A 59,815-nucleotide genomic window follows, 5' to 3' on the forward strand; every position below is an offset into this window, starting at 1 on the left:
AAGAGGTTTCAAATGTACGATTTTACAGCTATATAGACGATTAAAGAATCGTATTTGAAAGCCCACGACACGGAAGTTGCGTTCGGAGCGACGGAGTGTTATGTGAAGTGAAGATTGAAGACGTGATAGAAGATGGACGACTACTGCTATGCTAAGATGGCGACGTCCGCTAAAAGAGAACATGAAAGAGAATCAACTTCCAGCAAATCACCAACGGAGATAAAGACGAAAGATGAAGGTGAGTGACTTGAAGTTTTGTCCTTTGAAAACTATTTGAATTTCAAGCCCTTAAAGTCTACATGAGCCGACCTTGTTGAAGAATGTAAAGAAAGAGCCGCCATGATTGTTAGCTTGAAGAAGGCAGTGGAGTTCACATCAGAGGAGATGAAAGAATGCAAAAGTCAACCAAAAACGATACAAATAATGATGTGAAAGAAGAGATGTTGGGGAAGAGTAAGAGATGTGAAGAGAAGACTGGACCACATGTCTACATCAACGTGCAGAGGATTGGAGGTAATAAAGAACAGGAATAATTTCATTACTGTCAATTTTGGATTATTGGGAAGTTCCCCACAACTGTCACAGCTCAGAAAGTCAAAGTTACCAAAGCAAGTTCCAGAATGAATCAATTAGGGCTGGGCGATATGGCCTTTTATTAATATTTGGATATGTTTAGGCCATGTCACGATACACCATATATATGTGGATATTTTGCCTTAGCCTTGAATGAACACTTGATGCATATAATCACAGCAGTATGATGATTCTATGTGTCAAAACATTCTTCTTCATACTGCATTAATATATACTCATTTTAAACTTTCATGCAGAGAGGGAAATCACAACTAAAAGTGTATTTATTAAAGAGTTATTAAGCAGTGGCACAAACATTCATGTCATTTCTAAAACAGAAAGTGCAAGATTGTCGGAGACATTTTAAAACAAGCTATGAGTGCACTTTTGTGCATGATGTCACTAAGATGACATATCAAAACAACACTAAATTAAAGTGCACTTTTTCTACAGAACGCCACTACAATAGTTTAAAACAAATAAAGTGCAATTTTGTGCATGATGTCACACAAGATATGTCAATAAGTGTCAAATAAAAATGAGCTGCGTAATAGGAAGTCAAATAGTGTATGTCCTTCACTATGTGGTAGGTTCCTGCGGACGTTATCTCCTTCTGTTGTTGAGTATTTGTTTCATACGGTGTTGATGTGGAAATGGTTGCTTGGGCATTTTGTGGGTGTGGCACCGAACAGAGATGTTGACATGCGGAGTTTCAAGCACTCTTCATTCTCTAGTGGGTGACTTTTCAAATGATGCTACATTAGCAGTGCTGCTACTTTTTGGAGCAAAGCTTTTGCCGCATATGTTCAACATCTTCCCGCTTGAAACCAAACCACCGCCAGACGATGGACCTTGAGCTGTTTTTCTTGGGAATTAATTCTTCCTTCATTTGTTACCAGATTCACAACTTCTTTCTCTCGTATTACCACCCACACCGCACCGCTAGCATCACAGCTAACGTTACCATGTCACTACATCTCTGCTCCGCGAGGGCGTATGACGTTGCACGCGCGACAGTATGTGACGTATGTAAGAAGGTGCGCTTGTTTTACGTCTCTGTGAGAAGGAGAGACAAGAAAGAGTGAAAAGAGCATGTAGTGTAATGCCCGCAGCTAAAAGCAACTGCGTGAGAACGTAGAATCGAATATCACGGTATAGTCATTTTCTATATCGCACAGAGACAAACCTGCGATATATCGATTATATCGATATATCGCCCAGCCCTAGAATCAATGTACATTTAACATCCCTTGTACTCATACTTGCCAACCTTGAGACCTCAGAATTAGGGAGATATTCAAAATATATATATATATATATATATATATATATATATATATATATATATATATACATATATATGTATATATGTATATATATATATATATATATATATATATATATATATATAATGTGTGTGTGTGTGTGTGTATATATATATATATATATATATATATACACACACATATATATGTATATATATATATATATATATAATGTGTGTGTGTGTGTATATATATATATATATATATATATATATATATATATATATATATGTGAAGAGAGGAGTGTGTCTCTCTGCCGCCATTTATTTACTGACGAAATACAAGCGGTCATGAAAAGAGAAATACAAACCTTGGCAAAAAGGATGGAATCCTTGGAGGATTTTAATTATTTTGTTTAATTTTGCAGAAAAAAGCAGATAACACGAGTGACACAAAACCACGTCATGGCTTTTAGAAACATTAAATAAAGGCTTAGTGGCCACATGCGTGGACAGCACCTTTTAGGTCTTATTTCCAAAATTGTGTACACTACTGAATTGGGGTCTTATGGCCACTTATGTGGACACTTATACTGCCATCTGGTGGTGTCAGAAGAGTATAACATACAATGGAATTTGGGAAAAAAAAGTGTAAAAATAAAAATGTGCATGTCACTACATATGAAGTACACCTTTGTGTACTTATGGACTAAGTACATCATATCAAAAGAGGATTTTTAGTTTTTATTCTAATTAGGGTCCAATAATCCCAAATAGCAAAGAGAAATAAGAAAAGCATGTAAACAAACAGCTTGGTGTCATGACGGGGGGTTTTCACAGCTTACTGCGAGGATTGTTCTCCCGGGATGCAATCTGACTTTTCCGGACAAGAGTAGCAGGTAGGAACATATTTATTTCCCAAAACTCAAAATAACAGGCAAAAAACTCTCCAACTGTGGCATGAAATAAACAAGACTTACGTAGAGGGTTGCGTGACAATAGCGTGAAGAAAACAACTAGCATAAACTATAGCATAGCAAGAAACAAACAACTAACATAACTATGGCATGGAACAACTATGAAACTGTGGCATGAAACCAATAACTAGCATAACTATAGAATCGCATGAAACAAGCAGCATGAACTATGGCAATGACGCCAGGACGACTAACTGGTAAAGACAGGCTTAAATAAGGGTCTCTTGATTAGAGCAGGTGCGTCCCGAACACCAGAGGCAGGTGAAACTAATAGGGTGCCATGATAACCAAAATAAACAAGGGTGCACAAAAACAGGAACTATGGAGTCTTAAAGGGGAACATTATCACCAGACCTATGTAAGCGTCAATAAATACCTTGATGTTGCAGAGAAAAGACCATATCTTTTTCTAACCGATGTCCGAACTCTAAATGGGTACATTTTGGCGAATTAAACGCCTTTCTATTATTCGCTCTCGGAGCGATGACGTCACAACGGGAAGCAATCCGCCATTTTCTCAAACACATTACAAACACAGAGTCGAATCAGCTCTGTTATTTTCCGTTTTTTCGACTGTTTTCCGTACCTTGGAGACATCATGCCTCGTCGGTGTGTTGTCGGAGGGTGTAACAACACCAACAGGGACAGATTCAAGTTGCACCAGTGGCCCAAAGATGCCAAAGTGGCAAGAAATTGGACGTTTGTTCCGCACACTTTACCGACGAAAGCTATGCTACGACAGAGATGGCAAGAATGTGTGGATATCCTGCGACACTCAAAGCAGATGCATTTCCAACTGGACTGGACAGATCAGCTTTCAGGAAAAGAGAGCGGATGAGGGTATGTCTACAGAATATATTAATTGATGAAAACTGGGCTGTCTGCACTCTCAAAGTGCATGTTGTTGCCAAATGTATTTCATATGCTGTAAACCTAGTTCATAGTTGTTAGTTTCCTTTAATGCCAAACAAACACATACCAATCGTTGGTTGGAAGGCGATCGCCGAATTCGTCCTCGCTTTCTCCCGTGTCGCTGGCTGTCGTGTCGTTTTCGTCGTTTTTGCTTGCATACGGTTCAAACCGATATGGCTCAATAGCTTCAGTTTCTTCTTCAATTTCGTTTTCGCTACCTGCCTCCACACTACAACCATCTGTTTCAATACATGCGTAATCTGTTGAATCGCTTAAGCCGCTGAAATCCGAGTCTGAATCCGAGCTAATGTCGCTATTGCTTGCTGTTCTATGTGCCATGTTTGTTTGTATTGGCATCACTATGTGACGTCACAGGAAAATGGACGGGTGTATATAACGATGGTTAAAATCAGGCACTTTGAAGCTTTTTTTAGGGATATTGCGTGATGGGTAACATTTTGAAAAAAACTTCGAAAAATATAATAAGCCACTGGGAACTGATTTTTAATGGTTTTAACCCTTCTGAAATTGTGATAATGTTCCACTTTAAAAACTGTTTTGATCCAAAAGCTATAACAGTGCTTAACAGCATAAATACATTTTCCTATACCAATCGTTGGTTAGAAGGCGATCGCCAAATTCGTCCTCGCTTTCTCCCGTGTCGCTCGCTGTCGTGTCGTTTTCGTCGGTTTCGCTTGCATACGGTTCAAACCGATATGGCTCAATAGCTTCAGTTTCTTCTTCAATTTCGTTTTCGCTACCTGCCTCCACACTACAACCATCCGTTTCAATACATTCGTAATCTGTTGAATCGCTTAAGCCGCTAAAATCCGAGTCTGAATCCGAGCTAATGTCGCTATAGCTTGCTGTTCTTTCCGCCATGTTTGTTTGTGTTGGCTTCACTATGTGACGTCACAGGAAAATGGACGGGTGTATATAACGATGGTTAAAATCAGGCACTTTGAAGCTTTTTTTAGGGATATTGCGTGATGGGTAAAATTTTGAAAAAAACTTTGAAAAATAAAATAAGCCACTGGGAACTGGTTTTTAATGGTTTTAACCCTTCTGAAATTGTGATAATGTTCCCCTTTAAAACTAACAGAAAATAACAAAAACATGATCCAGATCACAGATCATGACACTTGGGCCTTAAAGGCCTACTGAAAGCCACTACTACCGACCACGCAGTCTGATAGTTTATATATCAATGATGAAATCTTAACATTGCAACACATGCCAAGTTTACTAAAGTGCAATTTTAAATTTCGCGCAAAATATCCTGCTGAAAACGTCTCGGTATGATGACGTCAGCGTGTGACGTCGCGGATTGTGGAGGACATTTTGAGACAGCATGGTGGCCAGCTATTAAGTCGTCTGTTTTCATCGCAAAATTCCACAGTATTCTGGACATCTGTGTTGGTGAATCTTTTGCAATTTGTTCAATGAATAATGGAGACAGCAAAGAAGAAAGCTGTAGGTGGGAAGCGGTGTATTGCGGCCGACTGCAGCAACACAAACACGGCCGGTGTTTCATTGTTTACATTCCCGAAAGATGACAGTCAATCTTTACCATTGGCCTGTGGAGATCTGGGACAACAGAGACTCTTACCAGGAGGACTTTGAGTTGGATACGCAGACACGGTACTGTGAGTACGCATGCAGCTGCGGCTTCCAAACATTTGATCGCTTGCCCGTACGTGCGTGCCGCTATGTGCATGTCACGTAAATAATTCAATGTATACACCCTGATGATTATCTTGTGTGATGACTGTATTATGATGATAGTATATATGATAGTATATGTCTGCATCATGAATCAATTTAAGTGGACCCCGACTTAAACAAGTTGAAAAACTTATTCGGGTGTTACCATTTAGTGGTCAATTGTACGGAATATGTACTTCACTGTGCAACCTACTAATAAAAGTCTCAAAAAGTCTCACGTACGTAACTTTGGGGACTTTGGGGAAATATACAGTATGTGCTGTATGAACTTTGGTGAGGTGAACGGTACTTTGGGCTGTGGGATTGAGTGTGTTGTGCAGGTGTTTTAGTTGTATTGGCGGGTTATATGGACGGGAGAGGGGAGGTGTTTGTTATGCGGGATTAATTTGTGGCATATTAAATATAAGCCTGGTTGTGTTGTGGCTAATAGAGTTGATCTTGTGTTTATTTACTGTTTTAGTCATTCCCAGCTGAATATCAGGTCCCACCCGCCTCTCACAGCATCTTCCCTGAATGGCTCCCACTGCCCTCTAGTCCTTCACTCTCACTTTCCTCATCCACAAATCTTTTATCCTCGCTCAAATTAATGGGGAAATCGTCGCTTTCTCGGTCCGAATCGCTCTCGCTGCTGGTGGCCATGATTGTAAACAATGTGCGGATGTGAGGAGCTCCACAACCTGTGACGTCACGCTACTCGTCTGCTACTTCCGGTACAGGCAAGGCTTTTTTATCAGCGACCAAAAGTTGCGAACTTTATCGTCGATGTTCTCTACCAAATCCTTTCAGCAAAAATATGGCAATATCGCGAAATGATCAAGTATGACACATAGAATGGACCTGCTATCCCAGTTTAAATAAGAAAATCGCATTTCAGTAGGCCTTTAAGAGGTTGAAATTAATCAAGAAAATAAATGGTCGTTGTCCATAACAGTTTCATTTTTAGATCAAACAGAGTGAAAAATATGACAGTATCATGAAAAAGGACAAATCACCACTAGTACTTTGTTGCACCACCTCTGGCTGTTCTAACACTGGCAGTCTCCATTAGCTTGTTTTTTTCCTACTCATTTCCAGATACTGTATGTTGAAGTGTACACATGTGACCACATAATGCAACTTGTTAAACATGTCTGAAACAAATAAATCATAACCATCATCAGATCCTAACAAGACACAGCTGGCAACACTTTTGGCCTTTTGTGGACCACATCGTTTTTTTATGGACCTGGATAAAGTTAAAAGATTAAAGTTAAAGTACCACTGATAGTCACACACACACTAAGTGTGGTGAAATTACCCTCTGCATTTGACCCATCCCCTTGTTCCACCCCCTGGGAGGTGAGGGGAGCAGTGAGCAGCAGCGGTGGCCGCGCTCGGGAATCATTTTGGTGATTTAACTCCCAATTACAACCCTTGATGCTGAGTGCCAAGCAGGGAGGTAATGAGTCCCATTTTATAGTCTTTGGTATGACTAGGCTGGGGTTTGAACTCACGACCTACCGATCTCAGGGCGGACACTCCAACCACAAAGCCACTGAGCAGGGCATTGTGGAGGAAATAAAAACTTAAAAATTTTAGAAATAGGGTAAACAGTCATAATTGAATAAGAAAAGGCTGAAATGTTGAATGAATACACAAATATTTATCTTGAAATTAGGGATGTCCCGATCCGATATTTGGATCGGATCGGCCGCCGATATTTGCCAAAAAATGCGTATCGGCAAGGCATGGGAAAATGCCGATCCAGATCCAGTTTTTAAAAAAATCCGGTCCGTGTTTTCCAACGCACCGATTTAAATAATACAAATAATACTTTTCTGCTGCTCCCTAATTTCCGTTCCGCATTTTCCAGCACACCTTCAACACATCCACAGGTCTGTGGATTCTCACGCAGTTGCTTTTAGCTGCTGGCATTACACGACAGGCTCTTCTCACTCTTTTCTGTGTCTCCCTCTCACAGACAGCAAGCGCACCTTCTTACATACGTCACATACTGTCACGTCATACGTCACATACTGTCACGTCATACGTCACATACGTACACCTCCTCCCCGAGCAGAGAGGTAGCAGCATGTCTAACGTTAACTGTGATGCTAGCGCAGCCGTGTGACCTACGTTCCCTCTAAGGTGCGCGCCTGTGCGCATAGCAATTATATGCCACGCACAAAATCAAATAAAAAAATAAGCGCATAACAATTTTCGACACACGGACACGACAGAGAAAACAGTTTTCGTCATCATTGTTCAAATATTATAACGTCTGTCGAGACGCTTATCTCCATTCGGTGCCACACGCCCACACCATCAAAATGCAGAGGCAAAAATTTCCACATCAACACCGTATGAAAAAATTAGTGATTTTTTTAGTTGTGATCTCTGCATGAAAGTTTAAAAGTAGAATATATTAATGCAGTATGAAGAAGAATGTTTTAATGTAGACATGCAAGCCTTGAAAGAAAATTTTGAAAATCAAGACTACATTTCCTGCAAATGGGTGCATTTCTACCCTATATTTTAACTTTAGATTTATTCTCATATCAAACTCTTTTGGCTGTCTTTTTGACACTTACATCCGGCGCCCCCCTCCACACCCTGGATTATAAATAATGTAAATAATTCAATGTGATTATCTTGTGTGATGACTGTATTATGATGATAGTATATATCTGATAGTATATATCTGTATCATGAATCAATTTAAGTGGACCCCGACTTAAACAAGTTGAAAAACGTATTGGGGTGTTACCATTTAGTGGTCAATTGTACGGAATATGTACTTCACTGTGCAACCTACTAATAAAAGTCTCAATCAATCAATGAAAACACATAGAATCATCATACTGCTGTGATTATATGCATCAAGTGTTCATTCAAGGCTAAGGCAAAATATCGAGATATATATCGTGTATCGCAATATGGCCTTAAAATATCGCAATATTAAAAAAAGGCCATATCGCCCAGCCCTAGTTCAATGAAGCCATTTCTGTTTGTCATGTATAATTTTGTCTATTTTGTGTTTATCCTTGAATAAACAGGTCAGTTTCTTGTTACCAACCATTGTGTATTATTCAAACTCCCCTAATTCAGCTGGCTAGTTGTTATCAAGAGTACTAAAACCCTTTTCAACATGATTCTGACAACTAAGTAGGCTAAATAACTTTAAACTTTAATACATGCTCGGATAGGCCAGTATCGGTCAGTATCGGTATCGGTCAGTATCGGTATCGGATCGGAAGTGCAAAAACAATATCGGTATCGGATCGGAAGTGCAAAAACCTGGATCGGGACATCCCTACTTGAAATATATTTTCGTTGGAAATTTCACAATGACGCCAACCTCCACCACTCTTGTCTTTTGTAGTTTTAACCAAAAATTGAACATTTCAGACACAAATATCTGTATTGCAGCAAATAAATTCAAGGCTCAGACAAAGGGGGGTTGACTTTGAATTGTGTTTTGTCAAGTTACAGCCCTTGTGTGTAGTATCTGAATGTCCATCAAAACACATGTTTGATGTCTAAACTAAAGTGTGTTCGTAATGTTTGTGGTCCTCAGACGTCCAGCAGCTGATTGGTCATCCAGAAAGGTACTGCACTTTGAAACAGGAGTTGCCACAGCCATCCCACGTCAAAGAGGAAGAGGGGGATATTTGGAACGCTCAGGAGGGAGAGTTTCTTTTCGGGTCAGAAGGCGATGATCTCACCAAGCTGTTACTTACTGTTGTTTCTGTGAAGCCTGAAGATGATGAAGAGAAACCACAAGTAGACAACCTCTTAGCTCCACTATCAGATAATGAGGCTGAAGACAAAGTTAAAGAATCTTTGAGCTGCGTAACTAACTGTGAAGAACTTCCCTCTCAACTGCAAGAGGGGAGCTCCACTTTGAAGCAGGAGACGCTACAGCCACCCCATATTAAAAAGGAAAAGGAGGAACCCTGGATCACTCAGGAGGGAGAGTGTCTTCTAGGGTCAGAAGACGTTGATCCCACCAAGTTGCCACTGACTGTTGTGTCTGTGAAGAATTTAGACGATGAAGAGAAACCACAAACACATAACCTCTTAGCTCCACTGTCAGATAGTGAGGCTGAAGACAAGGTTGAAGAACCTTTGAGCAGCGATACAGACTGTGAAGATGACATTAGGACTAAAACCAAACACTCTGAATGCTCTAAAAAGGTGCTTGGTAAAAAAAGATTGAGCTGTTTGGTTTGTGGCACAAGATGCACTAAAAAGAGCCATTTGGCTCAACACATGAGAACGCACACAGGAGAAAGACCATTCATGTGTTCAGTTTGTGGCAAAAGCTTCACTTACAGGGGCAATTTAACTCAACACACGAGAACACATGGAGGAGAAAAGACATTTAATTGTTCAGTTTGTAGTAAAAGCTTTTTTCTCAAGGCTCATTTGACTGTCCACATGAGAACGCACACTGGAGAAAAACCGTTTATTTGTTCAGTTTGTGGCAAAAGATGTATGAAAACGAGCCACGTGACTGAGCACATGAGGACACACACGGGCGTAAAACCGTACATTTGTTCAGTTTGTGCTAAGGGCTTTATCCAAAAGAGCCATTTGACTGAACACATGAGAATCCACACAGGAGAAAAACCATTTAAATGCTCAAATTGTGGTAAGCGCTTTACTCGGAAGTGCAATTTGACTCAACACGTGAGAATCCACACAGGAGAAAAACCATTTAATTGCTCAGTTTGTGGTAAAGGATTTTCTCAAAACAGCAGTGTGACTCAACACATGAAAACACACACTGGAGAAAAACGATGATGTGTAACAGTTTGTGGTATAAGATTTCTTCATAAAGCAGACATGGTAAGACACAAAATAAAACACAATCCACTGTTAAGTTTGTGGTACATGCTTTATTCAGAAAAGTATTATTTCTTATGACATGAGAGCACACAAAAGAGAACAACTATAAAGTTTTAGTGAAAGCTTCTTGTTTACAAACTTTGACTCAACACATAATTAAAATCAACTGGAGTAAAATCAAATAAAATAAAAAACGTCAAATGTTCAGTTTGCGTTGAAAATGAACAAACATTCAATAAGGCTAATGTTTATTTACCTTTAGCAGTGCTGGTGCGAGCGTATTGAAATTATTTCCCGGTGGAAAAGTAAGTAAGATATCATTAAAAAATACGTAAATGTGTGGAGTGGATTCATACATTCTTAAAGGGGAACATTATCACAATTTCAGAAGGGTTAAAACCATTAAAAATCAGTTCCCAGTGGCTTATTTTATTTTTCGAAGTTTTTTTCAAAATTTTACCAATCACGCAATATCCCTAAAAAAAAGCTTCAAAGTGCCTGATATTAACCATCGTTATATACACCCGTCCATTTTCCTGTGACGTCACATAGTGATGCCAAGACAAACAAACATGGCGGAAAGAACAGCAAGCTATAGCGACATTAGCTCGGATTCAGACTCGGATTTCAGCGGCTTAAGCGATTCAACAGATTACGCATGTATTGAAACGGATGGTTGTAGTGTGGAGGCAGGTAGCGAAAACCAAATTGAAGAAGAAACTGAAGCTATTGAGCCATATCGGTTTGAACCGTATGCAAGCGAAACCGACGAAAACGACACGACAGCCAGCGACACGGGAGAAAGCGAGGACGAATTCGGCGATCGCCTTCTAACCAACGATTGTTATTTGTTTGTTTGGCATTAAAGGAAACTAACAACTATGAACTAGGTTTACAGCATATGAAATACATTTGGCAACAACATGCACTTTGAGAGTGCAGACAGCCCAATTTTCATCAATTAATATATTCTGTAGACATACCCTCATCCGCGCTCTTTTCCTGAAAGCTGATCTGTCCAGTTTTGGAGTTGATGTCAGCAGGCCAGGGAAGCTAGGGTCGATATTCTTCTCTTGATCATCTTCGGTGGCATAAGGGACAGTGTGAGCCAAGACATCCAGGGGGTTTAGCTCGCTCGTCTGCGGGAACAAACTGCCGCCATTGCTTACCGTGCTACCGAGGTCCTTTGTCCCTGAATTGCTCACACACTCCGGCAGATTCAATGGGGGTCTGGCGGCAGATTTCTTTGACTTTATCGTTGGAAATGCATCTGCTTTGAGTGTCGCAGGATATCCACACATTCTTGCCATCTCTGTCGTAGCATAGCTTTCGTCGGTAAAGTGTGCGGAACAAACGTCCAATTTCTTGCCACTTTCGCATCTTTGGGCCACTGGTGCAACTTGAATCCGTCCCTGTTCGTGTTGTTACACCCTCCGACAACACACCGACGAGGCATGATGTCTCCAAGGTACGGAAAACAGTCGAAAAAACGGAAAATAACAGAGCTGATTTGACTCGGTGTTTGAGAAAATGGTGGATTGCTTCCCGATGTGACGCCACGTTGTGACGTCATCGCTCCGAGAGCGAATAATAGAAAGGCGTTTAATTCGCCAAAATTCACCCATTTAGAGTTCGGAAATCGGTTAAAAAAATATATGGTCTTTTTTCTGCAACATCAAGGTATATATTGACGCTTACATAGGTCTGGTGATTATGTTCCCCTTTAAGAAGAAATATTTTCACAAGATTTAAAAGAATCAACATCACCAATGGTGGACTTTTCCAAACGTATCTGGTCGATCACATTTCCTTCTCATCACACAAAGAGTAGAAGTACAAAATCATGGAGACACATCATTTCTTTACATCTGGATGGAACATGAGTTAAATGTTCTTGCATAAAAGACAAAGTTGGACTTATTTGTGCACCACTTAGTCAAGTATTTAATGAGAGCTGTGACATACAATGATACTTTGTGTTGTCAGGTAATTTGCTTATAATATATACTGTATATGAAATATCAACCAATCAATCAATCAATGTTTATTTATATAGCCCTAAATCACAAGTGTCTCAAAGGGCTGCACAAGCCACAACGACATCCTCGGTACAAAGCCCACATAAGGGCAAGGAAAAACTCACCCCAGTGGGACGACGATGTGAATGACTATGAGAAACCTTGGAGAGGACCGCATATGTGGGTAACCCCCCTCTAGGGGAGACCGAATGCAAAGGATGTCGAGTGGGTCTGACATAATATTGTGAGAGTCCAGTCCATAGTGGATCCAACATAATAGTAAGAGTCCAGTCCATAGTGGGGCCAGCAGGCCTAGTTTAGTTTAGTTGATTTCCTGTCCCAAGCAAACTATTTTGCTGTCATCTATCATTTACGTCTGCAGTTTTAATGACATGGAAGTTTCAGTGTTTAATTAGATTTGGCTGTAAGGGACCTCTTATGCAGGAGACCATCCCGAGCGGAGACGGGTTTGCAGCGCAGAGATGTCCCCAACCGATGCACAGGCGAGCGGTCCACCCTGGGTCCCGACTCTGGACAGCCAGCACTTCATCCATGGCCACCGGACCTGTGTTGTGATTGAATGTAAATGTATCAATTATAATAAAGAATATGTTTGCTACACTTGGTAAATATTACTGACACAAATATTACCTGTGCACTGAGATTTTGGAAGTCTTACGCTCACACAATGTGGATTATGTTATGCAAATACGACACGTCATAAAAAATAAACAGAAAAGTGTTAGTTTAACAGCACTATCAATGACTATGTTGTAAAAATGAGCATACAGAATGGACATACTCTGAAATAAAACATGCATTATAAAATATATACAATATGGCATGAATATTGGGAACTTAGTAAAAGCTGAAGACAGCTAAAAGACGTGTGAGTAACGGCAGGAAGTTGAGCCTCAAACGTAGGTGAAGAAAACATAACACTTTTAAGTTCTCTATTACAGTGTTTTTCAACCACTGTACAGTCTGGTGTGCCGTGGGATATTATCTAATTTCACGTATTTGGGTTAAAAATATTTTTTGCAATCCAGTAACTATAGTCTGCAAATGATGTGTTGAGTGTCGGTGCTGTCTAGAGCTCGGCAGAGTAACCGTGTAATACTCTTCCATATCAGTAGGTGGCAGCCGGTAGCTAATTGCTTTGTAGGTGTCGTAAACAGCGGGAGGCAGTGTGCAGGTAAAAAGGTGTCTAATGCTTAAACCAAAAACAAACAAAAGGTGAGTGCCCCTAAGAAAAGGCATTGAAGCTTAGGGAAGGCTATGCAGAACGAAACTAAAACTGAACTGGCTGCAAAATAAACAAAAACAGAATGCTGGACGACAGCAAAGACTTACTGCGGAGCAAAGACGGCGTCCACAATGTACCTCCGAACATGACAATCAACAATGTCCCCACAAAGAAGGATAAAAACAACTGAAATATTTGTGATTGCTAAAACAAAGTAGATGCGGGAAATATCGCTGAAAGGAAGACATGAAACTGCTACAGGAAGATACCAAAAAATGAGGAAAAGCCACCAAAATAGGAGCACAAGACAAGAAGTAAAACACGACACACAAGAAAACAGCAAAAAACTCCAAATAAGTCACGACGTGATGTGACAGTTCATGACCTACTTTGAGCATACTTGCCAACCTTGAGACCTCCGATTTCAGGAGGTGGGGGGTGGGGTGAGGGGGGGGGGGCGGGGGCGTGGTTAAGAGGGAAGAGTATATTGACAGCTAGAATATATATATATATATATATCCTGAAAATATGCAAACAAAACTGTGTTTAGATAATTGATACTTCAAACTTGCATAAATAAATCTTAAGGAATATAACATAACTTGGCTTCGGAGAGCTTCAAAATGTAATGATTAAAATGCTAAAGTTGTTGATAAACAAGCAATTATTTTAATAATTAAATATGGTCATTTTAAATGAATTATTATGATCATTTAAAATTAATTATTTCAAATATGTTTATTTTAATGTATAATTCTATGGCTGGATGTAATAAGGGGTCAGAAAAAATACAAATAAAAATACAATTAATTTTTGATGTTTTTAGCAAAATATAGTGAAAAATTAGTTTAAAAAAAAAAAGTTTATAAATATATTTATTTTTAGGTAAGATAAACATAATAATACAATTTATCTCGAGTCTGGATGATTTAGTTCTTGTCAACCTGTTGTCCTCCCTTCATGAAAAAAGGCTGTCCTCACTCAGGTCCGCAAGGAGCTGAAGGGGGCGTGGCCTCCAGCTCCGGCTGAAAATCGGGAGATTTTCGGGAGAATATTTGTCCCGGGAGGTTTTCGGGAGAAGCGCTGAATTTCGGGAGTCTCCCGGAAAATTCGGGAGGGTTGGCAAGTATGACTTTGAGACAAGAGCTATATTGCTTGGTTATGATTTAAAGTCATATCCAACAATTGCGACAACAACTTTTTATTGTCAACTGAGTTTCGTTTTTTTTTAATGATTTCTGCTGGTGGCGTGCCTCCGCATTTTTTCAACTCCAAAAATGTGCCTTGGCTCAAAAAAGGTTGAAAAACACTGCACTTTTATACAGTATGACACATATTATATATTATATTATTATTATTATTATTATTATATTATATATATATATCAAAAGGAACAATATGAGTCAGTTAAGGAAGGCCAACCTTAGATAAAAGAGCTTTTACGGAGATCAGCAGACAAGAAACCTAAATACATTATTAGATTTATAAGAGAATATAGTTTTGTTTATTTTGTTTCCTGTCAAAACGCTTGTCGACACTCCAGCCCAGTTGGTGGCGGTAATGCAATTTACCGCAAAAAAAATAAAAGGGAAGAAGAAGACTTTTTGCGCATGGGCAAACGGATCGAGCAGCTCATTTCCAATCAAGATGGCGGACCGAGCGGCTGTTTACAATTTACGATTGAACAAATATGGAGTCTTAAATATTTCTATTTTCTAAAGCCCACAAAACAGAAGTTGAGTTTGGAGCGATGGACTTTTATCTGAAGTGAAGATTGAAGACGTGATAGAAGATGGACGACTACTGCTATGCTAAGATGGCGACGTCCGCTAAAAGAGAACATGAAAGAGAATCAACTTCCAGCAAATCACCAACGGAGATAAAGACGAAAGATGAAGGTGAGTGACTTGAAGTTTTGTCATTTGAAAACTATTTCAAGCCCTTAAAGTGTAAATGAGCCGACCTTGTTGAAGAACGTAAAGAAAGAGCCGCCATGATTGTTAGCTTGAAGAAGGCAGTGGAGTTCACATCAGAGGAGATGAAAGAATGCAAAAGTCAAATGAAGAAAGTGGAAGAGCAAAACAAGCGCTTGTGTGAATCAATCAATCAATCAATGTTTATTTATATAGCCCTAAATCACAAAAGTCTCAAAGGGCTGTACAAGCCACGACGACATCCTCGGTATCGAGCCCACATAAGGGACGTCGATGTGAATGACTATGAGAAACCGCATATGTGGGTAACCCCCCCTCTCTTGGGGAGACAGAAAGCAATGGATGTCGAGTGACATAATATTGTGAGAGTCCAGTCCATAGTGGATCTAACATAATAGTGAGAGTCCAGTCCATAGTGGGGCCAGCAGGAGACCATCTCGAGCGGAGACGGGTCAGCAGCGCAGATATGTCCTCAACCGATGCACAGGCGAGCGGTCCACCCCGGGTCCCAACTCTGGACAGCCAGCACTTCATCCATGGTCACCGGAACCGGAATAACCCGGCGAAGAGGCAAAGGGGAAGAGAAAAGAAACAGCAGATCAACTGGTCTAAAAAGGGGGGTCTATTTAAAGGGGAACATTATCACCAGACCTATGTAAGCGTCAATATATACCTTGATGTTGCAGAAAAAAGACCATATATTTTTTTAACCGATTTCCGAACTCTAAATGGGTGAATTTTGGCGAATTAAACGCCTTTCTAATATTCGCTCTCGGAGCATCGGGAAGCAATCCGCCATTTTCTCAAACACCGAGTCAAATCAGCTCTGTTATTTTCCGTTTTTTCGACTCTTTTCCGTACCTTGGAGACATCATGCCTCGTCGGTGTGTTGTCGGAGGGTGTAACAACACGAACAGGGACGGATTCAAGTTGCACCAGTGGCCCAAAGATGCCAAAGTGGCAAGAAATTGGACGTTTGTTCCGCACACTTTACCGACGAAAGCTATGCAACGACAGAGATGGCAAGAATGTGTGGATATCCTGCGACACTCAAAGCAGATGCATTTCCAACCATAAAGTCAAAGAAATCTGCCGCCAGACCCCCATTGAATCTGCCGGAGTGTGTGAGCAATTCAGGGACAAAGGACCTCGGTAGCACGGCAAGCAATGGCGGCAATTTGTTCCCGCAGACGAGCGAGCTAAACTCCCCTGGATGTCTTGGCTCACACCGTCCCGAAGATGATCAAGAGAAGAATATCGACCCTAGCTTCCCTGGCCTGCTGACATGAGTGTATGTCTACAGAATATATTAATTGATGAAAATTGGGCTGTCTGCACTCTCAAAGTGCATGTTGTTGCCAAATGTATTTCATATGCTGTAAACCTAGTTCATAGTTGTTAGTTTCCTTTAATGCCAAACAAACACATACCAATCGTTGGTTAGAAGGCGATCGCCGAATTCGTCCTCGCTTTCTCCCGTGTCGCTGGCTGTCGTGTCAGTTTCGCTTGCATACGGTTCAAACCGATATGGCTCAATAGCTTCAGTTTCTTCTTCAATTTCGTTTTCGCTACCTGCCTCCACACTACAACCATCCGTTTCAATACATGCGTAATCTGTTGAATCGCTTAAGCCGCTGAAATCCGAGTCTGAATCCGAGCTAATGTCGCTATAGCTTGCTGTTCTTTCCGCCATGTTTGTTTGTGTTGGCTTCACTATGTGACGTCACAGGAAAATGGACGGGTGTTTATAACGATGGTTAAAATCAGGCACTTTGAAGCTTTTTTTAGGGATATTGCGTGATGGGTAAAATTTTGAAAAAAACTTCGAAAAATATAATAAGCCACTGGGAACTGATTTTTAATGGTTTTAACCATTCTGAAATTGTGATAATGTTCCTCTTTAAAGGTTAGAGTATACAAATGAGTTTTAAAATGGGACTTAAATGTTTCTACTGAGGTAGCATCTCTAACTGTTACCGGGAGGGCATTCCAGAGTACTGGAGCCCCAATGGAGAACGCTCTATAGCCCGCAGACTTTTTTGGGGCTCTGGGAATCACTAATAAGCCGGAGTTCTTTGAACGCAGGTTTCTTGCCGGGACATATGGTACAATACAATCAGCAAGATAGGCTGGAGCTAGACCGTGTAGTATTTTATACGGCCGTATTGGCATGTGTTGCAATGTTAAGATTTCATCATTGATATATAAACTATCAGACTGCGTGGTCGGTAGTAGTGGCTTTCAGTTGGCCTTTAATGATGACTTCACATGAAATGATTACATATGGCTCCTTTAGTTGTGTTTCTTTGTATCCATTATAACCATATCCAATTGTGTCTACAATCCGCAAAGTATGTAAAAACACCGTCTAAACATCACACAATGCCACAACTTCAGTCAGCTATTTTGAATATTATGCTCCGAACACCTTTGGTCATTTCCGTAGATTCTACATCACTGGAGGAACGATTCTGCACTCTGACCATATTGTTAGATCAATCATACTGGAAATACGCACAAATGTGAAAGAGATGTGCTGTTTATCATTCACAATGCTTATGTAAGAGAAAAACACACATACTTGGCTTTTTTATGCATTTGAAATTGTAAATGAATGGCCAACAATTAAGTCAACAGATCGAGGGTCCTCTGTTGCGCTCATTATATTCTTTCTAAAACTGCCAACAATGCTCCATTTAAATGTCGGGACCTGAAAATGAACCAAATATGAGTGATATTGTTATTATAAGCTCTAACGCAGACTGACTATTTTGGTCGCATTGATAGCATACGTTGCTATTGTTGACACACTGAGCCGGCGGCTGCTGCTGCTTCGTCTCAAACTTGCTAAAAGTGAATTCTTGATTATAATTAATGCATCCCTCACCTGCTAGTAGACAAATATAGCCATGGACCGACAGACTGGTCGACTTTCACGTTCCCGAGGTGGCCAAAAAGACCCCGAATGTCGCATAATGGAAGAACTTTTTTGTAACCCTTCCTGAGGATTGCGATTGAATCTTTATCTAAATGGAATTATGTGAGTCGACATCCCAGCGAGGGTGGAAATATTACAGTAAGTGTTTGTTTTATTATGGTTTGTTATTGTTAGTTTGTATGTTTAGCACCTAGCAGTGCTGCTGATGCTAGTGTCACAATAAAGCTGCGTCCGGGTAGCAAGCGAAACCGACGAAAACGACACGACAGCCAGCGACACGGGAGAAAGCGAGGACGAATTCGGCGATCGCCTTCTAACCAACGATTGGTATGTGTTTGTTTGGCATTAAAGGAAACTAACAACTATGAACTAGGTTTACAGCATATGAAATACATTTGGCAACAACATGCACTTTGAGAGTGCAGACAGCCCAATTTTCATCAATTAATATATTCTGTAGACATACCCTCATCCGCTCTCTTTTCCTGAAAGCTGATCTGTCCAGTTTTGGAGTTGATGTCAGCAGGCCAGGGAAGCTAGGGTCGATATTCTTCTCTTGATCAGCTTCGGTGGCATAAGGGACGGTGTGAGCCAAGACATCCAGGGGGTTTAGCTCGCTCGTCTGCGGGAACAAACTGCCGCCATTGCTTGCCGTGCTACCGAGGTCCTTTGTCCCTGAATGCTCACACACTCCGGCAGATTCAATGGGGGTCTGGCGGCAGATTTCTTTGACTTTATCGTTGGAAATGCATCTGCTTTGAGTGTCGCAGGATATCCACACATTCTTGCCATCTCTGTCGTAGCATAGCTTTCGTCGGTAAAGTGTGCGGAACAAACGTCCAATTTCTTGCCACTTTGGCATCTTTGGGCCACTGGTGCAACTTGAATCCGTCCCTGTTGGTGTTGTTACACCCTCCGACAACACACCGACGAGGCATGATGTCTCCAAGGTACGGAAAACAGTCGAAAAAACGGAAAATAACAGAGCTGATTTGACTCGGTGTTTGAGAAAATGGCGGATTGCTTCCCGATGTGACGTCACGTTGTGACGTCATCGCTCCGGGAGCGAATAATAGAAAGGCGTTTAATTCGCCAAAATTCACCCATTTAGAGTTCGGAAATCGGTTAAAAAAATATATGGTCTTTTTTTCTGCAATATCAAGGTATATATTGACGCTTACATAGGTCTGGTGATAATGTTCCCCTTTAAAACACACCGGTGTAGTGAGTTTATGTAATTCACCCAAGGAACTTTAGTTATGTCGGACGGTTTTTCATGGGACAAGTTTACGCCGTTGTTGTTGCACGAGTGAGCCACGGATGAGGAGATGCTGCGCCGTTATTGATTGAAGTAAAGTGTGAATGTCATTAAAACAGTTAGCTCCGTCTTTTGACACTTCTTCCACACCCGTCCTTGCACGCTACACCGCTACAACAAAGATGACGAGGAGAAGACGCTGTCGAAGGTGAGCCACATAAATAAGACCGCCCACAAAACGGCGCATCCTGAAGCGACTGTCAGAAAGCGACTTGAAGATGATGTGTAAAACATCATCCGTGCAACATTTTGACCAAAGAACCACCATTACATGTTATGTAGACTACAAGGAAGTCTTTTATATTTAGAAAAAAAATCCTAATATGACCCCTTTAATGTGGTTTATAATCCGGTGCGCTTTATGTATGAAAATAGACCTGAATTGACCCGCTCATCAGCAGTGCGCCTTATAATCCGGTGCGCCTTATGGTACGAAAAGTACGGTAATAAATAAAGCTAGCACGTACCTTGTGGACGTGATAGCCACATGTAGCTTCCCTTACAGACAAAAACAGTTCTGAGCTACCTCGTTTTTTTAAAAGACAAAATGAAATAAAATGTCACATTGGGAGTCTGATTGCCAGAAGCGAGGCAGACAACCGGCGAGACAACCAAGACAAAGAACACACAAAATGAAAAGTCGAAGGACAATGAGTTTGATAAGTGAGCGATCAGACAGGCTGGGGTGGATTGCAACATCCACTATCTCCATGCCGTCCTCCATCTTGTAAACACGGCAGCGTGCAGCAATTTTATTTTGTCAAGTTACATCCCTGGAGTGTAGTGTCCGAATGTGCATCAAAACAGATGTTTGATGTCTGAACTAAAGTTTGTTTGTGTTCCTCAGAAATCCAGCAGCTGATTGGTCACCAAGAAGATTTTCCCTCTCAGCCACAGGGGGGGAGTTCCACTTTGAAGCAGGAGATTTCACTTTACCCCCAGATGAAAGAGGAAGAGGAGGAAATTTGGATCACTCAGGAGGGTGAGTGCCTTTTAGGGCCGCAGGAAGGTGATCTCACCAAGTTGCCACTGACTATTGTCTCTGTGAAGACTGAAGATGATGAGGAGAAACCACAACTAGACAACCTCTTAGCTCCACTATCAGATAGCGAGGCTGAAGACGAGGTTGAAGAAACTTTGAGCAGCGATACAGACCGTGAAGGTGACATGAGGACTCACACTGACAACAAACACTCTGAATGCTCTACAAAAAAGGCCAGAAAAAAAAGTTTGGACTGCTCAGTTTGTGGTACAAGATGTGCTAAAAAGAGCCATTTAACTGAACACATGAGAACACACACAGGCGAAAAACCGTTTATGTGTTCAGTTTGTGGTAAAAGTTTCACTTACAGGGGCAATTTAACTCAACACATTAGAACACACAAAGGGGAAAAACCATTTAATTGTTCAGTTTGTAGTAAAAGCTTTTCTCTGAAGGCCCATTTGACTCAACACATGAGAACGCACACAGGAGAAAGACCATTTATTTGTTCAGTTTGTGGCAAAAGATGCACTAATAAGAGCCACGTGACGGAACACATGAGAACACACACAGGTGAAAAACCATTTATTTGTTCAGTTTGTGGCAAAAGCTTTATACAAAAGAGCCACTTGACCGAACACATGAGAACACACACAGGAGAAAAACCGTTTATTTGTTCAGTGTGTGGCAAAAGCTTTACTCGAAAGTGCAATTTGACTCAACACACGAGAACGCACACGGGAGAAAAACCATTCAATTGCTCAGATTGCGGTAAAAGTTTTTCCCAAAACAGCACTTTGACTCAACACATGAAACTACACACAGAAGAAAAAACATGAATATATACAGTTTATGGTAAAATATTATTCCCTAATGTAGACATGGTAAGACACAAATGAAAACTCAGGAGAAAAACAACAAGCTTTTAAGTTTGTGGTAAAAATATTTTGTTTTCCGAATACAATAGGGATGTAAAGATATGAACATTTTACATCACGGTTATAGTCACCAAAATGATTATGATTATCATTATTGTGGTATTGCTAAACATGCTCAAAAGGTACTTTTGATCAAGGTATTTGTTTAATGAATACTACAAATAGACACACTGTTAGATAAACACTATTTTGTATGTTTTAATGTTTTTTTGTGCTTCACTGATACTGTTTTCGATTTAGTATTTTATCTGTTTTAATGGCCAAGCCTTTATTGTTTGGTTAATTTTTATTTACCTTCAGCAGTGCCGATGCGAGCATATTTTAGAGGTTTCGTGGTGTAATACAAGCCAGACATAAAAAAATATGTGAATGCGATGGAATGGATTTGCATACACTGTTAAGAAGAAATTCTTTTCACCAGATTTAAAAGATTCAACATAACAAAAGTACACTTTTGCAACTATATAGTCGACCACACTTTCTTCTACTCTCCCAAGGAGTAGACGTACAAAAGTATTGAGGTATGCATCATTACTTTACATCTGGATGCTACATGATTTAAACATTAATCCATGAAAAAAAATGTTGGACTTATTTGTGCATCGGTACATATATTTAATGGACGTTAATGAGTGCAGTGCGATACGGTGATAGTGTGTGGATACAACATTGTATATGATATACAAGTTTAGTATTTGCAGTGAACTTTCTGTTCAAGTCAAATATTTTGCTGTCATTTTTAATTAATGTCGGCAGTTTTAATGAAGTAAAGTTATTGTTTTGTTTTAATGTTTAGTTAGATTTGGTTTAACACAGCAGCAACTTTTCTCTCTTTTTTTTTAAAGTGATAAAATGCAGAACTGGGTAAAACATATATGGCCTTATAATGTTGCACAATGTAATAATAATAAAAATAAATAAATAATAAAGTACCAATGATTGTCACACACACTCTAGGTGTGGTGAAATTTGTCCTCTGCATTTTACCCATCCCCTTGATCACCCCCTGGGAGGTGAGGGGAGCAGTGGGCAGCAGCAGTGCCGCGCCCGGGAATCATTTTTGGTGATTTAAACCCCAATTCCAACCCTTGATGCTGAGTGCCAAGCAGGGAGGTAATGGGTCCCATTATTATAGTCTTTGGTATGACTCGGCCGGGGTTTGAACTCACAACCAACCGATCTCAGGGCGGACACTCTAACCACTAGGCCACTGAGTAGTATAGTATGTACTATAGTATGTAGTATATTTCACCTCATTATGTAGTAATGCAACATTTTGTAATAATCAGCTCTATTTTATAATAAAAGGCCTGAACGCATTCTGTACTATTTTCTTTCATATTGCAAAAGATATATGGATGTTGCATTTTTTTTGGGGGGGGGGGTTGTAACAATTTGGGTGAATATGTGTTTAGTCGTCGAAAATAATACCATAATTAAAAAAACTTAAGAACAATATGAAATATTCAATTTTAATTAGAATACATTTAAAAAAAACTAGTAAGTAGTTTTCTTGTTCAAACTTAAATCAACTGTTAATGTATTGATTGTAATAAAGAATATGTTTGCAAGCTGGAAACAAAAGCACACAAATATTAGCATTTGCAAATTCCGCCAAGAATTGTGTGTGAATGCCCAATAATTGCAGATACGCAAGAGTGGAACTGAAATGCTTTAATGTCCAGGGTGAGTGGAGTGTGTGGTTGGTGGAACGGTTCGAATCGGTTGACAAATGTGGGATATGCAGAAGTTTGTATATTGCACATTTATTGTGAATGGAAAAAACTCCTGGAAGTTCCGGGTAATCAGGGAATTTTCGGAAGCGGCAAACATGCTGGCTTGAATGTCCAGGGTGAGTGGAGTGTGATGATGGTGGAACGCTTCAAATCGGATGAGAAATGTGGGCAATGCAGAAATGTGTATATTGCCCATTCATTGTCAATGGTGAGAAATTCCAGGAATTCCGGGAATTTGGTGAAAGGGATAACATGTTTTGCCTTCGATATATCCGAAGAGTAGTGTGTGTAGATAGTTGAAAGGTCCAAATCGGGAAAAGTTTGTATATTGCCCATTTTTTGTCAATGGTGAGAAATTCCAGGAATTCCGGGAATTTGGTGAAAGGGAAAACATGTTTTGTCTTCGATATATCCGAAGAGTAGTGTGTGTGGATGGTTGAAAGGTCCAAATCGGGAAAAGTTTGTATATTGCCCATTTTTTGTGAATGGGGGGAAATTCCTGGAACTTCCGGGTAATCAGGGAATTTTCGGAAGCGGCAAACATGCTGGTTTAAATGTCCAGGGTGAGTGGAGTGTGATGATGGTGGAACGCTTCAAATCGGATGAGAAATGAGGGCAATGCATGAATGTGTATATTGCCTATTCATTGTCAATGGTGAGAAATTCTAGGAATTCCGGGAATTTGGTGAAAGGGAAAACATGTTTTGCCTTCGATATATCCGAAGAGTAGTGTGTGTGGGTGGTTGAAAGGTCCAAATCGGGAAAAGTTTGTATATTGCCCATTTTTTGTGAATTGGGGAAATTCCTGGAACTTCCAGGTAATCAGGGAATTTTCGGAAGCGGCAAACATGCTGGTTTAAATGTCCAGGGTGAGTGGAGTGTGATGATGGTGGAACGGTTCAAATCGGATGAGAAATGTGAGCTATGCAAAAGTTTGTATATAGCCCATTCATTGTCAATGGTGAGAAACTCCAGGAATTTGGTGAAAGGGAAAACATGTTTTGCCTTCGACATTTCGGGAAGAGTAGTGTGTGTGGATGGTTGAAAGGTCCAAATCGGGAAAAGTTTTTATATTGCCCATTCTTTGTGAATGGGGGAAATTCCTGGAACTTCCGGGTAATCAGGGAATTTTCGGAAGCGGCAAACATGCTGGTTTAAATGTCCAGAGTGAGTGGAGTGTGATGATGGTGGAACGCTTCAAATCTGATGAGAAATGTGAGCTATGCAAAAGTTTGTATATTGCCCATTCATTGTCAATGGTGAGAAATTCCGGGAATTTGGTGAAAGGGAAAGCATGTTTTGCCTTCGACATTTCGGAAGAGTAGTGTGTGTGGATGGTTGAAAGGTCCAAATCAGGAAAAGTTTGTATATTGCCCATTTTTTGTGAATGGGGGAAATTCCTGGAACTTCCGGGTAATCAGGGAATTTTCGGAAGCGGCAAACATGCTGGTTTAAATGTCCAGGGTGAGTGGAGTGTGATGATGGTGGAACACTTCAAATCGGATGAGAAATGTGAGCTATGCAAAAGTTTGTATATTGCCCATTCATTGTCAATGGTGAGAAACTCCAGGAATTCCAGGAATTTGGTGAAGGGGAAAACATGTTTTGCCTTCGACGTTTCGGAAGAGTAGTGTGTGTAGATGGTTGAAAGGTCCAAATCAGGAAAAGTTTGTATATTGCCCATTTTTTGTGAATGGGGGAAATTCCTGGAACTTCCGGGTAATCAGGGAATTTTCGGAAGCGGCAAACATGCTGGTTTAAATGTCCAGGGTGAGTGGAGTGTGATGATGGTGGAACACTTCAAATCGGATGAGAAATGTGGGCAATGCAGAAATGTGTATATTGCCCATTCATTGTCAATAGTGAGAAATTCCAGGAATTCCGGGAATTTGGTGAAAGGGAAAACATGTTTTGCCTTCGATATATCCGAAGAGTAGTGTGTGTGGATGGTTGAAAGGTCCAAATCGGGAAAAGTTTGTATATTGCCCATTTTCTGTGAATGGGGGGAACTTCCGGGCAATCAGGGAATTTTCGGAAGCGCCAAACATGCTGGTTTAAATGTCCAGGGTGAGTGGAGTGTGATGATGGTGGAACGCTTCAATTCGGATGAGAAATGTGAGCTATGCAAAAGTTTGTATATTGCCCATTCATTGTCAATGGTGAGAAATTCCAGGAATTCCGGGAATTTGGTGAAAGGGAAAACATGTTTTGCCTTCGATATATCCGAAGTGTAGTGTGTGTGGATGGTTGAAAGGTCCAAATCGGGAAACGTTTGTATATTGCCCATTTTTTGTGAATGGGAGGTAATTCCTGGAACTTCTGGGTAATCAGGGAATTTTCGGAAGCGGCAAACATGCTGGTTTAAATGTCCAGGGTGAGTGGAGTGTGATGATGGTGGAACGCTTCAAATCGGATGAGAAATGTGAGCTATGCAAACGTTTGTATATAGCCCATTCATTGTCAATGGTGAGAAACTCCAGGAATTCCAGGAATTTGGTGAAAGGGAAAACATGTTTTGCCTTCGACATTTCGGAAGAGTAGTGTGTGTGGATGGTTTAAATGTCCAAATCGGGAAAAGTTTGTATATTGCCCATTTTTTGTGAATGGGGGAAATTCCTGGAACTTACGGGTAATCAGGGAATTTTCGGAAGTGGCAAACATGCTGGTTTAAATGTCCAGGGTGAGTGGAGTGTGATGATGGTGGAACGCTTCAAATCTGATGAGAAATGTGAGCTATGCAAAAGTTTGTATATTGCCCATTCATTGTCAATGGTGAGAAACTCCAGGAATTCCAGGAATTTGGTGAAAGGGAAAACATGTTTTGCCTTCGACATTTCGGGAAGAGTAGTGTGTGTGGATGGTTGAAAGATCCAAATCGGGAAAAGTTTGTATATTGCCCATTTTTTGTGAATGGGGGAAATTCCTGGAACTTCCGTGTAATCAGGGAATTTTCGGAAGCGGCAAACATGCTGGTTTAAATGTCCAGGGTGAGTGGAGTGTGATGATGGTGGAACGCTTCAAATCTGATGAGAAATGTGAGCTATGCAAAAGTTTGTATATTGCCCATTCATTGTCAATGGTGAGAAACTCCAGGAATTTGGTGAAAGGGAAAACATGTTTTGCCTTCGACATTTCGGAAGAGTAGTGTGTGTGGGTGGTTGAAAGGTCCAAATCGGGAAAAGTTTGTATAGTGCCCATTTTTTGTGAATGGGGGGAAATTCCTGGAACTTCCGGGTAATCGGGGAATTTTCGGAAGCGGCTAACATGCTGGTTTAAATGTCCAGGGTGAGTGGAGTGTGATGATGGTGGAACGCTTCAAATCGGATGAGAAATGAGGGCAATGCAGAAATGTGTATATTGCCTATTCATTGTCAATGGTGAGAAATTCCAGGAATTCCGGGAATTTGGTGAAAGGGAAAACATGTTTTGCCTTCGATATATCCGAAGTGTAGTGTGTGTGGATGGTTGAAAGGTCCAAATCGGGAAACGTTTGTATATTGCCCATTTTTTGTGAATGGGAGGTAATTCCTGGAACTTCTGGGTAATCAGGGAATTTTCGGAAGCGGCAAACATGCTGGTTTAAATGTCCAGGGTGAGTGGAGTGTGATGATGGTGGAACGCTTCAAATCGGATGAGAAATGTGAGCTATGCAAACGTTTGTATATAGCCCATTCATTGTCAATGGTGAGAAACTCCAGGAATTCCAGGAATTTGGTGAAAGGGAAAACATGTTTTGCCTTCGACATTTCGGAAGAGTAGTGTGTGTGGATGGTTTAAATGTCCAAATCGGGAAAAGTTTGTATATTGCCCATTTTTTGTGAATGGGGGAAATTCCTGGAACTTACGGGTAATCAGGGAATTTTCGGAAGTGGCAAACATGCTGGTTTAAATGTCCAGGGTGAGTGGAGTGTGATGATGGTGGAACGCTTCAAATCTGATGAGAAATGTGAGCTATGCAAAAGTTTGTATATTGCCCATTCATTGTCAATGGTGAGAAACTCCAGGAATTCCAGGAATTTGGTGAAAGGGAAAACATGTTTTGCCTTCGACATTTCGGGAAGAGTAGTGTGTGTGGATGGTTGAAAGATCCAAATCGGGAAAAGTTTGTATATTGCCCATTTTTTGTGAATGGGGGAAATTCCTGGAACTTCCGTGTAATCAGGGAATTTTCGGAAGCGGCAAACATGCTGGTTTAAATGTCCAGGGTGAGTGGAGTGTGATGATGGTGGAACGCTTCAAATCTGATGAGAAATGTGAGCTATGCAAAAGTTTGTATATTGCCCATTCATTGTCAATGGTGAGAAACTCCAGGAATTCCAGGAATTTGGTGAAAGGGAAAACATGTTTTGCCTTCGACATTTCGGGAAGAGTAGTGTGTGTGGATGGTTGAAAGATCCAAATCGGGAAAAGTTTGTATATTGCCCATTTTTTGTGAATGGGGGAAATTCCTGGAACTTCCGTGTAATCAGGGAATTTTCGGAAGCGGCAAACATGCTGGTTTAAATGTCCAGGGTGAGTGGAGTGTGATGATGGTGGAACGCTTCAAATCTGATGAGAAATGTGAGCTATGCAAAAGTTTGTATATTGCCCATTCATTGTCAATGGTGAGAAACTCCAGGAATTCCAGGAATTTGGTGAAAGGGAAAACATGTTTTGCCTTCGACATTTCGGGAAGAGTAGTGTGTGTGGATGGTTGAAAGATCCAAATCGGGAAAAGTTTGTATATTGCCCATTTTTTGTGAATGGGGGAAATTCCTGGAACTTCCGTGTAATCAGGGAATTTTCGGAAGCGGCAAACATGCTGGTTTAAATGTCCAGGGTGAGTGGAGTGTGATGATGGTGGAACGCTTCAAATCTGATGAGAAATGTGAGCTATGCAAAAGTTTGTATATTGCCCATTCATTGTCAATGGTGAGAAACTCCAGGAATTCCAGGAATTTGGTGAAAGGGAAAACATGTTTTGCCTTCGACATTTCGGAAGAGTAGTGTGTGTGGGTGGTTGAAAGGTCCAAATCGGGAAAAGTTTGTATATTGCCCATTTTTTGTGAATGGGGGGAAATTCCTGGAACTTCCGGGTAATCGGGGAATTTTCGGAAGCGGCTAACATGCTGGTTTAAATGTCCAGGGTGAGTGGAGTGTGATGATGGTGGAACGCTTCAAATCGGATGAGAAATGTGAGCTATGCAAAAGTTTGTATGTAGCCCATTCATTGTCAATGGTGAGAAACTCCAGGAATTCCAGGAATTTGGTGAAAGGGAAAACATATTTTGCCTTCGACATTTCGGGAAGAGTAGTGTGTGTGGATGGTTGAAAGGTCCAAATCGGGTTAAAAAAAACGATTTGGATTTTGAGAATTTTTAACATGTTCGTTCATTTGAGTAAGAAGTTCTTGGAAATTTGCGTATTTCGGAAAACCAGGAATTTTTTTAAATATTCATACTAGCACAACTGTCCTAAATGATATGAGTGAGTCGGTGTTGGAATTTTTCAAATCAGTTGAAAAATGTTGATTTAGTAACAGTTTGAACTGAGAATTGTATTTCCGAATTCCTGGAATTTGTACGAAAAAAGGAAATTTTGTTAGCCCAACTAAGAGGAATGATTTGATGGTGGAATGGTCGGATTTGGCTGAAAAATGTGGAAGAACTGAGAAAACTTTGGGGCAAGAGTTGAAAAAACATTTCTGGAAATTCCTGGAAAATGGTAGTTTGGTTGTCCAAGATGAGCGGACGGTGTTAAAAGTGGAATGGTTTGAATCGGTTGAAAAAAGTGGGAACTGTGCAAGTTTGAAAAATGGCCCGCTCATTTTCAATGGGAAAAGTGTCCCGGAAAACCGGGAATTCTGGGTAATCTGGGTATTTAAAAAAAAAAAAAAAAAGGTTTTCGTGAGCTCACAATTCCCGGTTGAGCCAAACGTTTTGGTACTCGAACGGTTCCGATCGGATGAAAACTGTGGGCTATGCAAAAGTTTGTATATTTTCCATTCATTGTCAATGGTGAGGAATTCCAGGAATTCCGGGAATTTGGTGAAAAGGAAAACATGCCTTTGATATATCGGAAGAGTAGTGTGTGTGGAGGGTTGAAAGGTCCAAATTGGGTAAAAAAAAAAATAGAATTTTGAATATGTCCGTTCATTTGAATAGGATTTTGTAGGAAATTTGGGTATTTCGGAAAACCAGGAATTTTTTTTAAATATTGACCCTAGCACAACTGTCATAAATGATATGAGTGAGTTTGTGTTGGAATTTTTTGAATCGGTTGAAAAATGTTAACGCAGTAACAGTTTAAGCTGAGAATTGCATTTCCGAATTCCTGGAAAACCAGGAATTTATATGAAAAAAGGAACTTTTGTTAGCCCAACTAAAAGGAATGTTTTGATAGTGGAATCGTCGGATTTGGCTGAAAAATGTGGACTGTGAAAACTTTGGGACGAGGTCAAAAAAAAGGGCTTTGGAAAAAACGAGATTTCTGGAAATTCCTGGAAAATGGTAGTGAATGTTGTCTGTCTATCTGTGTTGGCCCTGGGATGAGGTGGCGACTTGTCCAGGGTGTACCCCGCCTTCCGCCCGATTGTAGCTGAGATAGGCTCCAGCGCCCCCCGCCACCCCAAAGGGAATAAGCGGTACAAAAAAAATGGATGGATGGATGGTAGTTTGGTTGTCCAAAATGAGTGGAAGATGATATTATAGACCTTCGATCCCTCACTGCATCAAAACCCGACATCAGTGTATAAAGGATATCACCACATGGGCTCAGGAACGCTTCAGAAAACCACTGTAACTACAGTTTTGTCGCTACATCTGTAAGTGCAAGTTAAAACTCTACTATGCAAAGCCAAAGCCATTTATCAACAACACCCAGAAGCGCTGCCGGCTTCGCTGGGCCCGACCTCATCTAAGATGGACTGATGCAAAGTGAAAAAGTGTTCTGTGGTCTGACGAGTCCACATTTCACATTGTTTTTGGAAACTGTGGACGTTGTGGACTCCGGACCAAAGAAGAAAAGAACCCTCCGGATTTTCCTAGATGCAAAGTTCAAAAGCCAGCATCTGTGATGGTATGGGGGTGTATTAGTGCCCAAGGCATGGGTAACGTACACATCTGTGAAGGCGCCATTAATGCTGAAAGGGACATACAGGTTTTGGAGCCAGCCAAGCAACGTTGCCATAGACGCCCCTGCTTATTTCAGCAAGACAATGCCAAGCCATGTGTTACAAGAGTGTGGCTTCATAGTAAAAGAGTGCGGGTACTAGACTGGCCTGCCTGTAGTCCAGACCTGTCTGCCATTGAAAATGTGGCGCATTATGAAGCCTAAAATACCACAACGTAGACTGTTGAACAACTTAAGCTGTACATCAAGCAAGAATGGGAAATAATTCCACCTGAAAAGCTTCAAAAATTGGTCCCCTCAGTTGTTAAAAGGAAAGGCCATGTAACACAGTGGTAAAAATGCCCCTGTGACTTTTTTTTGCAATTTGTTGCTGCCATTAAATTCTAAGTTAATGATCCTCTGCGGTCCCCTCTAAGGTTTCTCATTGTCATCCCACTGGGTTGAGTTTTTCCTTGCCCTGATGTGGGATCTAAACCGAGGATGTCGTTGTGGCTTGTGCAGCCCTTTGAGACACTTGTGATTGAGGGCTATATAAATAAATTGATTGATTGATTGAATATAGGTTCAGAAGTATTTGCAAATCATTATATTCTGTTTTTATTTACCTAACGTGCCAACTTTGTTGATTGTTGGGTTTTGTAAAATGCATCTGTGGTCCAGACGGTTTAAAAATGTAGTATGTATATGTACAAATTAATCTAAAAAAAAACCCAGGGTAGATTAAAGTACCACATAAAAACCACTAGATGGCGACAAACGCACATTAACACGCTTCCCATTTCACATACACTAGCAGCGGTTATTATTAAAGTCACAAAAACAATCTCTATATTGCACACAATGCACTTAAAAGTTAGACGATATTTCAACTTAACAACTTATTTACTTACAGCCATTGCTTTCTAAAGTTTATGAAGGCTAAAAAAGACACGAGGACTATGATGGATTCGTTTCCCATCATGCATTGCAACTTATACAAACACTGTCACAATAAAACACACACGGGTTGTCAAATTGTCTAATTCAAATAAAAAAACATGCTGGGCAGAACAAACATAAAAAAAACAGTTATCAACAGAAGGAAAAGAAAAGTTGGAACCGGAAGTGGTTGACTTTCGGCGCATGCGCATAAAAATTGAGAAGCTCAAAGACTTCCGTGGCGACCAAGATGGCGGACTAAACGGCTGTGGCTTACAGGAAAAGTTTAAAATTGACGCAATATGGATTTTTTTGTATTGCCCACTAAACAAAAGTTGAGGTTGGAGCGACGGAGAGTAATCTGAAGTGAAGATTGAAGACGTGATAGAAGATGGACGACTACTGCTATGCTAAGATGGCGACGTCCGCTAAAAGAGAACATGAAAGAGAATCAACTTCCAGCAAATCACCAACGGAGATAAAGACGAAAGATGAAGGTGAGTGACTTGAAGTTTTGTCATTTGAAATATATTTCAAGCCCTTAAAGACGAAATGAGCCGACCTTGTTGAAGAATGTAACGAAAGAGCCGCCATGATTGTTAGCTTGAAGAAGGCAGTGGAGTTCAAATCAGAGGAGATGAAAACCGCCAGATTCGACAATATATTAATATTTGAAATAAAAACGTTTTATTCTCTATACAGATTCTAAACAGACCGCAATTGTCAAAAGACCACATTTTCAGTAAAGTTTTGGTGGTTTATATTTTGTCCGAATCTCCTTGCAAAATCCGAACTGCGTCCCGAAGTGGTCACGTGTTTGTTTTTTGTTTTTAATTTAATAAACCTTTATTTATGAATTGCAACATTAACAAACAGTTGACAAATAATAATTAAAAAAAAAAGTACAAAACAGCGTCAGGGGATTGTAAACGCAATAAAGTAACTAAAATAGAATGCAATATATATATATGAAATAAACAAAGTGTAAAGCCATTGGCTCATACAATTTCAGTAAATAATTTAAATTTGGAAAGCAGCATCATCCTCTTCACAGCTTTTTGGTTGTTAGAGGTAGAGAGTGTTAACGTACAGTTCTAATTCTCTTTTAAAGGCACAAAAAACAGGTCGGGTATTGAGAAACTTACATTTATGAATATAAAACTTTGCCAATAGTATAATGAGGTTGCAAAGGTAAAATTCCTTTTCAAATTGTTTCTCGTACTGTGTAAATTCAAATAGCACATCTTTAAAATATATATATATATATATATATATATATATATATATATTACATACATACACATGTATACATACATACATACATACATATATATATATATATATATGTATGTATGTATGTATGTATGTATATATATATATATATATGTATATATATATATGTGTGTGTATACATATGTATGTATAAATGTGTGTGTGTATATATATATATATATATATATATGTGTATATATATAGATATATATACATTACATACATATATACATATGTATAGATATATATACATTACATACATATATACACATACGTATGTATATATATATATATATATATATATATATATATATATATATATATATATATATATATATATATATATATATATATATATATATATATATATATATATGCCATCCATCCATTTTCTATTGCTTGTCCCTATCAGGGTCGCAGAGGGTGCTGGAGCCTATCTCAGCTGCATTCGGGCGGAAGGCGGCATACACCCTGGACAAGACGTGTATATATATATATATATATATATATATATATATATATATATATATATATATATATATATATATGTATGTATGTATGTATGTATGTATGTGTGTATGTATGTATGTATATGTATGTATGTATGTATGTATGTATGTGTCTCCCTCTCACAGACAGCAAGCGCACCTTCTTACACACGTCACATACTCTCACGACATACGTCACATACTGTCACGTCATACGTCACATACGTATACGCCCTCCCCAAGCAGAGAGGTAGCAGCATGGCTAACGTTAGCTGTGATGCTAGCGCAGCCGTGCTAGCAACGCTCCCTCTAAGGTGCGCGCCTGTGCAATTGCGCACGGCAAATCTATGCCACGCACAAAATCAAATAAAAAAATAAGCGCATAACAATTTTCGACACTCGGACACGACAGAGAAAACAGTTTTCGTCATCATTGTTCAAATATTGTAATGTCTTTCGAGACGCTTATCTCCATTCGGTGCCACACTTCCACACCATCAAAATGCCGAGGCAAACATTTCCAGATCAACACTGTATGAAAAAATTAGTGATTTTTTTAGTTGTGATTTCCTTCTCTGCATGAAAGTTTAAAAGTAGCATATATTTATGCAGTATGAAGAAGAATGTTTTAATGTAGACACATAGAATCATCATACTGCTGTGATTATATGCATCAAGTGTTCATTCAAGGCTAAGGCAAAATATCCACATATATATCGTGTATCGTGACATGGACTAAACATAACATATCCACATATATATGGTGTATCGTGACATGGACTAAACATAACATATCCACATATATATGGTGTATCGTGACGTGGCCTTAAAATATCGCAATATTAAAAAAAGGCCATATCGCCCAGCCCTAGTTCAATGATGCCATTTCTGTTTGTCATGTATAATTGTGTCTATTTTGTGTTTATCCTTGAATAAACAGGTCAGTTTCTTGTTACCAACCATTGTGTATTATTCAAACTCCCCTAATTCAGCTGGCTAGTTGTTATCAAGAGTACTAAAACCCTTTTCAACATGTTTCTGACAACTAAGTAGGCTAAATAACTTTAAACTTCAATACATGCTCAGATAGGCCAGTATCGGTCAGTATCGGTATCGGTCAGTATCGGTATCGGATCAGAAGTGCAAAAACAATATCGGTATCGGATCGGAAGTGCAAAAACCTGGATCGGTACATCCCTAGTATGTATGTATGTATGTATGTATAAATATAAATATATTTTTTTATATATATATATTAGAGATGCGCGGATAGGCAATTATTTCATCCGCAACCGCATCAGAAAGTCGTCAACCATCCGCCATCCACCCGATCCAACATTTAATCAGAACCGCACCCGCCCGTTGTTATATATCTAATATAGACGATGCAAGGCATTAGTGAGGTTATAAAGCTTTTGTCTGTTAAAGAAAGGAGACTGATCCAATGCAGCACAGACATTCGCGTGCCACGCTGTCACGGCCCAGACGCACACCAGTGCGCAATCATATGGGAGCCGCGCTGAGCGCACCTCCAAGCGTGTCTCGCTGCCGGCGACGGCCGGGTATGGGCCCAACGCTCCAGCGCCATCCATTTTCAGGGCTAGTTGATTCGGCAGGTGGGTTGTTACACACTCCTTAGCGGGTTCCGACGTCCATGGCTACCGTCCTGCTGTCTATATCAACCAGGGTGAGCCCCACCCCTTTCGTGAGCGCACTGCGCGCAGAGTGACCCCTGTTACGCGCCCCCGGCAACAGGGGTGGCGGGCAGGTAAGCTGCGCGGGCGGAGCGCACGGAGTGACCCCTGTTACGAGCCCCCGGCCACGGGGGTGGCGGGCAGGTAAGCTGCTTACCTGCTGTGCGTGACGCCAACCGCGGCGAAGGCGGACGAGGCGGGGTGTCGGTGCGGTGGGCGCGGTGGTGACCCTGGACGTGCGTCGGGCCCTTCTCGCAGATCGCCTCAGCTACGGCTCCCGGTGGGGCCCTCTCGGGGGAAGGGGCCTCGGTCCCGGACCCCGGCGAGGCGTCGGGGGCCTTCTGCGCTCCGTAAAAGTGTCCATCTCTTTTCTTTTTTTTCTTCTGTTGTGGCATATGCTGCAGGTGCCTGCTCGTTTTTTGTATGTGGGTAACATTTAACTATGTATATATATTTCCCAATTGGTTTAACTGCCACCCGTCTGAATCTATTTAAAATCTAATTTTTTTTTATTTCAACCGCCCGACCCGACCCGACCCGCGGATAAAATCTAATTTTTTTAAATTTCATCTGCCCGATCCGCGGATAATCCGCGGACTCCGCAGTTGTGCCCGCAAACCGTGCATCTCTAATATATATATATATATATATATGTGTGTGTATATGTATGTATATATATATATATATATATATATATATATATATATATATAATATGTGTATATAAATATATGTATATATTCATATGTATGTATGTATGTATGCTTATATAAATATATATATTTTTTATAATTATATATATATATATATATATATTTATATATATATATACACACATATACATACATACGTATACATACCGTATTTTCCGCACTATAAGGCGCACCGGATTATTAGCCGCACCTTCAATGAATGGCATATTTCATAACTTTGTCCACCAATAAGCCGCCCCGGACTATAAGCCGCGCCTACGCTGCGCTAAAGGGAATGTCAAAAAAACAGTCAGATAGGTCAGTCAAACTTTAATAATATATTAAAAACCAGCGTTCTAACAACTCTGTCCCAAAATGTACGCAAATGTGCAATCACAAACATAGTAAAATTCAAAATAGTGCAGAGCAATAGCAACATAATGTTGCTCGAACGTTAATGTCACAACACACAAAATAAACATAGCGCTCACTTTCTGAAGTTATTCTTCATTCGTAAATCCTTCGAATTCTTCGTCTTCGGTGTCCGAATTGAAAAGTTGGGCAAATGTAGGATCCAAAATGGCCGGTTCCGTCTCGTCGAAGTCATCGGAGTCAGTGTCGCTGTTGTTGTCCAGTAGTTCTGTGAATCCTGCCTTCCGGAAAGCTCGGACCACAGTTGTGACCGAAATATCTGCCCAGGCATTTACGATCCACTGGCAGATGTTGGCGTATGTCGTCCGGCGCTGTCTCCCTGTCTTAGTGAAGGTGTGTTCGCCTTCGGTCATCCATTGTTCCCACGCCGTTCGCAGTCGTGATTTGAATGCCCTGTTGACACCAATATCCAGCGGTTGGAGTTCTTTGGTTAATCCACCCGGAATGACGGCGAGTGTTGTATTTGTGTGCTTCACTTGTTTTTTGACACCATCTGTGATGTGGGCGCGCATGGAGTCGTATATCAACATGGACGGAGCTGCGTGAAAAAAGCCACCCGGCCTCTTCGCGTAAACTTAAACTTACCTTAACCACTCGCTCATCTTTTCTTCATCCATCCCTTCGAGTTAGCTTTTATGATGACGCCGGCTGGAAAGGTCTCTTTTGGCAAGGTCTTCCTTTTGAATATCACCATGGGTGGAAGTTTCAGGCCATTAGCATGGCAAGCTAGAACCACAGTGAAGGACGACTTCTCATTCCCTGTGGAGCGAATATTCACCGTACGTGCTCCCGTTGTATCAACAGTGCGGTTCACAGGAATATCAAAAGTCAGTGGAACCTCGTCCATGTTGATAATGTGCTCTGGCCGGATCTTTTTTTCAGCTACCTTGTTTTTACAATATGCACGGAAAGTAGCCAGCTTTTCTTTAAAGTCGTTAGGCAGTTGCTGTGAAATAGTGGTCCGTGTGCGGATGGAGAGATTGCGTCTTTTCATGAACCGGAAACACCAAGAAGCACCACCTTTAAAATCATCCAGGTGAAGTTCGCTTGCTAGCTTTGTTGCCTTCATTCGAATAGTGATGGTGCTGACACTTCTGCTTTCTGCTCTCTGCTCAACAACCCACTGTTCGAGTTTGTCCTCCAACAGTTGCCATCTTGCTTTGTTCCCTCGGAAACTCTGTTTTGTCTTCTTTACCTGGCGCAGGTCATCTTCTTGCTTCCTCCACCTACGCACCATTGATTCATTTATGTTATATTCTCTTGCTGCTGCTCTATTTCCGTGTTCTTCGGCATGACTTATTGCCTTAAGTTTAAATTCTGCGTTATACGCGTGTCGCTTAGTAGGAGCCATTTTGTAGTCTGGTCTTTACAGATGTAAACACACAAAGGAAATGAAACGAAAATCCGCGCCCTTCTTCTTCTTCCGGGGGCGGGTGGTTGCTTACAGTAGAAGAAGAAGCGCTTCCTGTTCTATGGGGGCGGGTGCTTACCTTGGCGGTTGCTTGCGTAGAAGAAGAAGCGCTTCCTGTTCTACCGGGAAAAAAGATGGCGGCTGTTTACCTAAGTTGCGAGATCGAAACTTTATGAAAATGAATCTTAATATTTATCCATATATAAAGCGCACCGGGTTAAAAGCCGCACTGTCAGCTTTTGAGTAAATTTGTGGTTTTTAGGTGCGGCTAATGGTGCGGAAAATACGGTATATATATATATCTAGATACGTGCATGTTTTTATTGTGGTTGTCTTCATGCTTTACAAGAAGAAAATACAGTATCCAGTATCTAGTCAAAGACTAGATACTGGACCATAAATCAAACAAGACGCCGTCAGGGGGGACTCAAACTATGTGGCGCAAGAGTATATTCTAGCCGTACGCCCCTCCTGGTATAGCTCCAGTGACGTGCTGTGAGGTTGGCAGCTCGTGAGGCACCGATTAACAAATACAAATGAACCCTCAATAATACTCTATACATCCTCTGATTGACAACAAAGAATGAGTTATGTTTCATATCTGCAGTCAATCCCAGAAACTTGTTTTCAATTCTATCTGGCTTTGAATGTGAGTCGCTGATTGTTTGCTCAGGCTTCTATGCAAATACTGTACTTTGTGTCCCAATATCCATTTTGCGTCCAGACATAAGTTAGAATAGACTTTTGTTAATCGCATAATGGGGAAATGACCTCTTTACCTACTATAACAGATGTGGGATCTGAGCTGAGGATGTCGTTGTGGCTTGTGCAGCCATTTGAGACACTTGTTATTCAGGGCTTTATAAGTAAACTTTGATTGATTAAAACTTTGAAGAAAAACTTAGAGAAAGGCAAAATCACGTTCATATGATCGCCCAGCCCGATGAACAACACAAAGATTAAGCAGCGTAACATAAAACAATTCATATTTGTGTTCCTCAGACGTCCAGCAGCTGATTGGTCATCCTGAAGAACTTCCCCCTCAGTCGCAGGGGGGGAGCTCTACTTTGAAGCAGGAGGCTTCACAGCCCCCCCACATTAAAAAGGAAGAGGAGGAACTCGGGATCACTCAGGAAGGAGAGTGTCTTCTCGGACAGGAGGAAGCTGATCTCACCAAGTCGCCGCTAACTATTGTCTCTGTGAAGACTGAAGATGATGAAGAGAAACCACAAGTAGACAACCTCTTAGCTCCACTATCAGATAGTGAGGCTGAAGACGAGGTTGAAGAAACTCTGAGCGGCGATACAGACTGTGAAGGTGATATGAGGACTCACAATGAAAAAAAACATGCTAAAAAGAAGACATGTAAAAAACACGTGAGCTGCTCAGTTTGTGCTCAAATCTGTATCAGTAAGAGTGCGTTGACTCAACACTTGAGAACACACACAGGAGAAAGACCATTTGATTGTTCAGTTTGTGGCAAACGTTTTTCTTACAAGGCAGTATTGACTGCACACATGAGAACGCACACAGGAGAAAGGCCATTTGATTGTTCAGTTTGTGGTAAAAACTTTTCTGAGAAGAGAAATCTTACTGAGCACATGAGAACACACACAGGAGAAAAACCATATAACTGTTCAGTTTGCCGTAAGCGCTTTACTCAAAGAAGCAGTTTTACTCAACACATGGAAAGACACTGGAGAAAAAATTGATTGTTCACTTTGTGGTAAAAACTTTTCTGAGAAGAGAAATCTTACTGAGCACATGAGAACACACACAGGAGAAAAACCATATAATTGTTCAGTTTGCAGTAAGCGCTTTTCTCAAAGAAGCAGATTAAGTCAACACATGAAAACACACTCTGGAGAAAAACAATTTGCACATACAGGAAAAAAAACATTTGGTTGTTCAGTTTGTGGTAAAAACTTTTCATTAATAGACAATTTAGGACAACACACGAGAACACACCCTGGAGAAAAACAATTTACCTGTTTGCGGTAAAAGTTTTTCTCAAAATTGCAGTTTAACGATACACAGGAGAAAGCACACGGGAGAAAGACAATTTGGTTGTTCAGTTTGTGGTAAACATTTTACTCAACACTAGAGAACGCACACAGAAGAAAGACCATTTGAATGTTCAGTTTGCGGTAAAATGTATGTCATAAGAGCAGTTTGACTCAACACAGCACACACAGGAGAAAAACAATGTGTTCACTATGTGATAAAAGCTTTACTCATTATAGATATTTGACTTAACACATGAGAATGCACACTGAAGAAAAACGATTTAGTTAGTCCGACACATAATGAAACACACGGGATAAAAACCATTCAGCTGTTCAATTTGTGTCAAAAGCCATACTTAAAGGAGACATTTGAACAGTCACCTGAAAACAATACTCCAGAAAAAACATCCAGTTGTACTGTTGGCTGTAAAAGTTATACTTACAGTAACATAATGTCTTGTGGTAAAGACATGAGTAATATTAATAAAAATAAAAATATATTTAGTTTTCCACTGCATAGCAAAAGGTTTTTCTAATGATAAGTGTGTGAATGATCCATAGCGCTTTGGGTATCATTTCAGGTAGAGGAACGTGCTACATAAATATTGTCCATTTACCTCATTTTGATTGAACATATGATTAAACACCCTGGAGAAAATAATTTCAGTTGTTCGGTTGGCAGTCAGGCGCACCAGATAGGCTTAATGAAACCATTAAGACTAGGGTTGCTCATGTATGGAGTACTCTCGCCACCCCACAGGGGGCAACGGCGAGGCATAGATGTCATGATGAAGCAGCAGTGGGTAGAAAAAAACTACTCATTCAACCCTGAAAAGAAATTCTGACTTTTAACAATGACTGGATGAATGGTCTGCCCTGATCAAGTGCTTGAGTCACTGTTTCTGGGTGAACCTTTTAAGCGACGGACACAATGATCCAGACGAGAAACAATAGAAATCCACATGTGTAAGCTTCATGACCAAATTTGGTCAAACCTTTGTAAGTAAATACAATTTGTGCATAAAGGTATTTAATTTGTTTCGCATTGAAATTGCTGACTTTGTGATGTCTTTTGTATTTCTGGTCATGTTGATTTTTGTCTGAAAGTAACTATACCGATAAATTTGACCAGTAGAGGGCTATAACGCTACACTTTAGGTTTAATTGTGATGAGACACATTCATTGTGTGCAACGTTTGATGTGAATGTTGTTACATTTCTGTGTGGGTAAACATCTACAGTTTATTGTGTGAATCTACACAATGGTTGTTATACTTTTGTTATGTTTATTTTATGTTTATATTTTCAGTCTTAAAAACCTAAATAAAGGAAGAAGTGTATAGAAAGAAAAAGAAACAGATTTCAAAAGAAGGAACATCAATCCTCATCAAAAGTTCTGGAGCTTCTCTTTGTTCATGCTGTTAACTATCTGTCCAGCTGCACACGCTGGAAACGAATAGTGAGGGCAGAATAATGAATGTACTGACTGTGCAGTGTGAAAGCCGTTGTGTTTACTTTGCAATTAGGTAAACACAGTCTCAAAGCAATATAACCCGCAGAGGCACTTTCTGACGAAACATCCAAATGCCTAAAATGAACAAAATACTGTAATTATTACATGTTATAAATTAACCTGTCATTGATTGCATATAAAATGTTGGTGTTCCTAGATGTTTTTTGAAGTGTGTATAGGTGGTGGAAAAATTATTCCCCATTACCTGCAGTTTTTTACTATTTAGAACGCACAGAAAATGGGAAGACGTGTGTGCTTTTCTCACATAAGGATAGCATGAAGGAACTAAAGTCCCTTTAATAACATCCAGATTTGTTTCACCGGCACACATCACAGCAGTCAAGTTAGAGCTCAAATTTAAAGACAAACAACTCCCATTCGTTCTTCACAGTAAAAGCGCTGTACTTACACGACTGCCAGTCAAAACATTTAGTACCGGTAAGTTTGTATTATTTAGAAGAAAGAATACATGTATAATATAACTGATATTGTTTATTATAATACAGATTGCTTTATTGCTTGTGTTTTTTGAAAAATGCACGAGAAGAAAACTTTGAAAAAAGAATCGCAATTGGATTATTTTCTAAAACCGTTAAGCCCAAAATCACACAGATGAGAAAAACCTTTTAAATGCTCAATTGGTGGCAAACACTATCAATGTAAATAAATGACTGCTGGCACACATGCGGAAACACAGCAGAGAATAAAAGTTATTTGTCCAGTTTGTGCTTAAAGGGGAACATTATCACCAGACCTATGTAAGCGTCAATATATACCTTGATGTTGCAGAAAAAAGACCATATATTTTTTTAACCGATTTCCGAACTCTAAATGGGTGAATTTTGGCGACTTAAACGCCTTTCTAATATTCGCTCTCGGAGCGTTGTGACGTCACATCGGGAAGCAATCCGCCATTTTCTCAAACACCGAGTCAAATCAGCTCTGTTATTTTCCGTTTTTTCGACGGTTTTCCGTACCTTGGAGACATCATGCCTCGTCGGTGTGTTGTCGGAGGGTGTAACAACACGAACAGGGACGGATTCAAGTTGCACCAGTGGCCCAAAGATGCGAAAGTGGCAAGAAATTGGACGTTTGTTCCGCACACTTTACCGACGAAAGCTATGCTACGACAGAGATGGCAAGAATGTGTGGATATCCTGCGACACTCAAAGCAGATGCATTCCCAACCATAAAGTCAAAGAAATCTGCCGCCAGACCCCCATTGAATCTGCCGGAGTGTGTGAGCAATTCAGGGACAAAGGACCTCGGTAGCACGGCAAGCAATGGCGGCAGTTTGTTCCCGCAGACGAGCGAGCTAAACCCCCTGGATGTCTTGGCTCACACCGTCCCTTATGCCACCGAAGATGATCAAGAGAAGAATATCGACCCTAGCTTCCCTGGCCTGCTGACATCAACTCCAAAACTGGACAGATCAGCTTTCAGGAAAAGAGCGCGGATGAGGGTATGTCTACAGAATATATTAATTGATGAAAACTGGGCTGTCTGCACTCTCAAAGTGCATGTTGTTGCCAAATGTATTTCATATGCTGTAAACCTAGTTCATAGTTGTTAGTTTCCTTTAATGCCAAACAAACACATACCAATCGTTGGTTAGAAGGCGATCGCCGAATTCGTCCTCGCTTTCTCCCGTCGCTGGCTGTCGTGTCGTTTTCATCGGTTTCGCTTGCATACGGTTCAAACCGATATGGCTCAATAGCTTCAGTTTCTTCTTCAATTTCGTTTTCGCTACCTGCCTCCACACTACAACCATCCGTTGCAATACATTCGTAATCTGTTGAATCACTTAAGCCGCTGAAATCCGAGTCTGAATCCGAGCTAATGTCGCTATAGCTTGCTGTTCTTTCCGCCATGTTTGTTTGTGTTGGCTTCACTATGTGACGTCACAGGAAAATGGACGGGTGTTTATAACGATGGTTAAAATCAGGCACTTTGAAGCTTTTTTTAAGGATATTGCGTGATGGGTAAAATTTTGAAAAAATCTTCGAAAAATATAATAAGCCACTGGGAACTGATTTTTAATGGTTTTAACAATTCTGAAATTGTGATAATGTTCCCCTTTAAAGATTGTTAAATAATAGAAGAAAAACAATTCTGTCCATAAAAGTTGTAAACAGAATTGTTGACAAAGGGCAGCCCTGGCGGAGTCCAACCCTCACTGGGCATGGGTACAATTTACTGCCAGCAATACAGACCAAGCTCTGACACCAATCATACAGGGAGCAGACCACCACATTCAGTGACACGGTCGGAATCCTTGTCCAAGTCCTCAAAGCAAATGCAGACTGGTTGGGCAAATACCCACGCACCCACAAGGACCATGTATAGTGCAGATCCACAGTTCCACAACCAGGAAAAAAAACCACGCTCCTCCTCCTTACCATCCAGCAAAGGCTCCTCTCCGGTACACCTGAATAGACCTTACCATGAAGGCTAAAGAGTGTTATCCTGCAATATTTGAAACACACACTCCAGTTATTCCTCACCTTTCATGTCCTAGCAATGTTGCAGAGTCTTGTCAACCAAGACAGCGTAACGGCCTCCAGAGCCTTAAGAAACCCTGGGCGGATCTCATCCTGCCGAGGAGCTTCTTAAAGGGGAACATTATCACAATTTCAGAATTGTTAAAACCATTAAAAATCAGTTCCCAGTGGCTTATTATATTTTTCGAAGTTTTTTTTCAAAATTTTACCCATCATGCAACATCCCTAAAAAAAGCTTCAAAGTGCCTGATTTTAACCATCGTTATATACACCCGTCCATTTTCCTGTGACGTCACATAGTGAAGTCAACACAAACAAACATGGCGGAAAGAACAGCAAGCTATAGTGACATTAGCTCGGATTCAGACTCGGATTTCAGCGGCTTAAGCGATTCAACAGATTACGAATGTATTGAAACGGATGGTTGTTGTCACGACCAGAACAGGACTCTGAACACAGATGCAGGATTTTAAGACAATATATGTATTTGGACAAGGGAAGGGGTCCAAAACAGGAGAAACAAACAGGCTATAAAAACACAACTGACCTGAGCTCTAAACTAACAAAAATATCAATAACTCAAAAACGCTCCGTCTACGGAGGGAAAAAGGGGCTATGAACAAAAAACTACTAAGTATAACAAAAGGCGCTCCAATGGTGGTGATGCTAGGAAGCTATTCTTACCTCAGAAAACTTACAAATCAAAATACTCCCATGGATCCAAAAAAGATACAAGAAACGTGGCTGTGGCTGTGGACAATGCTATGGCAAGGGAACGTTGGAGGTTCGCACATGAAGTAACGAGACACTCTGGCACAAGACGAGACATTTATACACATGAGGGAGTGTGACACAGGTGGGAACAATCAGGCAATCAGGAGAGACATCAGACCAGTGAAACAGGAGGAAGGGCAAGAGACCTGAAACGAGAGTTAACCTTTCAAAATAAAACAGGAAATGGCAAGACAACATGACACCAGACGAAACCCAGACAAGACTTCACCCAGGTGTGACAGTTGTAGTGTGAAGGCAGGTAGTGAAAACGAAATTGAAGAAGAAACTGAAGCTATTGAGCCATATCGGTTTGAACCGTATGCAAGCGAAACCGACGAAAACGACACGACAGCCAGCGACACGGGAGAAAGCGAGGACGAATTCGGCGATCGCCTTCTAACCAACGATTGGTATGTGTTTGTTTGGCATTAAAGGAAACTAACAACTATGAACTAGGTTTACAGCATATGAAATACATTTGGCAACAACATGCACTTTGAGAGTGCAGACAGCCCAATTTTCATCAATTAATATATTCTGCAGACATACCCTCATGTCAGCAGGCCAGGGAAGCTAGGGTCGATATTCTTCTCTTGATCATCTTGGGATGGTGTGAGCCAAGACATCCAGGGGGCTTTAGCTCGCTCGTCTGCGGGAACAAACTGCCGCCATTGCTTGCCGTGGTACCGAGGTCCTTTGTCCCTGAATTGCTCACACACTCCAGCAGAATTCGTCCTCGCTTTCTCCCGTGTCGCTGGCTGTCGTGTCGTTTTCGTCGTTTTCGCTTGCATACGGTTCAAACCGATATGGCTCAATAGCTTCAGTTTCTTCTTCAATTTCGCTTAAGCCGCTGAAATCCGAGTCTGAATCCGAGCTAATGTCGCTATAGCTTGCTGTTCTATCCGCCATGTTTGTTTGTATTGGCATCACTATGTGACGTCACAGGAAAATGGACGGGTGTATATAACGATGGTTAAAATCAGGCACTTTGAAGCTTTTTTTAGGGATATTGCGTGATGGGTAAAATTTTGAAAAAAACTTTGAAAAATAAAATAAGCCACTGGGAACTGATTTTTAATGCTTTTAACCCTTCTGAAATTGTGATAATGTTCCACTTTAATGACATTCAGCAACTTACAATAACGATGGAGCAGTACTCTACATCAATGCCTTTCTTTACTCTTGTCTGTGCACAAAGATGGAAATGTGTCTCTAACTATAACGCAAGTTCCGTGGGTGAATTATGTAAACCAGAGGTGTCAAAGTCTTTTTCACTGAGGGCCACATCGCAGTTATGTTTGGCCCCAGAGGGCCGCGTCTAACAGTGAATACTATTATTACACCTTTTTTTAATGCATTTTATTAGTAGATTTTAAGTCAAATGTAAAAAAAAATATGGTAAGTTGCAAGAATTTCACCTCAAAATGTAGTGTATATTACTGTAAATGGAAACAAATACTACTGTTTTTACGGTAATTTTTTTTTAAAGCCAGCTCAGATGCCAGATTTTTACTGTAAATTTTTTTTTTTTTTTTTTTTTTTTACTGTAAAATGTTGGCACCTGAGCTGCCAGTTTTTTGTTTTGTTTTTTACCGCAAATCAACAACTGTAGATTTTCCGGTGTGTAAATGCCAAAACGGCACCACAGTTTATTACAGTAAAAAAAAAGTACAGATTTGTTTCCATTTAGAGAAAAATGCTGTAAAAACCACAGTAAATTTCACCATTTTGCCATGAAATCTATTACTACTTTTACATTGCACAATTTGATGGATAACTTACTTTGGAAATCATTATTAGTATTTATTTCCATTTAAAAAATGGTTTGAATGTTTGATACTATATCTTTGCATAATTAAACAATATTTAAATTGACATAATTTGCGATTACATGGAGTTGTAGTATTTACTTACAAATTAATCTAAAAAAAACTGCGAGATTGTTGTACGCAAAATAACCACTAGATGGCGACAAACATTAACACGCTTGCCCATCCACATACAGTAGGAGCAGTGAACAGTCACAAAAACAATCTCTATAATGCACAAAATGTACTTGAAGGTTACACTTTCTTGTAACTTAACAACTTATTTACTTACAAAAATGGCTTTCTGAAGCGTATGAAGGCTCAAGACGCGACAAATGAGGAACATTCACGGTGCTCAGAGGAACTCTAACAGACCGGAGGATTCCCATCATGCATTGCAACTTTCACAAACGCTGTCACAATAGAAGACACGAGTATTGCCAAATTCCTGTCAATTAAACACGCCGGACTGAACAAACATTAAAAAGAACAGTTATCAATGTGTTGTCTGTCTAATTGTAAATAATGCAGACGAGGCGTGTTGGCTGAGTTCTCAACACCAGAAAACGCACCCCTGCCATAAAATGCACACCCTGACGCGGGAGCGCGCTTACGTCACTCGGTTACGTCACTCGGTTACGTCACTCGTCTCGAAAAGTATATCTAAACTCGGCTGTTGGCTGAAATTGCCTCTTTTAAATTGCCTCTTTCGGCATAAAAAAGTACATATAGAGGTTTACTTTGGTGTACATATTCCTTACAGTATAGCTGTCAAGGTAGACAATACTACATTTTCGGGACAGGAAATATTCCAATATTAATTGGTTATTGTTTTCGCCTTATCTGATCTAATGACGGCGAAATCATTAAAAGCTCACAATTTGGAATCCATCCACAAGTAAGGATAATTTCACTTTATGTACTTTATTATGCCGAAAGAGGCGATTTCAGCCACTTGAATGACGGCGAAATCATTAAAGGCTCACAATTTTTAATTCATCCACAAGTAAAGAAAACTTGGATTATTTCACTTTATGTACTTTTTTATGCCGAAAAAGGCGATTTAAAAGAGGCGATTTCAGCCAACAGCCGAGTTTAGATATACTTTGCGAGACGAGTGACGTAAGCGCGCTCCCGCGTCTGGGGGTGCATTTTATGGCAGGGGTGCGTTTTCCGGCACAACAGGATGGCGACATCCGACATCACTTCACCGGGCTACCGCGCATGCTCGACACTACTGGTGCATGCTGGGTAGTGTAGTTCTTATTTTCCATCGCAATCAACAGCAGAAAAAGAGGAATTGGGAACGGAAGTGATTGGCTTTGGCGCATGCGCACACGAATCCATGAGCGACCAAGAGGGCGGACTGAACGGATGTGGCTTACAGAAAAAGTTTCACATTTTACGATCTAACAGCGATCGAGGATTCTCAAACATGTTTTTTTTTTTTCTAAAAACCCACAAAACAAGTTAATCTCGCAGCGATGGAGTGTTATCTGAAGTGAAGATTGAAGACTTGATAGAACATGGACGACTACTGCTATGCTAAGATGGCGACGTCATCACCAACGGAGAAAAAGACGAAAACCGAAGATAAAGGTAAGCGAGTTGAAGTTTTCAACAACGTCATTTCGGAGGCTTACAAAATCCCTGAAAAGAACGTCGATGAAAAATTAGCTGATTTTGTTAAAGAACGTAAAGAAAGAGCCGCCATGATTGTTAGCTTGAAGAAGGCAGTGGAGTTCACATCAGAGGAGATGAAAGAATGCAAAAGTCAAATGAAGAAAGTGGAAGAGCAAAACAAGCGCTTGTGTAAAGAAAAGAATGATGTGAAAGAAGAGATGTTGGGGAAGAGTAAGAGATGTGAAGAGAAGACTGGACCACATGTCTACATCAACGTGCAGAGGATTGGAGGTCATAAAGAACAAGAATCATTTCATTACTGTCAACTTTTGATTGGGAAGTTCTCCACAAGTGTCACAGATCATACAGTAAAATAAAGTTAGAAATAATTCGATTTTTAGTTGTATCTGTTTTTCAAAGCAAAATATATTTTTGGATCCTATAATGCAGTGTTTTTCAACCACTGTGCCGCGGCACACTATTGTGCCGTGAGATACGGTCTGGTGTGCCGTGGGAGATGATCTAATTTCACCTATTTGGGGTAAAAATATTTTTTGCAAACCAGTAATTATAGTCTGCAAATAAAGTGCCGTTGTTGAGTGTGGGTGCTGTCTAGAGCTCGGCAGAGTCCATCCATCCAACCATCTTCTTCCGCTTATCCGAGGTCGGGTCGCGGGGGCAGCAGCCTAAGCAGGGAAGCCCAGACTTCCCTCTCCCCAGCCACTTCGTCCAGCTCTTCCTGTGGGACCCCGAGGCGTTCGCAGGCCAGCCGGGAGACATAGTCTTCCCAACGTGTCCTGGGTCTTCCCCGCGGCCTCCTACCGGTCGGACGTGCCCTAAACACCTCCCTAGGGAGGCGTTCGGGTGGCATCCTGACCAGATGCCCGAACCACCTCATCTGGCTCCTCTCCATGTGGAGGAGCAGCGGCTTTACTTTGAGCTCCCCCCGGATGGCAGAGCTTCTCACCTTATCTCTAAGGGAGAGCCCCGCCACCCGGCGGAGGAAACTCATTTCGGCCGCTTGTACCCGTGATCTTGTCCTTTCGGTCATAACCCAAAGCTCATGACCATAGGTGAGGATGGGAACGTAGATCGACCGGTAAATTGAGAGCTTTGCCTTCCGGCTCAGCTCCTTCTTCACCACAACGGATCGATACAGCGTCCGCATTACTGAAGACGCGGCACCGATCCGCCTGTCGATCTCACGATCCACTCTTCCCTCACTCGTGAACAAGACTCCCAGGTACTTGAACTCCTCCACTTGGGGCAAGATCTCCTCTCCAACCCGGAGATGGCACTCCACCCTTTTCCGTGCGAGAACCATGGACTCGGACTTGGAGGTGCTGATTCTCATCCCAGTCGCTTCACACTCGGCTGCGAACCGATCCAGTGAGAGCTGAAGATCCTGGCCAGATGAAGCCATCAGGACCACATCATCTGCAAAAAGCAGAGACCTAATCCTGCAGCCACCAAACCAGATCCCCTCAACGCCTTGACTGCGCCTAGAAATTCTGTCCATAAAAGTTATGAACAGAATGGGTGACAAAGGGCAGCCTTGGCGGAGTCCAACCCTCACTGGAAACGTGTCCGACTTACTGCCGGCAATGCGGACCAAGCTCTGGCACTGAGCATACAGGGAGCGGACTGCCACAATCAGACAGTCCGATACCCCATACTCTCTGAGCACTCCCCACAGGACTTCCCGAGGGACACGGTCGAATGCCTTCTCCAAGTCCACAAAACACATGTAGACTGGTTGGGCAAACTCCCATGCACCCTCAAGGACCCTGCCGAGAGTATAGAGCTGGTCCACAGTTCCACGACCAGGACGAAAACCACACTGTTCCTCCTGAATCCGAGGTTCGACTATCCGGCGTAGCCTCCTCTCCAGTACACCTGAATAGACCTTACCGGGAAGGCTGAGGAGTGTGATCCCACGATAGTTAGAACACACCCTCCGGTTCCCCTTCTTAAAGAGAGGAACCACCACCGGTCTGCCAATCCAGAGGTACCGCCCCCGATGTCCACGCGATGCTGCAGAGTCTTGTCAACCAAGACAGCCCCACAGCATCCAGAGCCTTAAGGAACTCCGGGTGGATCTCATCTACCCCCGGTTACTCTGCCTTACTCGGCAGAGTAACCGTGTAATACTCTTCCATATCAGTAGGTGGCAGCCGGTAGCTAATTGATTTGTAGATGTCGGAACATGGTATGTCTTGATCCCAATAGGCAGTGGGAGGCAGTGTGCAGATGAAAAGGTATCTAATGCTAAAACCAAAAATAAACAAAAGTTGAGTGCCCCTAAGAAAAGACATTGAAGCTTAAGGAACGAAACTAGAAACTGAACTGGCTACAAAGTAAACAAAAACAGAATGCTGGACGACAGCAAAGACTTACTGTGGAGCAAAGACGGCGTCCACAATGTACATCCGAACATGACATGACAATCAACAATGTTCCCACAAAGAAAAAGAAAAACAACTGCAATATTCTGGATTGCTGAAACAAAGTAGATGTGGGAAATATCGCTAAAAAGGAAGACATGAAACTGCTACAGGAAAATACCAAAAAAAGAGAAAAAAGCCACCAAAATAGCAGCGCAAACAAGAAGTAAAACACTACACACAGGAAAACAGCAAAAAACTCCAAATAAGTCAGGGTGTGATGTGACAGGTGGTGACAGTACACCTACTTTGAGACAAGAGCTATATTGATGCATGCTTGGTTATGCTTTAAAGTCATATCCAACAATTGTGACGACTTTTTACTGTCAACTGAGAGTTTTGTTTTTTAATGATTTCTGCTGGTGGTGTGCCTCCGCATTTTTTTCAACGCAAAAAATGTGCCTCGGCTCAAAAAAGGTTGAAAAATACTGATCTAATGGATGCATAACGTAACCCCAGCCTCGACTGTAGCGTCTTATTCTATGCGCCTTATAATGCGGTGCGCCTTGTATATGAACAAAGTTTTAAAATAGGCCATTCATTGAAGGTGCGCCTTATAATCCGGTGCGCCTTATAGTGCGGAAAATACGGTACATATGCATACATGCTCTCATGCACATAATCACGTTTCATCAAACATAAATTAACGTTGTTACCCGAGGGTAAACTGGGTAACACATGGCACACTGACAAATCTTAAACTATTGTTACTATAACAATCTACAAGGTTAATATAGGTTGCTTCTCTTTCTTCCCCTCCATTTTTCTGCATTCTTTTGTATCTCTAGTTATCATTATGTATATGTATTGTTGCATTTGAACAACTGTATTGTTGATAATAGAAGTCAATTATTGGTATTGTTCATTATCAATAGCACTATTTCTATTGGTTATTGTATTGCTCCATTTGTAGTGTAATAATGCTCATTGTCATTTCTGTATTATTATTTATTTCACTAACTGCTTATTTGCTATCACTTTTACCATCATATTTGTACATGTCGTATTTGCTGACGTTCCTCCCACCTCCAAAGACATGCACCTGGGGATAGGTTGATTGGCAACACTAAATGGTCCCTAGTGTGTGAATGTTGTCTGTCTATCTGTGTTGGCCCTGCGATGAGGTGGCGACTTGTCCAGGGTGTACCCCGCCTTCCGCCCATGTGCAGCTGAGATAGGCTCCAGCAACCCCCGCGACCCCGAACGGGACAAACGGTAGAAAATGGATGGATGGAATTACGCCATCAAGTTAAGATAAAGGTTGTGATGGTTGATAGAATGTGGATGAAGGGTGTAGCTGACCAAGTGCAGTCCACTTCTCCAGGTTGGAGTTGGACACAAACTGTAGCTAACGACCAACAAAGTATTAAAGGCCTACTGAAATGCGATTTTCTTATTTAAACGGGGATAGCAGGTCCATTCTATGTGTCATACGTGATCATTTCGCGATATTGCCATATTTTTGCTGAAAGGATTTAGTAGAGAACATCGACGATAAAGTTCGCAATTTTTGGTCGCTGATAAAAAAAGCCTTGCCTGTACCGGAAGTAGCAGACGAGTAGCGTGACGTCACAGGTTGTGGAGCTCCTCACATCTGCACATTGTTTACAATCATGGCCACCAGCAGCGAGAGCGATTCGGACCGAGAAAGCGACGATTTCCCCATTAATTTGAGCGAGGATGAAAGATTCGTGGATGAGGAAAGAGAGAGTGAAGGACTAGAGGGCAGTGGGAGCGATTCAGATAGGGAAGATGCTGTGAGAGGCGGGTGGGACCTGATATTCAGCTGGGAATGACTAAAACAGTAAATAAACACAAGACATATATATACTCTATTAGCCACAACACAACCAGGCTTATATTTAATATGCCACAAATTAATCCCGCATAACAAACACCTCCCCCCTCCCGTCCATACAACTCAAACACCTGCACAACACACTCAATCCCACAGCCCAAAGTACCGTTCACCTCCCCAAAGTTCATACTAGGGATGTCCCGATCCGATATTTGGATCGGATCGGCCGCCGATATTTGCCAAAAAATGCGTATCGGCAAGGCATGGGAAAATGCCGATCCAGATCCAGTTTAAAAAAAAAACCTCCGGTCCGTGTTTTCCAACGCACCGATTTAAATAATACATTCCACTTTTCTGCTGCTCCGTAATTTCCGTTCCGCATTTTCCAGCATACCTTCAACACATCCACAGGTCTGTGGAATCTCACGCAGTTGCTTTTAGCTGCTGGCATTACACGACAGGCTCTTCTCACTCTTTCCTGTGTCTCCCTCTCACAGACAGCGAGCGCACCTTCTTACACACGTCACATACTGTCACGTCATACGTCACATACTGTCACGACATACGTCACATACTGTCACGTCATACGTCACATACGTATACGCCCTCCCCGAGCAGAGAGGTAGCAGCATAACTAACGTTAGCTGTGATGCTAGCGCAGCCGCTAAGGTGCGCGCCTGGTCAAACGTCCTCTGCGCACGGCAAATCTATGCCACGCACAAAATCAAATAAAAAAATAAGCGCAAAACACTTTTCGACACACGGACACGACAGAGAAAACCGTTTTCGTCATCATTGTTCAAATATTGTAATGTCTGTCGAGACGCTTATCTCCGTTCGGTGCCACAGTACGTCCACACCATCAAAATGCTGAGGCAAAAATTTCCAGATCAACACCGTCTGAAAAAATGAGTGATCTATTTAGTTGTGATTTCCTTCTCTGCATGAAAGTTTAAAAGTAGCATATATTAATGCAGTATGAAGAAGAATGTTTTAATGTAGACATGCAAGCCTTGAAAGAACATTTTGAAAATCAAGACTACATTTCCTGCAAATGGGTGCATTTCTACCCTATATTTTAACTTTAGATTTATTCTCATATCAAACTCTTTTGGCTGTCTTTTTGACACTTACATCCGGCGCCCCCCTCCACACCCTGGATTATAAATAATGTAAATAATTCAATGTGATTATCTTGTGTGATGACTGTATTATGATGATAGTATATATCTGATAGTATATATCTGTATCATGAATCAATTTAAGTGGACCCCGACTTAAACAAGTTGAAAAACTTATTGGGGTGTTACCATTTAGTGGTCAATTGTACGGAATATGTACTTCACTGTGCAACCTACTAATAAAAGTCTCAATCAATCAATCAAAACACATAGAATCATCATACTGCTGTGATTATATGCATCAAGTGTTCATTCAAGGCTAAGACAAAATATCGAGATATATAAATAAATAAATGATAAATGGGTTATACTTGTGTATATATATCGTGTATCGCAATATGGCCTTAAAATATCGTAATATTAAAAAAAGGCCATATCGCCCAGCCCTAGTTCAATGATGCCATTTCTGTTTGTCATGTATAATTTTGTCTATTTTGTGTTTATCCTTGAATAAACAGGTCAGTTTCTTGTTACCAACCATTGTGTATTATTCAAACTCCCCTAATTCAGCTGGCTAGTTGTTATCAAGAGTACTAAAACCCTTTTCAACATGATTCTGACAACTAAGTAGGCTAAATAACTTTAAACTTTAATACATGCTCGGATAGGCCAGTATCGGTCAGTATCGGTATCGGATCGGAAGTGCAAAAACAATATCGGTATCGGATCGGAAGTGCAAAAACAATATCGGTATCGGATCGGAAGTGCAAAAACCTGGATCGAGACATCCCTAGTTCATACAGCACATATATTTCCCCAAAGTCCCCAAAGTTACGTACGTGACATGCACACATCGGCACGCACGTACGGGCAAGCGATCAAATGTTTGGAAGCGTACTCGCGGTACCGTGTCTGCGTATCCAACTCAAAGTCCTCCTGGTAAGAGTCTCTGTTGTCCCAGTTCTCCACAGGCCAATGGTAAAGCTTGACTGTCATCTTTCGGGAATGTAAACAATGAAACACCGGCCGTGTTTGTGTTGCTGAAGTCGGCCGCAATACACCGCTTCCCACCTACAGCTTTCTTCTTTGCTGTCTCCATTGTTCATTGAACAAATTGCAAAAGATTCACCAACACAGATGTCCAGAATACTGTGGAATTTTGCGATGAAAACAGACGACTTAATAGCTGGCCCACATGCTGTCTCAAAATGTCCTCTACAATCCGCGACGTCACGCGCTGACGTCATCATACCGAGACGTTTTCAGCAGGATATGTCGCGCGAAATTTAAAATTGCACTTTAGTAAACTAACCCGGCCGTATTGGCATGTGTTGCAATAATAAGATTTCATCATTGATATATAAACTATCAGACTGCGTGGTCGGTAGTAGTGGCTTTCAGTAGGCCTTTAAAGGGGAACATTATCACAATTTCAGAAGGGTTAAAACCATTAAAAATCAGTTCCCAGTGGCTTATTTTATTTTTCGAAGTTTTTTTCAAAATTTTACCCATCACGCAATATCCCTAAAAAAAGCTTCAAAGTGCCTGATTTTAACCACCCGTCCATTTTCCTGTGACGTCACATAGTGAAGCCAACACAAACAAACATGGCGCATAGAACAGCAAGCTATAGCGACATTAGCTCGGATTCAGACTCAGATTTCAGCGGCTTAAGCGATTCAACAGATTACGCATGTATTGAAACGGATGGTTGTAGTGTGGAGGCAGGTAGCGAAAACCAAATTGAAGAAGAAACTGAAGCTATTGAGCCATATCGGTTTGAACCGTATGCAAGCGAAACCGACGAAAACGACACGACAGCCAGCGACACGGGAGAAAGCGAGGACGAATTCGGCTATCGCCTTCTAACCAACGATTGGTATGTGTTTGTTTGGCATTAAAGGAAACTAACAACTATGAACTAGGTTTACAGCATATGAAATACATTTGGCAACAACATGCACTTTGAGAGTGCAGACAGCCCAATTTTCATCAATTAATATATTCTGTAGACATACCCTCATGTCAGCAGGCCAGGGAAGCTAGGGTCGATATTCTTCTCTTGACGGTGTGAGCCAAGACATCCAGGGGGTTTAGCTCGCTCGTCGCTCGTCTGCGGGAACAAACTTGCCGTGCTACCGAGGTCCTTTGTCCCTGAATTGCTCACACACTCCGGCAGATTCAATGGGGGTCTGGCGGCAGATTTCTTTGACTTTATTGTTGGAAATGCATCTGCTTTGAGTGTCGCAGGATATCCACACATTCTTGCCATCTCTGTCGTAGCATAGCTTTCGTCGGTAAAGTGTGCGGAACAAACGTCCAATTTCTTGCCACTTTGGCATCTTTGGGCCACTGGTGCAACTTGAATCCGTCCCTGTTCGTGTTGTTACACCCTCCGACAACACACCGACGAGGCATGATGTCTCCAAGGTACGAAAAACAGTCGAAAAAACGGTGATAATGTTTCCCTTTAATGAATTTCAGGAACAAAAGGTTTCTATTCACAAAAAGTGCCTGCAGAGTTTTTTTCTGATTACATTGGTAAGTTATTCCAATTGGGATCAATAGTTCAGTCACAGAGACATTCTGTGCCTGCCTGTAAGTCCCCATTGAGGGCAGGAATACCACAAGCACCACCACAATGCAAGATCCAGCAGTCAGTGAGACTAAAGTCTGTCACTGAAGTCGCTGCTCCTTCCAAATATTCCTAATGTTGGCCATATTTCTTTATTTTGTTCTTCTGGGCACCACTTCCAGCTATGTGAGGGGGGAAGAGGCACAACAGTGATTAGACAATAATTGGGTCATGAGGAGCCTGACTTTCGCGATAGTGGACAGGCATGCTCACGCGCACACATTTACACAAACACACACGTACACAAACATACACATGGACAAACACACACAGGACTACGGTCCATAAAAGCGGATTGTCCGGTGCAGAATTATAACGAGATTCAGTTATGGTATGCTAACAGCTGATCACCGTGTTAGACCTGAAATGTATCATGATCGTAGTATAGCCCAGCCCTATGAACAACACAAAGGTTATGCATCGTAATGTAACACATTGAACCTGTTTGTGTTCCTCAGACGTCCAGCAGCTGATTGGTCATCCTGAAGAACTTCTCCCTCAGGCGCAGGAGGGTAGCTCTACTTTGAAGGAGGAAGCTTCGCAGTCCCCCCACATTAAAAAGGAAGAGGAGGAACAATGGATCACTCAGGAGGGAGAGTGTCTTCTAGGACCACAGGAGGCTGATCCCACCAAGTTGCCACTGACTGTTGTCTCTGTGAAGACTGAAGAAGATGAAGAGAAACCACAAGTAGACAACCTCTTAGCTCCACTATCAGATAGTGAAGCTGAAAACGAGGTTGAAGTAACTTTGAGCAGCTATGCAGACTGTGAAGGTGATATGAAGACTCACACTGCCAACAAACACCCCGAATGCTCTAAAAAGACTGACAATGAACATTTGAGTTGCTCAGTTTGTGCTAGGAATTTTACTCAAAGGAGCAATTTGATCAAGCACATGAGAACGCACACAGGAGAAAAAACATTTAATTGTTCAGTTTGCAGTAGAAGCTTTTCTCTTAAGAACACTTTGATTCAACACATGAGAACACACACTGGAGAAAAACCATTTATTTGTTCAATTTGTGGTAAAAGCTTTTCTCAAAAGAGCAATTTGACAGGACACACAAGAACACACAGTGGAGAAAAACCATTTATATGTTTAGTGTGCGGGAAAAGTTTTTGTCAAAAGAGCATTTTGACTTATCACATGAGAACACACACAGGAGAAAAACCATTTAAGTGTTCAGTTTGCGGTAGAAACTTTTCTGTTAAGAATAATTTGATACAGCACATGAGAACGCACACTGGAGAAAAACCATTCAATTGTTCAATTTGTGGTAAAAGTTTTTCTCAAAAGATCAGTTTAACTGAACACACGAGGAAACACACTGGAGAAAAACCATTTGATTGTTCAATTTGTGGTAGAAATTTTTCCGTAAAGAATAATCTGATTCAGCACATGAGAACGCACACTGGAGAAAAACCATTTAATTGCTCAATTTGCGGTAAGAGTTTTTCTCAAAAGATCAGTTTAACTGAACACGTGAGAAAACACACTGGAGAAAAAACATTTGATTGTTCAATTTGTGGTAAAAGCTTTTCTCTAAAGAGCAATTTCACTCGCCACACAAAAATGCACAGAGGAGAAAAAAAACATGTCATTTAATTCAGTTTGTTGTAAAAGCTTTTCTCTCAGGGGCAATTTGACTGAACACACACTGGAGAAAAAACTTGTAATTGTTCAGTTTGCAATAGAAGCTTTTCTCTAAAAAATGTTTTATTAGATTCATCACATGAGTACACACTGGAGAAAAAATATTTAATTGTTCATTTTGTGGTAAAAAGACCAATTTGACTGAACACATGAGAACACAGCTGAGAAAAAACATATATATGTTAGGTCTGCGGTAACAGATTTTGACAAAATAGCATTTTGACTATTCACGTGAGATCACAATTTGGGATAAAAATAATTCATATTTTGAGTGTGTAGTCAAAGCTATACTCACTGTCACTGGTATATATTGTATATATGTTATAGACATTATATAATATATCTGTATATATATTATTCTGTACACATATTATGTATATATTCGTATATATGTTAGATTTTTTTATCGCTATATTAGTCTATTTATACCTGCATTGTCCTTTCCATCCTTACACTTTCCATCATTGTAACTGAGCTACTGTGTTGAACAATTTCCCTTGTGGATCATTAAAGTTTGTCTAAGTCTAAGTCTAATACACAAACAAGTTAAATTCATAGTATGATGAGGTTTAATCACATGAGAACATGCACAGCTGTATACAATTGGTGCAGTAGATGGCAAGTTATGTTTGAAGTGTCGGGCAGCTGAGGGAACTCTTGTTCATTTATTGTAGGATTGTCAGAGAATTAAAGAATTGAACAAAATAAACAATCACATTCCTAAATGTAAACATCCCAATGACACTGCTAACATGTATTCTTGGTGATCTGCATCAATTTAGTAACGTGTCATCAAAGAGTAAAAATGCATTTTTTTTCAATACGCATCATAACAGAAACGGTGATATTAAAAATAATGGATAGATGTTGATAGTCCAACTCATACTGACTGATATACACAAGCTGCGGAGATGATATCAGTAGGAAAAAACTGCATTTAGTTCAGATAACAATGAGTCATATATTGGAATATGGGATCCATTATTTAAATGTAAATGAACCTAAATGTGACCTATTTTATATTTGTGGAAAATATCGGACACAATGTGTTATGAGATATGATGCAAGTTTAAGGCACTGTGACAATATTGTTCATTTTTTAAATGTTTTTATTTTATATTTTATAAATGGCTGTGATGAGAATGTAAATGATGGATTTCTAATCACTGCTATGTTGGATTTCTTATTATTATTGATACTGTTGTTGATACTATTCATTTTTGTTTGACTACTTTTGGATTGTTTTGTGTCATGTTTGTGTGTCCTCTCAATTGCTCTGTTGATTGCTAGTCTGAATGCTGCTGAGCTCGATTTGGTTTTGGAATTGGAATTGTATTATTGTGTATTATTTTGTTGGACTGATTAATAAAAAAAACGTGCACAAGAGAAAAAAAAACTATTGTTCCCTAATTTATTTATCGTCCAAATTTGACTTAACGTACAACTAAACACCCTGGAGAAAATCCTTTCAGTTGTTCAGTTGGCAGTCAAAGACAAACCTTGGAACACACACAGCAGAAAAACCTTTTAGTTGCTTAGTCTGGTGGAAAGTATTCATTCAGAAGACCATACTTGCCAACCTTGAGACCTCCGATTTCGGAAGGTGGGGGGGCGTGGTCGGGGGCGTGGTTAAGATATATATATATTATACATATATATATATAGAAATACTTGACATTCAGCGAATTCTAGCTATATATATACATATATATTTTATTATATATATATATATAAATATATATATATATATATATATATATATATATATAAAATAAATACTTGAATTTCAGTGTTCATTTATTTACACATATACACACACATAACACTCATCTACTCATTGTTGAGTTAAGGGTTGAATTGTCCATCCTTGTTCTATTCTCTGTCACTATTTCAGAACACACACATTATACAAATATACATTATAAAATCAATAAGAAAACGGGAGCTCTAATTTGGGAGTCTGAATTAGGATCAGAAGTTCCTATATAAACATTGCGCACTCACGTCGCCATTTTGTATTGATTACTGCAGCTGTGCACTGGATTCATTCACAAATACAAACTACAACTCACAAACACTTTAGAGTTAGGCTCCACCATCAGAATGTGTACTTAAACTTATAAAGTTCACATGGATATTATTCAGTGAGTTGATTCACCAAAACTAACCTGTTATACAGGAGGAAAAAGCACACATGACGTTTCAATTGCTCACAGACTGGTCGCTCTCATCAGAATGACAAGACACTTCCGGTCTGCAGGTGATAGCATTCAATTGGGAAGAAACGCCCTACTGCCCCCTACTGACCAATGTGAATACTGATAAATGTGTAATGACAGCTCCAAAAACGAATTCAAACCACAAAATAAAATAAATAAATCAACACAAAAATGTGACACATTATGGGTGGGTCACATATGCATGTACAGTAGATGGCAGTATTGTCCTGTTTAAAAGTGTCACAACATTGCTGTTTACGGCAGACGAACTGTTTTACTGTAAACTAAAACTTGACTGCTGTTGTTGTGTGT

General features: G+C 40.7%; 3 protein-coding genes across 3 annotated transcripts; all 3 read left to right on the forward strand.

Moving 5' to 3' along the window:
- Positions 1-440: 440 nt before the first annotated feature.
- Positions 441-10,317, forward strand: LOC140676650 (uncharacterized). The gene is made up of 2 exons (XM_072915513.1): positions 441-513; positions 9,008-10,317. Exons 1-2 carry the CDS (start codon positions 441-443, stop codon positions 10,234-10,236), a joined length of 1,302 nt encoding a protein of 433 aa, XP_072771614.1. The 3' UTR covers positions 10,237-10,317.
- Positions 10,318-20,586: 10,269 nt separating this feature from the next.
- LOC133619854 (uncharacterized) lies at positions 20,587-21,780 on the forward strand. The gene has a single exon (XM_061981127.2). The coding sequence runs from the start codon at positions 20,678-20,680 to the stop codon at positions 21,554-21,556; it is 879 nt and encodes a 292-aa protein (XP_061837111.2). The 5' UTR covers positions 20,587-20,677; the 3' UTR covers positions 21,557-21,780.
- Positions 21,781-47,375: 25,595 nt separating this feature from the next.
- On the forward strand, positions 47,376-58,653 carry LOC133619232 (uncharacterized). Its single transcript, XM_061980172.2, has 2 exons — positions 47,376-47,608; positions 56,089-58,653. The coding sequence occupies exons 1-2, from the start codon at positions 47,536-47,538 to the stop codon at positions 57,234-57,236; spliced, it is 1,221 nt and encodes a 406-aa protein (XP_061836156.2). The 5' UTR covers positions 47,376-47,535; the 3' UTR covers positions 57,237-58,653.
- Positions 58,654-59,815: the final 1,162 nt, after the last annotated feature.

The sequence above is a fragment of the Nerophis lumbriciformis genome, linkage group LG20, assembly GCF_033978685.3.
Source record: "Nerophis lumbriciformis linkage group LG20, RoL_Nlum_v2.1, whole genome shotgun sequence".
Taxonomy (NCBI): Eukaryota; Metazoa; Chordata; class Actinopteri; order Syngnathiformes; family Syngnathidae; genus Nerophis; species Nerophis lumbriciformis.

Coding starts and splice junctions, on each gene's coding strand:
- LOC133619232 (XM_061980172.2), top strand. CDS start 47,536: ATGGACGACTACTGCTATGCTAAGATGGCGACGTCATCACCAACGGAG. Junction 47,609..56,088: donor GACGAAAACCGAAGATAAAG/GTAAGCGAGTTG, acceptor TGTGTTCCTCAG/ACGTCCAGCAGCTGATTGGT.
- LOC133619854 (XM_061981127.2), top strand. CDS start 20,678: ATGAAAGAGGAAGAGGAGGAAATTTGGATCACTCAGGAGGGTGAGTGC.
- LOC140676650 (XM_072915513.1), top strand. CDS start 441: ATGTTGGGGAAGAGTAAGAGATGTGAAGAGAAGACTGGACCACATGTC. Junction 514..9,007: donor CAACGTGCAGAGGATTGGAG/GTAATAAAGAAC, acceptor TGTGGTCCTCAG/ACGTCCAGCAGCTGATTGGT.